The sequence below is a fragment of the Gadus chalcogrammus genome, unplaced genomic scaffold, assembly GCF_026213295.1.
Source record: "Gadus chalcogrammus isolate NIFS_2021 unplaced genomic scaffold, NIFS_Gcha_1.0 GACHA078, whole genome shotgun sequence".
Taxonomy (NCBI): Eukaryota; Metazoa; Chordata; class Actinopteri; order Gadiformes; family Gadidae; genus Gadus; species Gadus chalcogrammus.
Window position 1 is genome coordinate 74,026 of NW_026613513.1, and position 72,089 is coordinate 146,114.

At 43.4% G+C, this 72,089-nt stretch overlaps 1 protein-coding gene and 1 long non-coding RNA gene across 3 annotated transcripts; one reads left to right on the top strand and one right to left on the bottom strand.

Moving 5' to 3' along the window:
* Positions 1 to 14,765: 14,765 nt before the first annotated feature.
* Positions 14,766 to 15,895, bottom strand: LOC130378439 (uncharacterized). Of its 2 annotated transcripts, XR_008894709.1 has the most exons (5): positions 15,681 to 15,710; positions 15,324 to 15,414; positions 15,075 to 15,191; positions 14,874 to 14,949; positions 14,766 to 14,798 (listed from the first exon to the last, which is right to left on the bottom strand). It is a non-coding gene; the product is annotated as an uncharacterized LOC130378439 (long non-coding RNA). The 2 variants fall into 2 exon arrangements; XR_008894708.1 differs by having other exon boundaries at positions 15,324 to 15,895.
* Positions 15,896 to 28,507: 12,612 nt separating this feature from the next.
* Positions 28,508 to 53,069, top strand: LOC130378434 (NLR family CARD domain-containing protein 3-like). Its single transcript, XM_056585203.1, has 10 exons — positions 28,508 to 28,728; positions 30,019 to 30,115; positions 30,313 to 30,383; positions 41,352 to 41,630; positions 45,022 to 46,822; positions 49,137 to 49,310; positions 50,503 to 50,676; positions 50,858 to 51,031; positions 51,208 to 51,254; positions 52,519 to 53,069. The coding sequence occupies exons 2-10, from the start codon at positions 30,033 to 30,035 to the stop codon at positions 53,067 to 53,069; spliced, it is 3,354 nt and encodes a 1,117-aa protein (XP_056441178.1). The 5' UTR covers positions 28,508 to 28,728; positions 30,019 to 30,032.
* The last annotated feature ends 19,020 nt before the right edge of the window (positions 53,070 to 72,089 follow it).

Here is a 72,089-nt window from a genome sequence, read left to right on the forward strand (position 1 = left end):
TATTTATTTATTTTTTAATTATATTAATAAAATAAAAAATATATAAACTTTGATTTATAATTTTTTTAATGTCACGCAATCGACCCGCACTACTCTCGCGGTCGACCAGTCGATCGCGGTCGACGTATTGGACACCTCTGTCTGTCTGTCTGTCTGTCTGTCTGTCTGTCTGTCTGTCTGTCTGTCTGTCTGTCTGTCTGTCTGTCTGTCTGTCTGTCTGTCTGTCTGTCTGTCTGTCTGTGTATCTACCTATAGATATCAATCTTATTCACTTCAGAATGCGACCTCTGCTGACAAAGAAAGAACATTGCATCCTTGGAAAAAAAACAATTACATAGGAACACATAAAAAAAATGCTCTGTAATAGCTTTCCCGGTCTGAATTATTATTATTTTTTAACACAGGGTGGTACAACAGACATATTTAGGAAAAGTCAAGAAAGTAGGGATTTGGAACGTGATTGAGTGCAAAGATATATTTTATTTTAACTCACAGGGGTCATTTGACCCCCCTGTTCTAGTGTTAAGGGTCATATAGAGAGGCCATGATCGAAAGAATCCCTCGTCGTGTCCACTGTTCCATCTTACACCAAGCACTCTTTGCACTGGTAATTCATCATGGTTGAGATCGACTTTTTTCACCTCTACAGCGCATTCTTCAATGTTGATGTAGTCCAGTACCGTGCAACCCTCCCTTGGCACATAGAGCTTGAGTTTCCCTTACTATCTCAATTGCCTCCAACTGATTTCACGCTTATGAGGCCATCATCAACGTAGAAATGCTTCCTGATGAAGCTAGCTGCAGAGGGGCATTCTTTCTCATTTTGACTGGCGAGGTGTTTCATGCCATAATTGACGCAGCCAGGAGAAGACGATGCTCCAAAGAGGTGCACCTTCATGCGGCCCTCTGAGGGTTCTGAGTTTGTGTCCCCACTTTACCACCAGAGGGATTGCATAGTCTCAGTCTTCTTTGCTGACATGAAACCTTTGGGAAAAAAAATCCACATCACACATGACTGCAAAGGGGTGTTTACGGAAGCAACACAGTACAGCTGTGAGACCATTTGTAAGGTCGGGTCCTGTTAGCAGATGATCATTTAATGAGGTGCCTTTGTACTTTGCAGAGCAGTCGAAAACCACAGAATCTTGTCTGGTTTCCTTGGGTGGTAAACTCCTTGATGTGGGATGTACCAGACTTTCCAAGGCTCTGGTTGGATGTCTACTTTCTGCATCACCATCCTTGAAAACACCTTCCATAAACCTGACTTAGTCATTTTCGAACTTGGAGTCTCTGTCCAGCTTCCTTTTGAGGTGCTTCAACCGAGCCAAAGCCAGCTTCTTGTTATCTGGTACTTTAAAGGGAAGAGGCATCTCCAGGTGGCCAAGCTTGTTTTGCTGGATTCCTCCCTTTAAGATCTGCAGGAAGCAAATATCTTCTTGAGACATGCATTTGTCGCCTGATTTGGTGTTTGAAAAGTCGGACTCAAGAGCCTTAATGATAGAAGATGGCGTTACATGTGGTAGCTCTCTTACAGATACCCGATGACGAAGTCCAGTCACATCTTTAGCATTCACACACTGGGGCACGCTTCCCACAATGCTCCAACCGAGGTCAGTTTTGATGGCATAGGGCTCGTAGTCACCCCCAGTGATGACTTTTTCTTGGTATCAGCACTCTGGAGCAGTCATAGCCAATCAATAATCCCACACCAGTCCATTAATGGGGGTATCTCCTCGGCCATGTTTACAAGGTGTTTCCATTTTTGGGCTGTTTGACAAGTGGGGATATGTGTGCGTTCAAGAGGAATGAAATCTCTCATGTAGGCTGATGGAAATGTTTTTGGAGAGACCTCTGACTTTGAGATCACATAATCTTTGACTCCTCACAACTGAATCTTCCCCCATCATGGTGGAGAGCTTCAGCTTCACAGTTTCTATCGCTGCCTGAAGCTTTCACACAGCTCTTGATCCACAAATGTGTGACTGCTTTGAGTGTCCAGCAGGGCATATGCTAGGGTTTCATTATTAGGAGCGTTAGGTGCTGAGATCCACACTGGCACGATCATAGATGTGCCCCAGACTTCTCCATTCACGCAGCATGATAATGAGGATGTACTTTCCTCAACTGCACTTCGCCTTGAGTCTGCTGAGAAATGATCTTCATGCAGTGGAGTTGGGTGATTCTTTCTGCATATGCCACACATGGCGCCGTTTCTACCGTCTTTAGAGCTGTGACCTTTTCTTAGACATGCAAAACACAGTTTATTATAACACTTTTCTTCTATAGACATTTCGGTTAGCTTTCTGCATCTATGTATAGAGTGGTTTTCTCCACAACAAATACACTTGGCCATGTTTGAGTTTTGTAGTGGTGTGCTCCATTTCTTTGATTTCTCTGTGTCTCTCAACTGGATTTCACCGAGGTCTGGTTTGGATGTGAAGCTTGATCGAATTGGAGCTTTCATATTTGTAGCAAACGTGTTTGCTTTTGAGTGCTTCACCTTCACTTACTGGTCTCTCTGTGGAGTGCCTTAAAGCATGTAAGGATGACACTGGATTACATGCAATACGTGCCTCTATACGATGTATGAAGCAAACTCATGAAAGCTTGGATAGTCCTGTCTCGATCCAGCTGCTCCGTGAGGTAGCGGTTCCTTAAAGCTGCCTTATAGAAAGAATTTAGCCTCCCCTGCTATGTACCATTGCAGGTAGAACAGCCTGTCTGCAGGGTTGGAGCATTGTCTCTCTATAAGACCCTCAATGCTTGTGCTCCATTCTATGAACTTCAGAGGATCACCTGAGAATACGGTAGTGTAGAATGTTGGTGTATTTTAGTGTCTCTCTTCTTGTTTACGTTTCTAGTCTAGGAACAGGCAAGGGCCTCTCGGACTGATACAAGGGGTTCTGCCATTGTTATGTCTCAACAAGGTTGAACCGACCTGGTCCTCCGGGACATGGCCAGGGCCAGATGCCTTATCAGTGCGAGAGTGCGTCTGTTCTCTTGTTATTCATATATCCCCTTTTTGTATTATACTCGCCCCAACCCTTTGGTTCGACGAGTAGAGGGTTTCGACAGCCAAGGAACAAGTCATCGACCACCGGGTCCACTATAGATTATTCAACCTAAGTCTGTATCTCGCTGTACATCCTGGAATAAACCATCTATTCAACCCTCTAATCCAACCTGTCAAGCTGCTTTGATTTCGACTTCAAGAATTACTACTACGACTGAAAATACACAACGCAGAGTCTGTCTGAACAGTTTAGAAATAAGCTGAAATCTAACATTTGGTGCCGTGACACCGTCTTGAAGAGAGAGGAGTGAGAAGACGATTGCCTGTGAAGATTGCCCTGTGACCGAGAAGAGCGCGCGCCCTGCCTGGGAAGACGTCTGATCAACGCCTGCCCTGCCGAGGGACCCGCATCCACAACGCGGCTGAACCAGCGCATCTCTATGCACCACGTGGGAATCAACGATGACTGAATCTCATTCCACACTCTCGACCAAGGGAAAAGAACAAGAAAGTAATCTTAAAATAATCTACACACACATAACTGTGATTATTATTATTTGTTTTACTATTAGGCTGCACTACATTTGCTGAGTAATGAAGTTGTGTCATTAAGAGCTTGACGAAGTGAGAACCTGTATTAGTGTTTAAGAGCTCAATAATCACTGAATATACGCTGTATGAATGGGAAAGACACGTGTATCTGGGTTAGATTCCTAGAATCTGGGTTAGATTCCTGGAATCTGGGTTAGATTCCTAGAATAGGTGTATCTGGGTTAGATTCCTAGAATCTGGGTTAGATTCCTGGAATCTGGGTTAGATTCCTAGAATTGTTGTATCTGGGTTAGATTCCTAGAATCTGGGTTAGATTCCTAGAATAGAAATTGTCAAGTGATTTGTTCATCTTTGCTAGTTTGTCAATGTTGATACGTGTCCTGAATATAACTTAAGACGTTTGGTTTGCTCAGGGGTTTTGTTTTACGACTTGCTGGACAAGGAGTGAAACCGTATTTGTATTGAATTACTGGTGAGGTTACATGAATCGCTAGAGTTTTTATTTGTGCTATGTTGTTTTGATCCCCGCCGAGGAATCAGATATTGTTTTTGATCCCCGCCGAGGAATCACATATATTGTTTTATATTGAAGAAGGAAAAAGTGTGCCATCATCTGTTGTTGGCATACCGAGCTCCGTGGGAGGCGTCTATTTGTTTCTTTCTAAGCAGCGATTGGTCGCTAGTTTTAGTTACTTTACAGATAGAAAAAGATAGAAAAAATGGCGAAAGGTAAAGGCAGGAAGAAGGCAGAGGAGGAGGAAGAGGATAGCAATCTGAACCAATGGAATAAGATTTTTTTTGAAGTGGAGGTTAGAGAGATTGATCTTTATTCAGTTAGCGAGACTCTGTAACAAAAAGAGAGATGAATTGGAAAAGACAACTGCTCTGAAAAAAATTAGAGAGCAAATCAAACTGCTTGCCGACGAAATTTGTTTGTTCAAGGATGAAGCGACTCGGAACAAAGAGCAGAGGAAGTTGACAGACCTACACACAACGCTAGTCAGAGAAGGACTGATAGCGGCCCGCCCCCTCGACTCAGGGCCCCCAAGGGGGGGTGACCAAGGAAACGGAGGAGGACCCTTGGGAGTCTATGGTCGCATGTACCCCACACTGCCATCGTGTGGCCCAGAAGGGGAATACATCTTCCCGATGCAGCCATCGTCGCCACCTGGTGGTTTACAGGAGTCAAGACACAGTGTTCTCTCAGACGTCAACAGCTTTATAGGCGAGTACCCGGTCATCTGCAGTACCCCCCACGTGCCACGGAAGGGAAATCCATCTGCCCCACCTGACTATGCTAATCATGATGCGATCCAGATTCCACAACAATGTCTACATCCGAACCCCCCGGTACAACAACCCCCCGAGGTGAGGCCTGGAACAGTGACTAAGAATGAATCACGCATTGGAGGATTTGATGACAACAAACAACCACACTGCAGTGCGATGGGAGGCGCAGCAACACCACACATGACGACCAAAGATGAGAAAGACGAAATAGTTAACCTCAGGCCCTTGAAGAAGATAGAAAGCGCCGAGGGACGCACAATCCTCTATGAACCCTCCAGCCCGAAGGACATCGAAAGATGGAGTGCGGAAATCGACCACCCGAGGAGAGCAGGCCTACAGCCATGGATGAAACTGAAACAACTGATGCTTCTGTACGAACTCCACCCCTACGATGGGCTTGCTATATTGTTCAAACACCTGAGCGGCACTGAGCGCACCCAGATTCGATACGAGGTGGAAGATGCCCTTGGAGAAGACGGAATGAGACCAGAGAAGGGATGGGAGGCCATAAAGGCGTGGATCCAAAGGCACTCCAAGGCACAGGTCAACTGGACAACAATCACACGTTGTTTGCAGAAGGAAGACGAGAGTCTGGACCAGTTCAACGAGCGCTTCTTCGAATGTTATTTGCTGCACTCAGGCCAAACTGAATATGATATGGACACCATCGACCAGTCACAGGACTTGCCTTTGAAGACCATGTACCTCCAGCAGGTACTGCCGGAGATCCGAAGGGGAGTAAAGACAAGGTTTCCCGGCTGGGACAACCGAAGCAGCACAATGGCAGAGATCAAGGAATTCGGAGAAAAGGTGGATCGAGATGAAGAAGTCAGGATTCGATTCCTGGCTGACGAGAAGAAGGAAATAGCCAGGGAACGAGAAAGATTCCCCCAGTCCAACAGGGACAGAGGACGATTCCCCCAGTCAGACAGACAGAAAGAACCTCGACCATGCCACAACTGTGGACAAATTGGACACTGGATGAGAGAATGTAAAGCCCCTCGAAAGATGTACCGTGACCGCTCCAACGAGAGAGTAGGGGAAGAAAACCGCTCAGACAAAATGAGGGAACGATTGAAGAAGTTACAGGCGAAGAGTGTTGAAGAACTCAGCCGCCTGTGCGATTCAGTGTTGGAAACCAACAATAACACCAACTTGGAATGACACTCGTTAGATTTGGCACGCAAACTAACTGATACGGGGTGAAGAGTAGGGAGTGTTTGAGTGTTTGTTATTTTCATTCCTTTATTTTCACAAGAGGTTAGTCTTCGAAAGATGTTAGGACTTTTGTCACTGCCTATCTAAGTTCATGTTGGTTCCTTCTTGACACAACTGCTCAGCTTTAGAACATTTTGTTTGTTTTGTTTTAGAACAAAGGTTCAATCCTTCATTCATTCACACAAAGTTTATGGAGAACTATGATGACTGATTACTGATTACTGATATAACCATTTTCGAATCAAGCAATTAATTTTTGTATGATCATTTTTTCATTGTTTATCGAATCATTAAGACAATCACAAACCATAGTTGATTATTATTACCGTTGGAGGCTGTGACAATGCCTCCCCCATGACTGATACTGCACTTTTTCTTTGTTTCATGTTTCATCGTACCTGGGAGATCCAGGAGACACGGACACTTGTTGAGTCCTTGGGAGGAGTCCTTGAACTAAACTGTGTCTGTGTTTGTCCTGACGCCCTACTACGAACTTTCATCCTCATCCCCCATCACATCTGCGGTGGCCATCAACTGGAAAATAACTCTGTTGCAACTGCTACTCAAAACCAACTGAGTCATGCAGTATTGTCTGTGATGTTGTTCTGCCAAGCAGAGGGAGGTGTCTCGACAGTTGACTTTCTTGATTCTTTAAAAATGTTTTAATCATGAGTAACCTAATGAGTTTGTTATTTTCTTTATTATAGTGGCCTACACCTGGTTTACTTGTGTATGATTTGAATTTACTTGTCTATTGCCTTTTATGCTTTATTTCATTGATTTAGTTAATTATTAATGGGTCACCAGAAAATACACTGAATTCTCTTTTTGTGGGTGATCTTTAAACTATGTTTAGTATGATCAAGAGGGAGGAATGTAGAATGTTGGTGTATTTTAGTGTCTCTCTTCTTGTTTACGTTTCTAGTCTAGGAACAGGCAAGGGCCTCTCGGACTGATACAAGGGGTTCTGCCATTGTTATGTCTCAACAAGGTTGAACCGACCTGGTCCTCCGGGACATGGCCAGGGCCAGATGCCTTATCAGTGCGAGAGTGCGTCTGTTCTCTTGTTATTCATATATCCCCTTTTTGTATTATACTCGCCCCAACCCTTTGGTTCGACGAGTAGAGGGTTTCAACAGCCAAGGAACAAGTCATCGACCACCGGGTCCACTATAGATTATTCAACCTAAGTCTGTATCTCGCTGTACATCCTGGAATAAACCATCTATTCAACCCTCTAATCCAACCTGTCAAGCTGCTTTGATTTCGACTTCAAGAATTACTACTACGACGGAAAATACACAACGCAGAGTCTGTCCGAACAGTTTAGAAATAAGCTGAAATCTAACAGTAGGTTCTGGGGTTGGAAGGCGAGTGAGAGCTAATGATCCCTGTAATGCCTGGACTAAGGATGTCTCTCGTTTTTTACAGCTTAACGTCCTTGACTTGAGGTGCAGTGAGTGAATGACTTTGCATCATCAACTTTGCTGCTTACAGGACTGCATGATCCAACCTTTCCTTTTGTTTCTTCTTCAGTGTAAACATTCAGCTTTGCTTGAATAACATCAATGTCTCTCTGATTTTTCTAGTTTTTTCAACTGCCGACGTTGAGCTTCAATAGCAGCTTCCATGTCAATTTCAGCTCTCTTTGAAGCCAGCTGAGCTGCTTTTTCTGCCCTCTTAGCCGAAATGCTAGGTGATTCTGAGAGATGCTCTGAATGGTGGCAGCTGTGTGCAGTAGCTCTCGAGGTTTCGGATCCATATATGGACCTAGCATATTCATTATCAAGTAGCATGCGTAACCTTGATCTCTCTACCTCAGCATCAAACTCATCTCCTCCTTCAGTGAGGCGCACTCTCACCAATTGCAGTAAGTCTGCTGTCACAGCTGCGCATGCATCAACTTTTTTCTGAATTTCTTGACTTGGTGCGACTTGGAGTCGGATGCCATCATACAGCTCCTTTAACTCTGAGTCCATCATGTCATACATGTCGCTCTCGGAGCAGTCTTGCTTCAACCTAGTACGAGTGTCTCTTACATTATTTCTCCAATTCTCATATGTTGCTTTAAATTTCTTCTCCTTTTGAAATTACACTTGTTCTTTCAGTTCATGCATTGTAGGTTTTATTCGTCTTTCACAAGAGGATTTTCTAATTTCCCCCTCATCTAGCTCCCCTGCATCTTGCCCTCATGACATGACATCAGACTGATTATCATCATTTTTAGACATTTTGAACCTTCCAGCATTACCATATGGAGAAAGCAAGGTAAGTAAGATAAGTTATGATGGCTGTAATTAGCAGTGATTAACCAAATAACACCTAATACATAATGACACCCCTAATACCTAATTAGCACTTGAGATTAACTTTCTCAATTTATGCAATTTAGCAAAACAACAAACAATTGCAGTTATACGATAAGTTGTTTTTTTCAGAATCTCTTTTAATGTCTTATTTCTTATGATTAAAACCGTAACATTCTATCCATCAACTTCCTGAGGCATAACAATTGCAGAGTCTGACCTGTAGACCACGTTGTAGCCTGAAGCTGCTCCACGGAGTGTCCACATAGACCTGTAGCTTGCTGCAGAACGTAACGCAAGCTGGCTGCAGGATGAAAGCTCCGCCGCTCGTTGTAGCTCCTAGCCGGTAGCTTGTTGCAGGATGAAAGCACCGGTGCTCGTTGTAGCTCCTAGCCGGTAGCTTGTTGCAGGATGTAGTCACCGGCGCTCGTTGTAGCTCCTAGCCGGTAGCTTGTTGCAGGATGTAGTCACCGCCGCTCCTCGTAGCTCCTAGCCGGTAGCTCGTAGCCCTTTCCAGGATGTAGACGCTGCCGCTCCTCATAGCTCCTAGCCGGTAGCTCGTAGCACTTTGCAGGATGTAGGCAGCGCCGCTTAGGGATGTAGCGATATGACATTTTTAGTACGATACGATACGATATCAAAATTAATATCACAATATCACGATACAATATAATTTTTTTTTTGAGATGGCTAAATTTAGATTGTTCCCAAAACGCCCAAACCACACCCAAGGATGTTGGTCATCTTCAAATGCCTTCCTCATGTTGGAGGCATTATCTGTTGTGAAACAGACAATCTTCTCTTTTGGTATTTTCCAAGCCTGGAGAATACTTTCGATCATTTCTAAAATGTGGGCGTGGGTGTGGTCTTCCAGGAAATACATTGTTTCCAAGCAGTGGGACATCAGCTTCCAATCCGGGGAGATGTAGTGGATGGTTAAACTGATGTAGGGTTCTGCTCGTCCACAGGTCTCCCTCAGACACCCTTTTCTGAACAGTCGCACACACCTTTTCAAACATCTGGGGAATCTCTGAATCCGAAAAGTAAACCCGAGATGGCAGCTTGTAGCGTGGGTCCGTCTTCTGCATCAAATGCTTAAATCCAGGCTTTCAACCACTTGGAAAGGCATCATGTCCTTTGCAATAAAAAATGCCACTGCTTCATCTAATTCCTTTGCCTCTTTTGATTTGGGAGCATATTTTGCTCCCATGGCAAAGGATTATTTTATATTAGGCTGGTTACTTGATGGCGCACTTGAAGGACTATCAAATCTATTTTTAGTTTTTATCTTAATACATTCTGACTTAATGAAATAAAAAAAGGATTACGATATTGTTATTTGTAAATTATTATTTAAAAAAATCTGTCTCAAAATGTATGTTTTTACAGTGCACTCTTCTCACCCCTCCCTCCCTCCCTCTCACCATCGGAGGTGGGCAACGTCACCTAAGTGTGACCTAGTAATGATTCCATACTTGTGCGCAAAATGCCGGTAGTACACAAGCTAACGTAAAGTTATGGTGAACATATTAAGGATCATTGGACATATTTATATCATCTGTCACCGATGTTCGCCAACCATACCGTGGATTTGACGATTTTGGCATGGTCTTGTGGAAGTTTCTCACGGAGATGATGTGCCATGTTGGACGTGTTTGCCGCTTTGCAAGGCACTTTTCTCTTGCAGCGTTTGCAAGTCGGCATTCCATCTACAAGAACTTTGCCGTCTTCATCCTTTAGATAGCCGAAAAATTCCCACACTGCCGACCTGGTCCGTTTTGGTGGCCTAAATAGCGGAGATGCGTCCTCTCCTTCTGCAATTTCTTGTTCGCCTGCCCTGGATTCATAATTACTGACCCGTGATGAACCACTTTCTGTTCAAACAGGTAAGCTAGTTTCAATCGCTTTTTTTCACTTTTTCTCTCCTCCAACAGGTAAGCTAGTTTCAATCGCTATTCTTTCTCATTTTATCTCTGCTAGCGTTGTCTCTTCTTGGCTGCTGTGTGCATAATGTTGTTGTAACGGACAGTGCAACACTGAGCTGGTTAGTGTTTACAAACAAAGGTCCACGTGAGAGGGGACCGTTGATTTTCAAGTTAGGCGTCATATTTCAGTGGTGTTTCAATGCTTTATTATTATGTGTGGTGTGGGCTGCCTGGGCATTCCGTGTTAAGTTGAGTGCAACGTTTTAATGACAATGTCGCTCACCAGACTCCCCACAAATGACGCGCATTTACCATGCAATCTCGCGGCTATACCGCGACACGGTATAACATGAAAAAACGTACGGTTGACATTCGTGGCCTTTTCATATCGTGATATACCGTTTTACGGTATATCGTTACATCCCTACCGCCGCTCCTCTTTGCCGGGATATGAAGCAGCGTTGCACTTGTGAATCCTCTTGATGGATTTGGACACGTTTTCACTGTACCCTGGTTAAAAACGATGTACGCCTCTTACTGATGTCCACAACCACTTTATTCTCTCCAAAGTTACGGAGCACAGTGAAAACTGCAGCAAAATAAAACACATTTAACGTACATTATTTTCACCTATTGGTTTCTAATACATGGGTACAAAGGTACAATAATTAGCGTGTACGCCTGCTTAGCCAGTAGAAGACAGTCCTCTCTTGTCTCCGACTCTCTCTCTCCCTCTCTCTCTGGTGCCATGCCGTAATTCCGACGCCTCATTGTTCAGACGTCTCAATGGTCCGAAATATTTCCCATTAGATCGACATGCCACTATGACGACGGTTCAATGTACCGAAAACGGAACCCATTGGTCCGAAGGTCCGTTTGTCCGACTTTTCAAAAAGGAGGCGTATTAGGCAGACGGTTCAATATGCCGAATAGGCCAAGGCGCAATTCCACATGTGTGATTATGAAACCAAAAATAAAAGACGATGTATGCTAAGTTCCAGCAGTGCACTTCACCAAGCCAGACTGTTGCTGTGGGCTTGAACGGTCACAAGAGGTGAATTTATGAAGCGCACGTTATACAAGGACTAATGCTTTTCCTGTAAAGAAGTCAAACGGTGAGTGAAAAACAAATATAAATGTTATCTTTAGTAGCTGTGTGTGAGCCTATATGTGTTGTTTACTGTGTTTACAGTGGGCTTTTAGCCTAAATAATTGGTATTGCTGGTATTGATTTAGTCAAACTTATACCTCATACCGTGTACTTAGTCAAGTGTGTGCGTGTGCGTGTGCGTGTGTGTGTCGGCGTGTGTGTGTTCGTGCCCGTGTTGAGAATTAGACCTACGCTCTCTGTCCATGGGGCTGAAACACCGTGTCGAAATGAAGTGAAGCGTTGTCACTTTGCGCTCCAATATTCATCGTGAACGTGATATGTAGGCCTATCTTGTATTTTGGAGAGAGAGTGCGAGAGCGCGAGCGAGGTATAAAACTCTTTATATGTAGTAGGACTATTCAGCATATTGAACCGTCGGCCTAATGCGCCTCCCTTTTGAAAAGTCGGACAAACGGACCTTCGGACCAATGGGTTCCGTTTTCGGAACATTGAACCGTCGGCATAGTGGCATGTCGATCTAATGGGAAATATTTCGGACCATTGAGACGTCGGAACAATGAGGCGTCGGACTTACGGGCAGGCCCCCTCTCTCTCCCTCTCTCCTCACAGACTATTTCCAGTTCACGTCTGACTTTGACCAGGAAGTGACCTCTCCATCCATTTTGCTTTCGGCATTTCAATTTTAACAGCAGAACCATGAACTACCCTGCATTTAGTTTTCATCATTAACTTATATAACGTAATAAAATAAACATAATCAAATAACAGTTAGAAATCAAATGACAATTGCACTCTTACTTCCGGTGTTGCCAGAGCAACACATTGCCGTATTTCGAGTGGCAGCTACATATACACACACACACGCACAGACACACACACACACACACACACACACACACACACACACACATACACACATACACAAACATACACTGTCAGACACATACACCCATACATAACATAATATATACACACAAACACACACGCCGACACAGTCACACACACACACACAGACAGACAGACACACACGCACACACACACTGACACAGTTACAAACACACACACACAGAAATACAGTCAGACACACACACCCATACATAACATAATCTATACACACACACGCACACACACCGATACAAAATATACTGCATATATATAGTGTGTATTTATACTATATATGCATATGAATATGTACACATAGGAATGAATACATGCCTATGTCTGTATGAGTTAATGTCTATGTGTATATAATAAATGAACCAGTTCTATGGTTCATCAGGCCATCTCCAGCCTGTATGTGAGCTCAGCTCCTTCAGTCTGTTTTTGCACAGGTGTCCCTTTGAAGGTTGAGTGCAATGTATGTGTAGAGGGAAATCCAAAAGTGGAATATCTTAAAAGATATGACAAATATTGTTTAGATATTTCATGTGAGTAATAAGCTCATCATATCTGTATAGATGATATATGATATGTTTATGTAGTTTAAATATTGAGGGAGTAAATGCACTTCATACATTTGTCCTTGTTTCAATGCTTTGATTGGGAGAGCCACTCACACACACATGGGATTTCCAATCAACTTTAACTTTAATTATCTTAAAGCCTATGGTGCAGGTTAACCGGAAGTTTTGATTAATGGGTACATGAAGCACTCAGAATATGTACCGCATTCATGAAATGTCTCCAAAATTGCGTTAAAGTCCAGTTTTTGTCGTTTTTTGTGGTAACGGGTGTTTTCTAACGTCGTTCGGTGGTGACGTCACGGTAGGGAGTCGTGGTGGAAGGTAGCCTCAGCCTAGTACTAGAACTATGGCGTCTAACTGGGATGAGGAAGAGGTGGCAAGAACCACAAATTACATTTATGATGGCCCACAGCCGTATAATTTCGAGCCTGTTAGACGTGAGGGGGCGAATGAGGAATTGCAGAGGATTGATGGCCGTCAAAGCCAATTCAATTCATGGTCAGAGGAGAATGGGTGGAGAGTTGGTGAGGTGTCCTGGTGAGTTGCTATCATTTAGCAATGCAGCAACGAGCGCTTGAGCTATCCCCCCTCCCCGGATAAACCCTACGATTAGTTATCCCACGTTTTGATGGTTGCCTAATAGCTCCAGTAACTACCGGTACATATTTTGCCTAGTCTTTATTTCTAAGCTTTTACATATTCCTCCGGTGAAAGTGTTGTTGCAAACGTACCCGGTAGCCGCCGATCACGTAGGCTGGTCATGAATTCAGCGGTGTTTATTTTCGATTCTACTCCTCGTGATTGATTGTCATCGACACCATCAGGGTACCGCTTACAGAGAGAGGGAGAGTAGTAAGCGTGTCTGTGTCGCTGTGTTTGGCAGGTGTTTGTGTGGGCGGTGCCGTCCTATGGAATCTGTGGTGGAGAGCTTGTGCTGTAGGGAAGTGAGTGCGTTTTGGTCGCTGGTCGAGAAGCTCAGCCCAAGACCAGCAGATGTGACATGCCTCACTCAGCATCCAGGATTTGATGCATGCTGCCTGAATCCGTTTGTGCTTAAGATAGCGTACACACATTTCAAGCAGGATCATGGTCCCCTTCAAGCCAGCACGCACGAGTATGTTAATTGTTTGTTACTTTAGCATTCTTTTTATAGAGTCCTATGAACCAACTTAAACAGTTATAGGCGACTAGAGATGTGTTGCATAGACAATAAACATGCATGAATTTTTTTTATTTTCCAACCTATTTCCCTAGGCAATACCGGTACACTGCATACAGGCAGGCTATACGATGGGCTTATGGAGTTCTTGGCCTGCATATAAGGAAGCCTCTACCCTCCTGTCTGGTTTCAGCCATCAGGCAACAATTTCAGAGTGGTGACCAGACCTATCATGGCTTTCAATAGCCTCGTTTGGATGAAGAATAAAAACCATATTGGCACGTACAACATGAATACAATTATTTTTCAGTTCAAGAATTAACTCATGCTAGTTGTGTTGCGATCGCTCAACCGCCTTTAAAATGTTATAAAATACACAGAACATGTGAATTCATATAAAAAGAGTTTATTAGGTCATCCCAAGTAATGGGGATCGATTACTGAAAAAAGGGACAGGTTGAAAGGCCTGATAAAAGTAAACAAATCAAGAAAAAAAGGGTTAGGCACAAAGAAACCAACATAAAATAATCTTGCAATAGTGTGGTCTTACCTGAGGGTCAGCACTCACACAGCACATTCTGTCACTCACTCACGGACACATACATGCAATGATATCACATAGAGAAGACGCATAGTGATCCAAGAGAAAAGCGCACACAGAGGTCCCTTTCGGATTCTTACAATTTTTTTTATGAATTATGGGGCAAATGGAGCTGTAATGGAATGATCTTTTGAGGCTGTATCCAAGGCCTTCCCCAGACCTGGTTTAGAACAAATGGTATTAATCGAAATGCAATAACAAAAACTGCTTAAACGTTCCAACAATGGATACATACTTTTCCCAATGTGCCAGACATCAAAATAATGCTGTGTCCCTTCAGGGCACAGCTCTTCTCTCACCCATTTGGCAACCTAAGGAGTAAAGAGCAAACTTTTGTGGATGCTTGCACTGTCTGGCCCTCAGTGCATCAGCAAAGCACAAACGTCCAGCCTCAGTGAAATTCATAAATCTACATTATTTTTCTTTTTGTAAATACCTGGCGATGTCTGTCTGTGATGAGGGTTGACAAATGCAGGTCGTTCCGCCTCAGCAAGCCGATGCTGCGCTTGAGCCCCTCCATCTCACACCAAGAGCTGTTGGGGACCTCTGAGCTCTGCAACATAATATAAGTGTAAGTGTAGCCCTATGCATGGTTGTACACGTGGAAAAGTGCTATATTAAGATGCAGTCCATTTAACAAATTGCAGAGAGTTCATTTCTTTCTGTCTAATAACATCAGGCTTACCTGAACAAGCTGAACATCAACCACCTTGTTTACTCTGTCCTCTATCAATGTGTAGGAGCCGTACTTTGCACAGTGCCCTGGAGAATCTGACCTGGGGATAATTAGAAATTAAAATTATGTTTCAAGTTTTTAATAACCAGTGTCTGTAAAGACAATCCACCATGACATCTGCAAATGTAAACTAAAGCCGCCCTGCATGATAACAAATAAAAAAAAAAAGTGCAACTGGTCTATGAGCTCTCGCACAAACAAAGTGTGGAGAACAGTATTAGGATACAAAATTAACAATGACATGAGATTATTAAAGTTCATACCCCTTAGTGGCAGCTAGCATAGAATCAACAAATTCTGCTTTACCTGCAGTCACCAGCAACAACTAGGCCTCCATCCATTGCCTTGAGGTCATTAAAATTCTTGGCCTGCTCGTTCTGCCAGGCCTGAATGATGACGGGGATGGTGTAACGGCGCTGATGGCGAAAGAAAGTGCTTGCGCTGATGCACTGAAGGCCAAACAGGGTCATCATCCGTAATGTCTGGGTGGCCAAACATCCAGAGAAATGGATGGCCCCGCTTAAAAGGACGTTACAGGTTGGCATATTCCTGTTTAGGATCGGCTGGTTTTGCCAGAAACGCTGGTAGCCACATGCACAGACCTAGATATTTAGAAAAAAAAAAACATGACAAGCAGTGTATAACACTCAAATATGATGGCATCATAAACCCACAGACTAAAGCAAGCCTGGTACATACATTGTAAATTAACTGGAAAGACTAATTTGAAAAAGAAGCAACGTCAGCACCAACCAAGCTAGCCATTATAAATCCACAAGATATTAGACTGTTATAGCAACTAATGTGGATAGGAGGTGTGATGGAAAATCTACATGTTGTATTGTTTTGGTCTATATGAATTTAAGTTTTGTTGCTATTCTGTGTAATTTTATATAGTGTCTGCCTTCTGGGCTCCTTTTGGGTCATTTAAAGTGTAAACCGTCAAGGGTAGAGTGAAGGGCAGGCAACATTTTTATTGCCTGCCCTTTCCTATGTTTCTTGTCATGTAAATCACCCTCCATGCAATCCTCTGATGTGTGGGCCTGTTTTCTCGACCCCCTGGCTAGCGTCAACCAAGCCAGGGGTTTAGATGACACGGCCGCTACCCCCTCCAATGGCATTCCCCACAGCTGCAGTTGTAAAGATAACCATCTGGTACAAAAAGGCTTTTGGTATTGGGGGACCACCCCCTAATAAACCCAAACGAATAAGAACTCATCGATTGGAAGACTCGGTGGACTTGTCTGAGCGTACCTTCAGAGAATGAAGTAACACGCAAAGAGAAGCTCCCATCTGGGGCCCCAGATTATTGTAATGTATGCCTGTTATGTTGTTTGTTGATGCATGTTGTGATGTATCTTTGTTCGTACTTTTAATACAAATATATATAACCACTAATTGTCAACAGTATTGTGTGCTTTTTGCATCTAAATATCTCATCTGCTTAGACGCAATATCTGATACAGAAATTGCCACGACAGTTTGGGGGCTCGTCCGGGATATCTAACCTGAAGATTCTATGAAATATCAGCTTCCAATACAGGTCTGAGGATTCGTTCTCAGTCCCAAAGCTCTGCTTCGCCTCCAAGTGGTTACCAAACCAGAGGTCGAGGAAAGGGTGCCTGTGGGGATAAACTAGTGGTTCTTCAGTACGATATCCAAAGGAAAAAAGAATTCGAGCAGGTGAGATCACAATACTGTTAAAGCTTCAAAATAAAATCCGTTACAGAAAACGGTATATAAATGTTTCGGTAAACGTAAACTTATATCTGAACTTAGGCCTCGTTCAAAGAAACTCTGTTATAGGAACATGCGGTAGCTCCGTTTCGCTTCCGTCAATATATATATAGCTATATAGGTAACAGAAAGGGCAGCTAGGGTCTGTCAGTGACGGTAAAGGGAAACCCGTTGAAGCGCGGTTGGTGTTATATATATATATAAATAATAATAATAGGTATTCATTAATAAATATATGTATATGTGTGTAGTAACAAGGAGGTTTCGGCGATATTAGATAATTTGTTAAATAATAACTAGTGTAAAAGGATCTAAAATATGGGGAACAAATCTGGAAAAACGGAGATAACGGGACCTGCGAAGGTGATGTTGGAGAAGCATGGTGAATCGGCTCTGGAGGGTTTAAAATATTGGTGCAAACTGGGTTTTCCTGAAATGGGGAGTTTTAGCTTAAAACGATTACAGGAGTTAGAGAAACGATTGTTGGAGTCAGAAATGAAAAAGAAAAGTTCCAAACTATGTTGGTGTGCATTTTATTTGTGGGAAAGAGAGGGCCAGGATAGAAAAAAAAATCAGCCAGGGACAGAGAGCGTAGAGAGTGTAGGGATTTTTAATCTCAATGTCACCCGAGATATAGACCCGGACCTGGACTGCACCGGCGGACCGCGTGCGAATCCCCCTTCTCCTCCCCCGTATGACAACGCCCATGAAGCCGCCTCATCGGACAATCTCTACCCTGACCCCGAAGAAGAGGAGAAAGCCCCCGCTCGCAGCGCGAGAGAAGATAGGCCTGCAACTCGTAGCCAGAGGAAAGCTCCACAGCAGGCGACGGCCACACCGACCAAGCGGGAGCCCGTCGCCAGCCACTTGAGGAACCGGGGAATGGCGTTCTCCCCAACTCCTCAACATGGGGACGTGATGGATGGACAATTCCCCATGATCGAAGTACTGAACCCCCAGGATGGCAGTCCAGCATACGTTTTCCGTGCATGGAGACCCAGTGACATTAAGGACATAGCGGAATGGCTCCCAGACCCATCTGCAGTGGGAGGGGCTGCCTTCGCCACAGCCCTTCAAGAGTTGGTCCAACAACACAAGGCCTCCATCAGCAAAGTTCGCCAACTCTGTACGTACAGCCAAGGCGACATGCCCGGGAGGGACGAAGCCAAGAAGCTCCAGCTCACCCGACTGGAGGCCCTGGAGAATCCTAAGCCCACCCGTCGCACTCGCAACAGAAACCAAAGAGGCGACCGGCCGAAAGAAAAGAGAAAGGAGAACGCCGGACGATGGAACTGTCATTGTTGTGGAGCCAAGGATCATTGGGTCAAAGACTGTCCGAAAGAAAAGAGAAAGGAGAACGCCGGACGATGGAACTGTCATAATTGTGGAGCCGAGGATCATTGGATCAAAGACTGTCCCAAGAAAAAAGAATCGACAAAGACAATGGAAGGGCCGGCCGGCAGTTCGCACCTTCCTGTGAAGTGACTGTGAATCATCCAAGAGGCGGAGGTGGAAGGGGGCATTCGCATTGACGGGACGCAGGAGCAGACCAGGTCCAAGGAGGAGGTATGAGCACCATAACACAAACACAACGCACACAAGCACCACATCCAAATTATTGTTGTATGGTTCACCAGCCTTAAGCGAGCTAATCAGCTACATTTATTATTAGATATGGTTATTTTAAACAAAGGGCTATTGTAGACAGTGGATACTCGATTTTTACAATCTATCACAACCAATATAATGGTCAAACATATCACACAGCCATGACATGACCCCAACTGACCCAGACTAACCCCGACTGACCCCCACTGACAACAGAAGTGTATTGCCTAATATTGAAAATGCAGATTTTTATATTATGATATTTTGTAAATGTTTTATGGCCAAATGGCAAGAAGGTGAATTAATGAACGTATGAGAGAGATTGGAAGAAGTATGTGTTATGGAAGGAGAAGAGATAGATGAGAACGTAAGGCAAGACAAGATAAGGAAAGGGGTGGGGAGAGAGATAACCCATCTGCATCGAGTTTGTTCAAATAGATCCGGACCTGGACAACGCTCCTCCCCCTCCTGCTTTCAGCCCGACCAGTGGCCCAATACAGTGCAAATACCCCACGTCACGACTCCTCTTCATCAGACTTTATGAAGTTACAGACCATGGGAGGCCCACCTGAAGAGCTACGGAACGGTCTGCTGGACGACACAAGGAGACAGTCCAGCAGGACCAACAGCACCAGAGTGGTGGCCTCCATGGTGCCTGTGTAGCCACATTGAAGTGGCCTGAACAAAGAGACAAAGGAGGGTCTCAGAGACGGGAGAGACGTGGGGACAGGCACTTCAAAGGACAGCCCGGGATGCGGATGAGAGGCAGGAAGCAGAGAGAGAGGTGGAGGCGTGTCCAGGCGGAGGGAGAGAAGAGCAGTGTACGGAAAGTATCACACTAGACACAGCATTACTGTCTATATGAGTGTGTGATAGTTTCTAAGAAGTATATCTGAAAGGTTTGAAAGTTATTAGGAAAAGTAGTTTGAAGGATCAAAGACAAGTAGAAAAGTTGAAAGTTAAAGAAATGTTTTTTTCAGAATTAAAGTAGAAGGTTTTTGGTGCACTCGCAACAGAAAGCCATGCTTACAGGCCTGGGCTTTCCCTTATTATGGTAAATTGACGCATGGGAAAGTCCATGCGTCAAGAGGGGGGATGGGGAGCCCACAACAACAACCTTGAACAACAACCTTGGGTATACTAAAGCAAACCCAAGGAAATAATTACTAAAAAAAATAAATTATTAAACAAACCCCATGTAGGTCCCTCAGAGACATCATGAAGGACAATGGGAAAGAGAAGAGGAATACCGTTTAAATGTTGGGTTATACTGTGTGTTATTAATGCTGACTGGATTGACAATTAATGTTTAGAGTAGTAAACATTAAGTGCTTGCCAACTACTCATGTGTTTGTATCACGGAAGCAGCATTAAGGACACATCAAATAAGAATATTTTTGTTTAGAAATGTTTTTAAAAGGTAGCCTTGTTTCTTTGTTTTGGTTTTCTTTTCTGTTTTTATTTTTATGACTTTTGAATATATGGAAACAGATGACTTGATTGTGATGTTAGGTGATTTTATGCTACCTTCTGTAAAAGCGAACGGTGGTATAAATAGTCTAAACAACCTCCTATAAAAGCGGAGAAGTGCTGATGGTCGGACATGATAGATTTTTGAATTTGTGATTATAAAATAATCAAAGGGGGGATTGTGATGGAAAATCTACATGTTGTATTGTTTTGGTCTATATGAATTTAAGTTTTGTTGCTATTCTGTGTAATTTTATATAGTGTCTGCCTTCTGGGCTCCTTTTGGGTCATTTAAAGTGTAAACCGTCAAGGGTAGAGTGAAGGGCAGGCAACATTTTTATTGCCTGCCCTTTCCTATGTTTCTTGTCATGTAAATCACCCTCCATGCAATCCTCTGATGTGTGGGCCTGTTTTCTCGACCCCCTGGCTAGCGTCAACCAAGCCAGGGGTTTAGATGACACGGCCGCTACCCCCTCCAATGGCATTCCCCACAGCTGCAGTTGTAAAGATAACCATCTGGTACACAAAGGCTTTTGGTATTGGGGGACCACCCCCTAATAAACCCAAACGAATAAGAACTCATCGATTGGAAGACTCGGTGGACTTGTCTGAGCGTACCTTCAGAGAATGAAGTAACACGCAAAGAGAAGCTCCCATCTGGGGCCCCAGATTATTGTAATGTATGCCTGTTATGTTGTTTGTTGATGCATGTTGTGATGTATCTTTGTTCGTACTTTTAATACAAATATATATAACCACTAATTGTCAACAGTATTGTGTGCTTTTTGCATCTAAATATCTCATCTGCTTAGACGCAATATCTGATACAGAAATTGCCACGACAGAGGATGCACTGATCACTTGCAATGAGCAATGTGGGCAGACAGTCAGGGCTATTCGATTTTAGTAAGATATTCTGATTTTCTAATCAGATATGGCCTGCAGTGTAAACAAAACCCTACCTGCTCTATTTTAACAAATGTTCCTTCCTGCTGCACGATTCTACTATCTGACTTCTCACAACAGGCCGGACAGATGGCAAACAGGGCCATGAGCTCCTCTTGGCAAACAATGAATTTGTCAATGCCATTACAACAAAAAAGAGGGGGGGGGGGGTGTCAGTCAAACTACAGATGCACGAAAATGAAAATTCAAAGTTGGTCTATGTTGGCTTTAAATTATCTCACTTTTGGTGGGGGTCACAAGTTTGAGATGGCTCCTCACACAACACCTCCTCATCCTCCTCAGACATCTGGTCTCCTGGTACCCATGATGCATCACTGATGACAGAGAGATCATCTTCTCCATCCGTTGGGTCAGGACTAGTGAGGGGGGTGAAAGTTTGTGTCCCCATGCTGACCATCTTGGGCTTCAGGTTCACTTGCACAGCTGTGGCAGAGTCAATAAACATACCCAAACAGATGACAATCATGGCAAATCTAAGCGGTTATGTTTTGATCTAGGTTATGTATTAATTGTAGCAATGTGTTTGGAAATTTCCTGCATGCATATAATTTGGCAACGTATGTTTTAGACAGCATATCAACCACTAAAAAAATAACAAGATTTACCGTGAGACCTTCCAAGGGGCTTCAAAATACATTGTGTCCCAGTGTCACAAGTGGAGTACGGCAAGGGGTCCTCTACCGTAGCAGCATTGACACCGTCCGTGGTCTCACACGGTGAGGCATCTGTCAACATCTTGCGTAAATAAATTAGCGTCAGCGACACAGTCACGTCTAAATACATATGAAAGAGGACCGTAATAGTCACTTTCCATCAGGAAAAGGGCAATTAAATCCATCAACTAAATAGAACACACACACACTGTTGTGAAAGTCGCTTGATGAGCGCCACTGATCCAAACACTAGCCATGGCGCTTTCTAGTTAGATATGACAAGCTTTTGGACATTTACTTCAGGACAATTTTGTTTTGGTTCATATTCATGAATCACGAAATTTTCTTTTCTAATGTCAGACTGATCATGAGTCATGAAGGTAGTGGAGGCGGTGTCAAAGTATACACAGGGCTAGCTAACGCACAGGTTGTAAACATTAGCATGAGGCTTACCATAGCCAGCTCTCGCTTGCGGCTGGCGGCACTGATCTTGGTGCCTCTCGGTCTCGGGGCAGGGCAGGCAGAGAGATGCGTGTGCACAGAAGGCACGGCGTTCGGAATAAGCTGTGCCAGCCTCTTTAACCCGAGAGATACCATCCTGATATCCCCTTGGTCGTAATCTTCCTCCGTAAAATGAGCGCTGCAGACCTTGGAGTTCTTAGTGACCGAGGGAATAGAAAAATCTGCCCGTCTAACGCGGACAAACTGTACCCACTGTCTGAGGGTTGCCTTGTCTTTCGGAAAGGCATGGACCCTGTGTCCTGTTCTGCTAGAATTATTACACCCAGCACAAACACAGTTGTACACCATTCTAAAGCTACACCTACCTACCCACCTACCTAACTCGCTATGCTACACCTACCTACCTACCTACCCACCTACCTAACTCGCTATGCTATGCTATCTGTCTGCCTGTCTCCCTATCTCTCGGTCTATATCTATATCGGTCTATATATCTATCTATTCTGTCTATCCATCTATCTATCTAGGCTATCTATATATGTATCTATGTATTTCTCTCTTACTTATCTGTCTCTTATCTCTCTCGTACTCTCTACTCTCAATGGGTCTCGAAGGGCTACGTCTGTCGTCTCCCTACCGTGACGTCATGCAACGGTTTCCGGGAGAAATGAGAAGCTATCGCAAACCGCTCCAATATGACCCACTTTTTCGTATTAAATTCCGTTTTGTGACACCCAACCACATTAAATACAATAGGTAACCATTAAAATGTTTATTACCAACAAGCAAATGGCGCAAATCCGAAAAAAATAAAACCTGCACCATGGCCTTTAAACAAAATGTGTTCTATTGCTTAGAAAATACACAGCACATGATTCCAATATATTTTTTGTCTTTCTATGTTAATCTTTGAAGAAGTGAGAGCGATCAAAAAAATAGTCTGAAAGAGAATAAGAAGAAGAGCGCAGGAGAACAGTACTAGTGATGATGATGATGAAGATGATGAAGAATGGTTCAGCAGCTCATCATGTCTGGTTCTCCCTCAGATACCTGTGACCTCAAACTGGACCCCAAAACGGCCTGCAGACGACTCTCTCTGTCTGAGGACAACAGGAAGGTGACGTGGGTTAGAGAGGACCAATAGAAGAACAAAGGTTTTTCTGATATTATTCTCAGACCTCCTCCCTGGGTTTTGGTTGTGGGGGGGGGGTGCCTCAGTGTCTCTGTGTCAGTTGTAGAAAGAAACCACAGACAGACGGCCGGTCTCTCTCTCTCTCTCTCTCTCTCTCTCTCTCTCTCTCTCTCTCTCTCTCTCTCTCTCTCTCTCTCTCTCTCTCTCTCTCTCTCTCTCTCTCTCTCTCTCTCTCTCTCTCTCTCTCTCTCTCTCTCTCTCTCTCTCTCTCTCTCTCTCTCTCTCTCTCTCTCTCTCAATGTGGGACCGGCTCATAGGCTGTGTGCTCCTCTCCATTGCGATACATCCACTGTAAATAGAGCTCGTAGTGGCTGTAATTTGGCACCAAGGCTGAATTTCTTGAACGTCTTCAAATACTGTATTATGGGCCCACTATCACCTATATATAAGAATCCATAAAATCCATAAAGTAGCGTGCAATGGGACCTTTAATGTCTTCTCTTTCCTGCACTTCTGATATTTGCTGCGACATTTACATTTTACATTAAGGGCGTTTAGCAGACGCCTACAATATGTCAAAGATGAAAGAAACAACATATCTCTGTCGGCAGTAAGGATGTTAGAACCAAGTGCCAAGAACTAACAATCGCTAGGTTAACCCATTCCCTGAATACAACAGAGATAGTGAGGATAAGAGACTCTCCCTCTCCCTCCCTCTCCTCCCTCCCCCCATCTCTTTCTCCTTTGCTCCCCCCCTCCCTCTCTCCCCCTCTCCCTCACTCCCTTTCCCCCCATCTCTCTCTCCCTCCCTCTCTCACCCTCTCTCTCTATCCCCCTCTCCCCCTCTCCCTCTCTCCCCCTCTCCCTCTCTCCCTCACTCCCTCACTCCCTTTCCCCCCATCTCTCTCTCCCTCCCTCTCTCACCCTCTCTCACTATCCCCCTCTCCCTCTATCCCCCTCGCCCCCTCCCTCCCCCTCTCTCCCCATGCCCCTCTGTGCCTCCCTCCCCCCCTCCCTCTCTCTCTCCGAGTTTAAGGGCACACATGAATACACGCCCGCATATATTAACACACACACACAAACACGTACATATGTACACACACACGTATATATGAACACAAACACGCGTGCACACACAAACACTTTAAGAAACACACACACACACACACACACACACACACACACATGTATATATGAACACACACACACACACACACACCTGTATATATGAACACACACACACAAATATATATGAACACTCACACTGGGGCATCCTGCCCCTGAACCCTCGGCCCGGACGGGTCCGAGGGACAGTGGAGGACGGGGTATACCGCCGCCACCCACCAGCCGGCGACAGGGAGCACCTGGACCTTCCCCCCAATCAGCGGGATGGGGGACACCTGGCGGCTGGGAGGAGGGAGACCCGGAACCGGCATTAGAGGGGCTACGGAGCGGGAGCAGGGACAGTCCGGGATTACGCAACGAACACGAGACCTAGAGGCTCACGGAGACCCTAGAGCGCCACCGCATCCTGAGAGACTTCTGAATAAACGCTGGATACGGCTTAACCCATTGCTGCCTCGTGTCTGATCCTTGGAACCCGGCTCATTCACGGAGCCGGTTACCACAACACACACACACACACACATATATATGAACACACACATACATATGAACACACACGCATGCGGGCACACACACGCATATATATACACTCAAATATACACACAGACACACACATGCAAACGCAAGCACACATTCACACGTGCATATATAAATGCACGTGCAACTGCATGCCCACACCACACACACATTTATAATCAGACATACATGTACGCACACAAACCACACACATATATGAACACACACACACGCAGATATGAACACACAAACACGCACGCAGATATGAACAGACACACACACATATATGCATATATAAACACACACGCGCAGGGACTAAACACACATGTATATATAAACACACACACACACACAGACTACACTAACATGTATGTATCAACACACACACAGTCACACACACACACACACACATTGTGCTTACTGATTTAAATTGAACTGTAATGTACTCAACTAAAATAAGTGCTACACTTCTGAAAGTTGATCTTGATAAACCATGAAAGGATGAGACTTTGAAGATCTTCCATAAGGTTAACTACGAAGGTTTTATGAAGACTATATTTCTAATGTCAAATGTATTTTAATTATTGATTGATGTTTAATCTTAACATGTTCATATTACAATATTGTGTATATTTTCAGGAGTTTCGATAAGTAGATTGGCGAACACAGAGCTTACGTGTTGTTGACGGATGTCACAATCTCTGCGTTCGTCAATCTACTTATCGAGTCTTAAAAATAAGATGGCGTCGACGGGAGAACTACTGATGGTAATATGTGTATAAAATGTCCTTTTTAATAAACAATCTGTACAGTTACAAAGCTATCAATGCCTTGGTTTATATGTTAAGACCCTTACATTAGATGAGCGCATATGAGCTCATCTAATGTTCAATCCTCACCATAAGAGCCCCGAGGTGAGGCTGCTATGGCTGGGGAGAGATAGATGCATGGGAGGGTAGGGTTAGGTGTTGTGGGAGCTGTGCCCTGGCCCACAAGGGTCCGGGTCTGGGTCTGGTGGGGCAGGGTCCTGGTCCGGGAGAGCTAGCTCCTTGCCTGGGGGGGCCGGGTGCTTGTCTGGGGGTAGTACGGGACCTGGTGTGGGGTGGGTCCCATCATAACCTGAATGGTATGTAACAAACAGAGACGAGGAGAAAGAAAAAGCTAAAACAATGAAAGTCTTGTGGACCCCCCAGGGGAGCGGGACCAGGTCCTGTGTCAGGCCGAGAGAGTCCAGTTCCCCACCCAGCTATCCACTCCGCTCCACAACCAGGGAGTGAAGCTGCCCACACAGAGCTCCACACACCCACACACACCTCGCCGCCCGCCGGTGTCCCTGGGTCCTGACGTCCATCAGAGTACCAACGGGCCCTCCTGGGTCCTGACGTCCATCAGGGTACCAACGGGCCCTCCAGCGTCCCCAGAGAGCGAGCCCTGGGTCCTGACGTCCACCAGAGTACCAACGGGCCCTCCTGGGTCCTGACGTCCACCAGAGTACCAACGGGCCCTTCAGCGTCTCCAGGAGAGCGAGCCCTGGGTCATGACGTCCATCAGAGTACCAACGGGCCCTCCTGGGTCCTGACGTCCATCAGAGTACCAACGGGCCCTTCAGCGTCCCCAGGAGAGCGAGCCCTGGGTCCTGACGTCCACCAGAGTACCAACGGGCCCTCCTGGGTCCTGACGTCCACCAGAGTACCGACGGGCCCTCCTGGGTCCTGACGTCCACCAGAGTACCGACGGGCCCTCCTGGGTCCTGACGTCCACCAGAGTACCAACGGGCCCTTCAGCGTCTCCAGGAGAGCGAGCCCTGCGCTCGGAGCAGAGCGGGACGTTCACCGACTGTCTCGGCGACGACGGTGGGATCTGAACCCCGGGATCTGACTCCTGTTGGGGCTCCTGGGTTTCACGGCGTGGCGAACGCGGCCTGGGTCTCTGAGCCCCCCCCCTCCCCCCTCAGTCAACAGGTCCTCCATGAAGGGCGTGACTATGTGTAGCTGCAATTAGAGTACCTCAACATACTTCTAACTTGTTTTCCCTGACAGCGGGGAGCTGAAGGGGGGGGGTCACACTGTGATGGCTCCACTGTCTCCCAGAGGTCACACTGTGGGGGGGGGGGGGGGGGGGTCACACTGTGATGGCTCCACTGTCTCCCAGAGGTCACACTGTGGGGGGGGGGGGGGGGGGGTCACACTGTGATGGCTCCACTGTCTCCCAAAGGTCACACTGTGGGGGGGGGGGGGGGGTCACACTGTGATGGCTCCACTGTCTCCCAGAGGTCACACTGTGGGGAGGGGGGGGGGGGTCACACTGTGATGGCTCCACTGTCTCCCAGAGGTCACACTGTGGGGGGGGGTCACACTGTGATGGCTCCACTGTCTCCCAGAGGTCACACTGTGGGGGGGGGGGGGGGTCACACTGTGATGGCTCCACTGTCTCCCAGAGGTCACACTATGGGGGGGGGGGGGTCACACTGTGATGGCTCCACTGTCTCCCAGAGGTCACACTGTGGGGGGGGGGGGGTCACACTGTGATGGCTCCACTGTCTCCCAGAGGTCACACTGTGGGGGGGGGGGGGGGGGGTCACACTGTGATGGCTCCACTGTCTCCCAGAGGTCACACTGTGGGGGGGGGGGGGGGGGGGTCACACTGTGATGGCTCCACTGTCTCCCAGAGGTCACACTGTGGGGAGGGGGTCACACTGTGATGGCTCCACTGTCTCCCAGAGGTCACACTGTGGGGGTGGGGGGGGGGGGTCACACTGTGATGGCTCCACTGTCTCCCAGAGGTCACACTGTGGGGGGGGGGGGGTCACACTGTGATGGCTCCACTGTCTCCCAGAGGTCACACTGTGGGGGGGGGGTCACACTGTGATGGCGCCACTGTCTCCCAGAGGTCACACTGTGGGGGGGGGGGGGTCACACTGTGACGGCTCCACTGTCTCCCAGAGGTCACACTGTGGGGGGGGGGGGGGTCACACTGTGGGGGGGGGGGGGGGTCACACTGTGATGGCTCCACTGTCTCCCAGAGGTCCTGGGTACAGAGTCTGGGGGTTCTGTTGGGCCCGATGCTTCCTTATGATCAACATGTCAGAAGGATCCCCAGAACCCCCTTCTCTCCTCTGAGAGACGTTGCTCGAGTCAGACCAAAGTCGACCGCAGCGGAAGCCGAGACGCCCTCCCACGCATCCTCAGCGCTAGACGGCGTGATGCGCTGATCTCTGGTTCAACCAACTCACCACGAAAAGCCCCCAGCTTGTGCAGAACGCCGCTGCTCGACTCCCAACTCGTGTGTGTGTGTGTGTGTGTGTGTGTGTGTGTGTGTTTGTGAGTGTTAGTGTGTGTCTGTGTGTGTGCATGTCCCCGCGTGTTTGCATGTGTGTGTGCATCAGTGTGTTTACGACAATGCATGTGTGCGTGTCTGAGGTGTCAAACCTTCACCTTACATAAAATCACGTGATGCCAGATGAGTTGCATCACTTCCTCCATGAGACGTTCAAACAACTTCCTCATCTGAACTACATTCTTCCTCAGTGAGCGGCCATGAAGAGCAATCTTCCTCTAGATCTGTTCTTATCCCTTTCACCTGATTAACTTGTTTTGGGAACACTTCAACCTCCGTTTCTTCCCTTACATTTATATCTGTATTACTTTATACAGTATGGACGCATTTTAATCCCAGAATAGATAAGGTAGGCCGACAGTTTACTACCGTTTATATTGTCTTTAGGTTACTGGTATATAATAATGAACAACCAGTTCACTACCGTTTATATTGTTTGTAGGTTACTGGTATATAATAATGAACAACCAGTTCACTACCGTTTATATTGTTTGTAGGTTACTGGTACATAATAATTATCAACCAGTTTACCACCGTTTATATTGTCTTTAGGTTACTGGTATATAATAATGAACAACCAGTTTGCTACCGTTTATATTGTCTTTAGGTTACTGGTATATAATAATGAACAACCAGTTTACTACCGTTTATATTGTCTTTAGGTTACTGGTATATAATAATGATCAACCAGTTTACTACCGTTTATATTGTCTTTAGGTTACTGGTATATAATAATGGTCAACCAGTTTACTACCGTTTATATTGTCTTTAGGTTACTGGTATATAATAATGAGTTTACTGTAGAGAATACAACGTTAGTTCATGTTTCACTGCTTTTCTGACCCGTGTGGTAAATTGAACACTGCGTTCAATATTCAAGTGTTTCATTTGTCTTGATGCTACTACAAATTGAAAGAAGGTCATGGCAGAAGTCATTTTAATGTGCTGATATTTAAGTTAAATATGTGTAGTATAAATATGTATTTAAGTTAAATATGTGCGTAGCGACTGTAGCCATGTCCTACCAGACCTCTCGTACACATTTCGTTTGTAGCACTGAAGGGAAATTCAAATTGAGCGGGATTACTTAGGCGGGCGGAGCCAGGCTAGTGACTGGGGATCTACAGTTTAATAGATGTGGGTCTAGACTCGATTCCTATGGCTTAAACCACAAGCTGGAGAGAGCGAGAGAGAGACATTGGTGGGCATAAGAGGATACCAAATCGATGTGTTGAGCTTCACCAGTAGATTTACTGTCTATCTATGGGATCTGTGGTTCAGTAAAGTGACAGAATTCAGACTTTGTTCCAGTGGAGAAATTGTTCAAAAGTTCTCTACTTTTTAGGGCTGAACGTTTTGGGGAAATAATCTAATCGTGATTATTTGGACCAATATTGCTATTGCATCTACTTTTTTGGGTTGTAGTTTAAGAACTGTTACAGTCTCCAAGGTGTTTAATTCTCATCTCTCAGTTTGCATCTGCTTTACACATCTGTACTGTAGTGAGGGCAGTGTGGTTATATCATGGGGTTCATATTTATGTTCTATGACGTCCATAATGCTTTAGTGTGACGCAGTCAAAATGATCTTCTCTCTCAATAAACAGCTAAAGTTCAGAAGGAGTTGTGTTTGTGTCCAGGTCTCCAGTCTACTATGGATGAGGAGAGAGAGGATGGGGGTTCTACCTCTAAAACCACTCTGTCTGGAGAACATGGCCGCCGGAGCAAATCTATGAGGTAAGAAGAGCATCTCTCTGTCTGTGACTGTTGTCCATCTCAGAGCTCAGCAGTGAAGACTCCATCATTAGTCTGAGTAACAGGTGTGTGTGTGTGTGTGTGTGTGTGTGTGTGTGTGTGTGTGTGTGTGTGTGTGTGTGTGTGTGTGTGTGTGTGTGTGTGTGTGTGTGTGTGTGTGTGTGTGTGTTGTGTTAAAGCCCAGAGCAGCAGCAGAGAGCAGACTCCCCTGGACCCAGCTGTGTCTCCATGAAGAGTGACCGCTCTATGGGTATACCTCCTTAGCTTAAAGATAGACGCCCCTCCAGAGAGGAGGGGCGTATCGGCTATTGTTATTCGTGTTCGTATTCGTGTTTGTAATAATAATAATAATAAATGAAATTTATATTGCGCTTAATATGGTACTCTAAGACGCTTTACATATTGCCCTATCAAAACTATGTAAGACAGACTAGGAATAAAAGAAAAACAGGTTAAACATGAAGAATAAGGTGGGAGTTAGGTGGGGAAGGCTAGTGTGAAAAGGTATGTTTTGAGGGCAGATTTGAAAGAAGAGAGGGTTGGAGAGACTTTGATTTGGGAGGGGAGTGAATTCCAAAGGGTGGGGGCAGCAACTGAGAAGGCCCGATCACCCCAAGTCCGTCGCTCAGTCCGTGGAACTTGTAGCAGGTTGGCAGAGATGGACCTGAGGAATCGGGAGGGGGCGTGGTGATGGAGGAGGTCGGCAAGGTAGGGGGGGGCTAGGCTGTTGAGGGCCTTGTAGGTGATGAGTAAGATTTTGTAGTTGATTCTGTGTTTAATTGGAAGCCAATGGAGTTCACGGAGGACAGGTGTGATGTGTTCTCTGGAGCGGGTACCAGTGAGGAGGCGTGCAGCTGAGTTCTGGACATATTGAAGTTTTTTGAGGACTTTGTTGGTGGTGCCGTGAGAAGACCATTGCAGTAGTCAAGCCTGGATGAAATGAAAGCGTGGATGAGTGTCGCAGCAGCGGTAGTTGACAGGTTGGGGCGGAGGCGGGCGATGTTTCGGAGGTGGAAAAAGGCAGTTTTGGTAATATGGTTAACATGGGGGAGGAAGGAGAGAGTGGGGTCCAGGATAACTCCAAGGTTACGGATTTTGGTGGAGGGGGTGATGGTGGAGACGTCAATGTTAAGGGTGAAGTTATTATTAAATTGTATTCGTGTTTTTTGCATTCGTGTTTGTGTTCTTGTTCGTATTCTTGTTTGCATTCGTGGTCAAAAAGCGATATCGCTCCCGACTGTATGGCGTGTTCCTAATGCGGCCCCCTAATCGGCCTCACATCCTGTTTACCTATATTGAGTTCCAGGAGGCATCTCCAACCAACATAAAAGTGCCAGCAGTGGGAGGTAATTTTCAATAAAATAAAACTAAGAATAAATTGGCCCTAACAACAATAGGAGAATTTCTAATTTAAGAACAGTATGAGACTATTATTTGTTCTGTTCAGACTAAATTCTAACTTTTTTACTTCAATGTGGAGATATCTTACCTCTTGAGGGTTAATGGTTTGATCCCGATACAGTATGTAGGGTTATTGCGTTGGTATTGATCCAGATATGTAGGGTTGTTGTGGGGGTATCGGATTCAATTGTTTGATCCAGATATGAAGGGTTATCGTGGGGTATGAGGTTAAAAGGTTTGATCCAGATTGTGTGGGGGTATCAGGTTAAATGGTTTGATCAAGATATGTAGGGTTATGTTGGGGTATCAGGTTAAATATTTTGATCCAGAAATATTGGGTTATTGTGGGGGCATCCGGTTAAATGGTTTGATCCAGATGTGTAGGTTTATGTTGGAGTATCAGATTTGTTTGTTAATGTTTTCCACCCGCTTTTAATAGGGGTTACTCCATATAGGGCATGAAGGTAAGTATGCTCCATTGAAAGGGAGACGCTTCTGTGTAACTATTACCTCACAGGAAAATTTAATAAGAGGATTGACTATTTTCAAATTGGTTTTGGGGTAATGCCATAAAGCGGTGAGGGAGAAAGATTTGTCTTGGTTGGTTAAAATTGTTTCCTCAACCCATTCCTAACTCACTCTGGCCTGTATAGGCCCACAACAAAGGAAACCTAGCATTATAAACAAGATAATAAGAATAAATATCTGAGACTCCCAATCCACCTATTTTCCTCGATCTGGATGATCTTTTGTAGCTGATTCTTGGTTTTTTATTACTCCACAAGAAATCCGAGAATAATTTAATAATTTCTTTGAAACAGTAAAGAGGGGATTTAAGAGGAATTGCTGATGTAAGAAATAATAATCTTGGTAAAATATGAATTTTCACCACTTCTGCTCTGGCCCATAATGAAATGGGAAGAACTGTCCATCTTTTACTGTCCTCCCTAATTGTTTTAAGGGGGAGAGGGCCATTTAAATCAAATGTGTCCTCTATGGGAGTCTTAATGTTGATTCCTAGATATCTCATACCTTGTGGCTTCCATTGAATGGGGGCTGGACCAAGGTGTGAAGAGTAGGTCATAGGCATTAATGGGATGGCTTCCCTCTTATTAAAATGTACCTTATACCCTGAAAACTTCCCAAAAACCTCAATTTATTTCATCACTTGCGGGATTGACTTATGTGGTTGTGATAAAGTTAATAACAAATCATCAAATTGTGCGGAGATTGGTCATTTGAGAGTGATCCTTACCGGGCTTAGGTAACAGCAAGATAGTTGCTTGGCACATAGTCGGTGGCATTGAGTGGTTAGTTAATATATTGTTGAATAGTAAAGTAAGAAGTGGAGATAAGTTATGTTGGAGGCATTTATAAAGCTCTATGGTAAAGCCATCATTGCCTGGTGCTTTCCCAGATGGGAAAGCTTTCAATGCTGAGAATATTTCCTTTCTGTCAGGGGAGCCTCTAAACTTTCTCTCTCTTCTTTTAAAGTTGGAAGGGAGATATAGTGAAAGAAAGATTCCATCTCTTTCTCGTCTATGGAACCTCTGATACATTTTTGAATAATATTATCTGAACGCTGTATAGATTTGTGTTTGTTCGTAAATTACCTCACCAGTGCTTTTACATGTATTTGAAATTGAATGCCGATTTCGTAATGGTTTTAATCTTAAGGCTAGCATTCTGCCTGCTTTGTCACCACTCTCAAAGTATTTACGACGAACTCTAAACAGTGCAAATGCTGTCTCCTCATGTATGATTGATTGTAATTCTGCCTTACAGATCATCATTTTATTTTAATTGTATATTCTTAGGATCCCGCATATGCTGTGATTCTAAAGACTTAGTCTCTAAAATTAAACAGTTTTTCTTCATCACCATTCTCTTCTTTTTGGCTGTGGCGTAGCTAATCATCCATCCTCTACAGGTAGCCTTAAATACTGCCCATACTATTTGTAATGAGGGCACTGAAGTTAGAATGATCTGAATTAACTCTTTTGTTTTCTCTTTTAACATGGACACAAATTCTTCATCCTTGAGTAAAGAGTTGTTAAATCTCCACTGTTTATTTGTATGGTTGATTTGGGAAAGAGAGAGGAGGACAGACAGAGGGACGTGGTCTGAAATAATAATATTGTGTATTTTGCTGTCAATCACATTCTCTACTATATTCTGAGATAAAAGTAAGTAATCAATCCTTGAGTATGAGTTACGAGCATGAGGATGATAATAATAATAATATTAATTGATCCGTTTTTTAAAGCGCTTTTCTAAGTACTGTGGCAACCCCTTTCGTCGGCGGCGGGAATTCGGGAATTAAACAAGGAAGCAGGGTTGCGGTGCAACAGGTTTTATTACCGGAAACTCACAAAAAGGGAAAGCATACGTAAACTAAGGTTCTTCCGTAATCGGGAATAAGGGTGCGGGACCTCCTGGTCCAGCCCTTCCTCGGGGTCGGCGGGGAACAGCTCCAGACGCCTCCGGCTCACTCCTGGGGGGGGGAACGTTCTTTGGTTAGCGTTAGGTCGACAACACGTCTCCTCCCGGTCAGCCCTCCTTGCCGTCTGCTCCGTCCCCAGCCCTTAAAGCTCCTCTCTCGTCCCCGTCCCCCAGGTGCCCCCAATGTCCTTGATTGCCTGGGCCCGCTTGATGCTCCCTCTAGTGCAGCTGGGTGGAGGGGGAGGTATCTTCCTTCCACTACCCGTCCACGGGGAGGGTGCTGAAGCGGCTACCCCCTGGCCAACGGCGTGGGGTTGCCATAGTACTCAAAGACGCTTTACAAATAAGAAAGGAATACATACAGACAATCAAACAAAAGGCAAAAAGTTAACAAATAAATAAACAACACCACAACAATAGGCAACACATTAAGAGAGTGGAAGATGGCGGAGGATGATTTGTCAAATGTTGTAGGTGGTCCTTAACCCATTTAGGCCTAAAGCGCCTGGAAAAAATGCCTGTAAAACCTATAGGCGATTTCAGAAAAGCCCCCAAAACCTGAAGTTTTTCTAGAAATTCAGCAATTGTGTCAACGCCTACTAAATTACTGATTTCTCAGCCCCTGTAACAGATAGGAACACAATTCAAAAAGTATTTGAGAGCTGACACCTGTGGCTTTCATGGGAAATTTGAGTTTTTATTAACAAATATTTACAATATTTACATACAGGTAGAAAAGTAAATAAAAAAGTAAAAAAATATGTAAAAGTGCAGGAACAGCACAAAACAGTAAAAAAAATAAAGTATAATAAAGTGAAATAAGTATATAAGAAAGTAATAAAGTATATAATAACAAACATGGGAAGGGGAACAAACTGGGACTAAAACTGTAAACAGTCTGCGTTTTAAATTACATGCACTTGTATGTGATGACTACTGAATAAAAGTATTATGCATAATACAAATACAATTGCATTCCATCCTAAGAAGTAGCGTAATTAAAAGATACAGGCTATAATTTGGGAATGTATAGTAGCCTAGGCCTTATTGTTCTGGAGATCGCAGTTAGGTGTGAAATTCCAAAGAAGCTCTATTCTTTGGAAGAGCCTTGAACATCCTGCATACGGGCCCGTCGTTGCCTTGTTACGCCACATTCCAGAGAAGCTTATCTGGTTTTACGGGTGCTTTACGCATCTCCGGGACAGTAATACATCTCTTACATATAAACTGTCGTAATTTCTTATTACAGCATCATCACAATCAATAAGTATTACTATTGATAAGTATAAGTGACATTCCAGAGAAGCTTATCTGGTTTTACGCACCCGGGTGCTTTACGCATCTCCGGGACAGTAATACATCTCTTACATATAAACTGTAGTAATTACTTATTACAGCATCATCCCAATCAATAAGTATTACTATTGTCCTTGCCTCCAGCTGGCCGCAAATCTGTCCCGGGACATATTTCTGGCGAATTGCGTCCGAAAGAGATTCTTACTCTGTCGCCAGTAATCTCTTCGCACCGGCAACACAAGCAGCCCCATTCCCATAGCGCCATTCCATACTTCTTCTTTCTCGTCGTCATTCACGAACATGTGCCTTAACCATAATTCCCGGTCAATCGGTTCGTATCCGTCATCAAAGTACTCGGCCTCATCAACATCTTCGAAGCCGAGAAACTCCTCGAAATCGCTACCGTCAGAAAAGTCTTCAGTCTCAAATTCCGCCATACTTGCTTGAAGAAATTTCTGAACTAAACTCACGAGGAACAAGTTGACACCTATATGTGTCTATATTGATGCATTTCATTGGCCCAGAGGCCGACACTTTGGGCAAAAACCCCCCTTATACAGAAAAACGACGCAAACGCTTTCCCGTCCTTAAAGGTAGAATGACGCAACAGCGCCCCCGGCTTTAAAGGTAGAACAGCGGCAATGCTTTCCCGGCTTAAATGGGTTAAGAGATAGGTTTTAAGTTGACTTTTGAATGAACAGAGTGTATCAGAGTTTCGGATGGCCAGAGGGAGGGAGCTCCAGTGGGTTGGGGCGGCGATGGCGTAGGCTCTGTCCCCCAGGGTGCGATACTCGGTCTTGGTGATGGAGGTGAGAAGGTTGGCATCAGCGGAGCGTAGGCGGCGAGTGGGGGAGTGGCGATGGAGGAGATCTGTCATGTACGAGGGTGCAAAGTTGTTTAGCGCTTTGTAGGTGGTGAGGAGAATCGTGTTCTCTGGAGGGGGAGTTAGTAAGCAGTCGGGCAGCAGAGATTTGAACACAATTTTTTAAGAAAAGGTGAGGGGAGGCCAGACAGAATGCTATTGCAATAGTCAAGTCTGCAAGTGATGAAGGTGTGGATTAGTGTTTCGGCAGCTGAGGAGGAAACGGTGGGTCGAAGGCGTGCAATGTTACGGAGGTGGAAGAAGGATGTTTTTCTGACGCTGTTTATGTGTGACTTGAAGGAGAGCGTGGGGTCCATGATGATGCCGAGGTTTCTGCAAGGGGGGATGGGAGTGACAGAGTGACCATCTGCAAAGTGAGAAGTTCTTGGAGGTGGGGATGATGGTTTTTGGGCTGAAGATGATAACTTCAGTTTTATTGCCGTTGAGTTTGAGGAGGTTGTGGTCCATCCAGGTTTTGTTGTCCGTGAGACAGTTGGTGAGAGTTGATAGGATGGCAGGAGTAATGGCTCTGGTGGTGATGTATAGTTGAGTATCGTCGGCCTAACAGAATAGAATGTATATTCCCGCACACAAGGGTTCAAAACACGCCATATGTAGCAATTCTTTAAATGCTACAGAGAGAGACCTATCAGTAGGGAGTGTGGGGCTAGATCTATCTACTGCAGGATCGCTAACCAGGTTTAAGTCTCCCCCAATAACAATTGGATCAGCAGAAAAGTCTAGAAAGAAATTTAGTCTGGGAAGAAATTTGGCCTGCCCTATGTTAGGGGCATTAACATTTACCAAAGTGCACTTTATGTTGTGTAAGAAACCCGGTATAATAATATATCTACCATCTTTGTCCACTGTTTCTTGGGTTAACCTAAAAGATAAGCATTTAGCTATTAAAGTACGGACACCTCTAGAGGCCCCTGTACCCGGTGCTGTATTCTTTTAATGTGTCTCCTGTAACATTGTAACATTGCCACATCACTTTCCAGGGATTTCAAATGTGTTATTATTTTATATCTCTTTGTTTTATTGGAAATCCCTTTTACATTCCAACGTAGTAGTTCAATTGTGGTCATAATATCCTCTTCTACCTTGAAAAACTTTACCCATTAATTTGCTGACAGGAGCAGACAAGAATTAAGAATATAAGCAACAAAAATTTGCCCTGGAATTATAAAGGGTCTGCACGCACATGGATGGGGGATAAGCAACTAACATACAAAGAGATTGCTGAAAGGCAGATACACACATAACAAAAAGGAGAACGAATTTTAGTCCATTCCCTGTCCGTGAACTAATATTAAGGCACAGCTGACCTTGCTGCAGTGATCAGACCCCCACATAACAATAGATTGTAATGATGATAATGATAATCGCTCTAAATAAAAATACAAGAAGGGTACGTCTCTGGCATCATTATGCACGGAAATTCTCATGACGCACGCTCATGGTCTAACCAGAGCAATTTAATCGCTTTAGAAAAGACAAAAAGACAATGGTATTACAGAATGGCTGTTGAAAGGTATTCAAAGGTGAGCCTACATTTTGCTGATGTAATCATACCTCATCTCTCAGCGGACGTTAACGAAAAATAGTAGGAAGTCTGCTACTCAGGTCGTTGGCTGCGTCTGTGGGGTTATCGTAGATGTGGTTATTCCCAGTGTTGTGCCTGAACGCGTTCATTGAACGATAGTTCATGAACTTGTTCATATTTTTGCCGAACGTGAACTGAACGTACTGTATTACTGCCTGATGAACGTTACTGTGAACCCGTTCATTCCGGTGTCTGTGAACGGCACGCTCACTTGTTTTAACTTCGTTCAATATGGGGGTTATTTGTTTATCAACACGGTGGATGCGCGCCTTGCGCGTGCAGAACGCCGTATTGTTTGACCGGTTGCCATGGTAATCTCCTTGTGGTTAATTTGCAGTTGCAGTGTTGTCAGCTTACTGTTACATTAAACTGTGATCAGAAAACGCGGTAATATGCTATAGACCCTATAGTATCCGTCGTATAAAGGCTGGGACGAATTTCAAATTATAAATATGTACACTTTATGTTGAAATTATAGACCGTCGCGATTCCCATTGAAACGAATGCCGCGGTGATTATTCTTCGAACGAGAGCTGGTCAATTTTGGAAAATGAATTAAACTGTAATCAGACAACCCGGTATGGGGTTTCTGTGGTATACAGGCTGAGACGAATTTCGAATTATAAATATGAACAATCCATAACGTTAGCTCCCTAGCTCTTAGCTCAGCAGACTAGAATACCTTCTAGAATCATTGCTTGTTGGCCAGGAAACAGAAAGGGGGGCTGTTTATGTTTGGTTGTAGTCTTTTCGCTCGGTTCTCCGTCTCAACAGTAGTGGTAGAACCCCCTCCCCCTTTCCGTTTCCGGCCAATGAGCAATGAGTCTTCAAACTGAAATCAATGGGACTTACAAAATACCATAAGTAACTAATAGCTCACAGCAACATATTGAAAAAAATAACTATGAACTAATTCATTTTTTGGAAGTGTGAACTTAGTTCAAAATTTTGAATTATGATCGTTTAACTGAACTATTTCATTTAAAAACATTTGAACTGAACTTTGAACTAGTTCCCGTAGAAAGTGAACTTTCCCAACACTGCTTATTCCCTTCGATGGTGATAATCAGCCTTAAAGGATACAACAGGCCATATCGTAGGTCAGTTCCCTGCCGTTTCTTCTTGATGTCAGCAAAAATGTCTCGCTGCTTCTTGACAGGTAGATCCTGAAATGCTTGGAGGCGTCTTCCTCTCCAGCTCAGCTCCTTCTTCTTTCCCGCAGCTTTCAGAATAGCCTGTCTGTCATTCCACCTGAGCATCCGCATTAGGTAAGGGCGAGGAGGTTCGGATGGGGCGGGGCGGGGACGGAGACTCCGATGATGTATTTCAACTTCTGGGACCCTGTCATCAACTTTTTAGTCCAAAATATATCTCAGAATGCCCTTGACCATCTTGTCTGGATCGCCAGCTTCCGCCCCCTCCTCAAGGCCAACCAACACTATGTTGTTTATTTAACTGTGAGCTTCGAATGTGGTTAATTGGTTTTTCAATAAATCCATTTATTTTGTCATGTCGTTTAAAGTTGTGCTCTCTCAGGCCATCTGATCCTCTATTTGATTTGATTTGATTTAAATTTATTTCGAACATGTAAAAGAAAACAAAAAATATATATCATACACAAATTATTGATGTTAAACAAAATAGAAAGCATAATTCGATACATAAATGATAAATACTTGATAATTGTAACATGTTCGAAAAGGGGTGGGAAGAAGTTTACACTTATTTAATCCCATCCCTTCTCCGTCATTCATTGAAATTAACATTCCTTAGTCATAATAATCATTAACATTTTCATTTATTAATAAATATATATGTATATATATATATATTAGATATATATATATATATATTATTCCGTAACGTATCCAAACATATATATTATTATTATTATTATTATTTTATTTTTTTTTCCTCTTTATCTTTCTTCTTTTTTTTTTTTTTTTTTTAAATAAAATGTGTAACTTATATGTTCATATCAGATATATACTATAATTTCTTACACATTTGTCAAAAATAATAAATAATAATAAATAAATTAACAAAATAAACAAAAAAAAAAACATTCATGGAAAAAAATAAAACATTCATGAAAATATATAGATATTATCTCACTATTGATAAGTTTTTGTATCCAAACAATATTTTTCATTCAGAGAGAAAATAAATACAAAAAAATAAAGAATAAATAACAAACTAAATAAATAACTAAACAATTAACACCCAATGAAAATCAAACACCTTCATCCTTGTACCCTGTGAGAATCACTTCCTTTAACCTTGTTTTGAATAGTTTTAAGTTAGGACATTGTTTGAGCTCTTCTTTTAACCCATTCCACAATTTTACTCCACAGACAGAAATACAAAAACTTTTTCTGGTTGTACGCACCTTTTTCATTTTAAAATTAAACAATCCCCGTGAAAAATAACTCCCTTCTCTTTGTGTGAACATTTTTTGAATATTTGCCGGTAGTTTGTTATTTTTTGCTTTAAACATTAACTGTGCTGTTTGAAATTCAACCAGATCTGGTAATTTGAGCATTCTTGACTGCATGAATAATGAGTTTGAATGATCCCTATACCCAACATTGAAAATGGTCCGTATTGCTCTTTTCTGCAGAATGAAAAGTGAATGTAATGTACTTTTGTAATTATTGCCCCAAACCTCTACACAGTAACTTAAATAAGGTGAAACCAGTGAACAATAGAGGATTTGTAACGACTTATGATCCAGAACCTGTTTAGCTTTATATAATACTGCAATACTTCTTGACAACTTCGAGTGTATATGTTTTACGTGAGATTTCCAGTTTAATTTCTCATCAATTGTTACCCCAAGGAATTTTATTTGACTAACTTGTTCAATGTCTACGCCATTAAACTGTATCTTTATTTGTTCATTTGTTCTGCAGTTTCCAAATAACATAAATTTTGTTTTGCTCAAGTTTAATGATAATGTATTATTATCTAACCATAATTTTAATTTACTAATTTAGAAGAAGTTAATTTAGAAGCAGAGAAGCGCTGGTGCGCTTCTCTGCGTTAGTTACTCTGCTTAAGGTGGCCCGTGTTTCTTTTTTCCGTCCGTTGATCAATTCGTTCAGTTCATCAAAACTTTGTTCAAACGATTCTCTAATGCCAGTGACCTACGTGATCATGTGGACAGCCCAGCCTGGTGTGTCTTTGTCTGCCATGATTTGTTTGGTAGCTTGCCAATTGGTATCACGCGGCTTTACAGTTTGCCTACTCTCTTTGCGATTTCCAACACCTGACATAACGCATCCTTATCTTAGGCACCTTTTCCGTTACTTTGAAGTGTGTTTACAAATATTTAGAGCAACAATAAAGGTGTTAATGTCTATCACTTGCAGAGGAAGTTACCGTGCCACGCCTCGCAGTCACGTGACCTCAAGTTGAAATATTGATCTGAATTAGAAACCAGATTTAAATGAATTATCAATGTTGTTCACTTTAAGGACACTTGTGAGTTGTGAGTGAACAAGTTGGTGCAACGAACGGTTTTATCTTTACCCCAATAAAGATGAGTTTAATGAATCAAGTATCGTGTTTGCTCATTGTCATTTCAGATTGCCTTTTGATTTCTCTTCCAGGGGAGCTTCGATGGATCCGTTCTGAATTTGTGAAGGGAGTTTCACACCCAGTTATCAAAGGTCTCCTGGATGACCTTTATCATCATGAAGTGTTCAGTTCAGAGGAAAAGGACTCTGTGATGGAGGAGCAGAGGAGCAGAGCGGACCAAGCACGTTGTCTGATCGACACGGTGATGGGGAAAGGGGAGAGAGCAAGTCAGATGATGATCGATGGTATCAAGGAGAGGGACAAACACTTATGCATCAACCTGGGTCTGATCTCTTCTCTTGCTGGTGTGGGTGAGTTGTTACCATGATTCTACTTTTTAAAGAAACGATCTCTGCCAGCTTTGTTTTAACAAGAGGGGAGCTTCTTTGTCCTTTAATCCACTGGGATCCAGTGATTCATTATCATCCACTCGGGATTGCATTCGTGTGGAATACAACCTATTTTTTTGAGAGGTAGGGGTTTTACTTAGTGCTGCTGTATTCCTTGGCTCAATGGTGTTATTACTAGCTTAACAGGATACCTTTTATAGTTTGGTAACCCTTACCTTAACCCCTCACACCCATTTCTAAAGGGTTAAAACTAAATCTATATTTTTGTTGAGTGGTACATCGTCAGAGGTGGAACTTGACCTGCCGGTGTGTGGATGGTCTTTGTCTCTTTATAAAACCCGCTCTGCAGGGCGGAATCTGTCTGATGATCGAGGGAATAAATATTACACTGATTGGCCCAAAGGTGGCGCTATAGCAACAGTCCAAAAATGCAAACTTTGAACAATAACCGCTTTTTCTTAGAGTCATGATAGTTTGTTAACACATGCATATCCTCATGGTGAACAAATATGCCCTATGACTAAATTCCTTAAGGATCCTACGTTATTTCACTTAGACAAAAATCCTTTAGCACCTATTTTATATGGACCAATGTCTTCAATCTGACATGAAGCAAAGTCTGTAGAATAAAAAAACTAAAGCGCCCAGGAGCCATTGACTTCTAAAAAGGGTGTTGTTTAAAACGCGTAAAGACTTAAAGGCTTATATCTACATCAAAATGGACTCCTATGATCTTGAGTTCAATAAAAAAGTTCTTCAGAATCAAATTCTGAACCAGACAGAGTCAACATATTTTCAATTAGGGCGAGGCATCGAAATGGGCGTGGCCTGTGTCTAAAAATCACCACATTTCATAGAAGGAATGTTTGTTTAGAGTGGAACCAACCTAGTGGCTGTTGGGGACCAAAGTTCCAACTGTTCGAGTAAATTGAAGTTGATAGACAAAACAACATGGTCGCCAGAGGCTGAAAATCGTCCAAAATTAACTCAACGCCAAAAGGCAAGTTAACTTAAACCAATGCTCATCCAACTTGGTGCACTCAAAGGCACATGGGTCAAGATGAACCCCTCGGAATTGTATCCATGTCGGGCTATTGGGAGCGGTAAAACAATTAACTGAAAATGCTATTTCTCCAAATTGTACCCAGAACGGGCGATAGGGGAAGCTATATCAATTAACTGAATATGCATAGACTTCGGACTGACATATTATCTGACCTTTTTCTTCTACCGTCATGAAATCCTGTAGACATTTGTATCTCCTCGTGTTCAGCAAATGATCCTAGGAAACCCAGAACCTGTATCAAAATAGCGGTTGGACGTCCAAATTAGCCCAATGAAAGATAGGTGACTAAAGGCGGGGTTAACTTGAGTCAATCATCACCAAACTTGGTGTATTTAAAGAAGCATAGGTCAAGGTTACCCAGGCTAAAGTTCATCAAAATAGGACTATAGGGGGTGCTAAAGCGATCAATTGAAAACTTTAATGAGGCATAACTACTCAGCCTTTTGACGTACGGTCATGACATTTTGTTTGCCCATCAACAGATCCAAGCTGATGCTATTCCAGCGTTGTCAACCGTATGCAAACAAAACAGGTCTTACTTGTCTTCGGCAGGGTCTTAATGGTCTGCGTCACAGTCTTAATGGTCTGGCAGGGTCTTCATGGTCTGCTTCAGAGTCTTAATGGTCTGACAGGATCTTATTGGTCTGCTTTAGGCTTGGCACCCGTAAAATGCTGCTTGCAGCTTTAATTATTATTATTATTATTATTATTATTATTTTAATGCATGACATAGCCTTCTACAGTATTCATTCATGAAGCCCCTATGGATTAATTTATTTTCAAAATCGACTTGCTATTTCTATGCTGTTTCACACATATAAACAATCTTCATTATATCATAATCATAATATTTAAATTAGGTTAATTGCATTTTTGTGGTGTATAGCCTACGTGTGTGCAAGCTAATGTTACAGTTCCGACCTGCCTAGGCACGTCAAAATAGCAACACCCACTGCCCTATCCGCTAGCGCACTTAAACCAGGATGTTTTTGGTCAGTTATGCAACTGCTTTATCGATCTGTAAGATAGCACCATGGATCACTTGCGTCAGAAAACCCCTCTGCTTTTCGCCGACACGCCTTTGAGGGCGTTAGTTTAGTGGCGAGAGTCTGCTGCGGGGGGAAATCAGCTTTGCGCCGGGTGCAAACTAGAAACGATACATGCGTCGTGTAGAAAGTCAAATGCGCTGGGTGCAAGATAGGGCCCAATGTGAGACTTAGGCATTTCAAACATCAATGTGGAATTAAATTAGTCTTAAATTAATTTGATCCAGATATGTAGGGTTAAAGTTGGGGTATTAGGTTTAATGGTTTGATCCAGATATGTAGGGTTATTGTGGTGTATCAGGTTAAAGAATGTTAAACATCATCATTACCATCACCAAATCACCCGACCACATCTCCCCCGTTCTCATCCAACTACACTGGCTCCCTGTCCAACACTGGATTGACCTTAAAACCCTTCTGCTCACCGACAAAGGCCCCCACAACTTGGCCCCCACCTATCTCCCCGACCTCCTCCAGGAGGACAGGCCCTGCCGCTCCCTTCGTCATCCTCAGCTGGTCTTCACAGTCCCGATCCTCTGCCTCAGCAACATGGGTGCTAGGGCTCTCAGCACCGTGGGTGCTAGGGCTCTCCGCACCGTGGGTGCTAGGGCTCTCCGCACCGTGGGTGCTAGGGCTCTCCGCACCGGGGGTGCTAGGGCTCCCCGCACCGTGGGTGCTAGGGCTCTCAGCACCGTGGGTGCTAGGGCTCTCAGCACCGTGGGTGCTAGGGCTCTCCGCACCGTGGGTGCTAGGGCTCTCCGCACCGTGGGTGCTAGGGCTCTGAACTGAACTGAAAGAGACACCCTGACAAGATTCAAATCTTCTCAAAACACATGTGTTCCCACTGGCCGGCTCGCTGTGATGACCCTCTACCGTGGGTTCCCCTCGTATCCCCGTTGTGCTGCTGTTCTTACCCCCTCCTACCTTGGTTTCTTCACTGCTGTTCTTACCCCCTCCTACCTGGGTCTCCTCACTCCTGTTCTTACCCCCTCCTACCTGGGTCTCCTCACTGCTGATCTTACCCCCTCCTATGCATGTCACTGAGCATATTGCTGAGGAAAAACGAAATAGCCGTGAACATTTGAATCTGTAACATGCAGTCTTTGTCACAACCAGCTTCTCTGACCACAAGTTATGAAGCCGCTAAATATTATGAAGTTCATAATTTAACAGGAAATATTGACATGTTCCCATTATCACCATCCACTAACTGATGTCTTCTGTTGTTCTTTTCATTCAGGATCTGCTGCTGAGGAGTGCCGACGTAAAATCAAGTCTCATTTGAAGGACAAGTTATGGTGTGTGTTTGAGGGAAACGCTAAAGCAGGACATTCAATACCTCTGAATGAGATCTACACAGAGCTCTACATCACAGAGAGAGGCAGTGGAGAGGTCAACAAGGAACATGAGGTCAGACTGATTGAAACAGCTTCCAGGAAACCAGTCACGGAGGAAACATCAATAAAATGTGGAGACATCTTCAAACCCTTACCTGACAAATGTAAACCAATCAGGAAAATAATGACAACTGGAGTGGCTGGCATTGGTAAAACCATCTTAACACACAAGTTCACTCTGGACTGGGCTGAAGGCAACGCCAACCAAGACATACACTTCACGTTTCTCTTCACTTTCAGAGAGCTGAATTTACTAAAAGGGACAGAGTTTAGCTTGGTGGAACTTCTTCATCATTTCTTTATTCAGACCAAAGAAGCAGGAATCTACAGATATGACCCGTTCCAAGTTGTCTTCATCTTGGATGGTCTGGACGAGTGTCGACTTCCTCTGAACTTCCAGAACAACCAAATCTGGACTGATGTCACAAAGTCCACCTCGGTGGACGTGCTGCTGACAAACCTCATCAGGGGCAACCTGCTTCCCTCTGCTCGCATCTGGATAACCACACGCCCTGCGGCAGCCAATCGGATCCCTGCTGAGTGTGTTGACAGGGTGACAGAGGTGAGGGGGTTCACCGACTCACAGAAGGAGGAGTACTTCAGGAAGAGATTCAGAGAGGAGACACTGGCCAACACAATCATCGCCCACATCAAGAAATCACGAAGCCTCCACATCATGTGTCACATCCCAGTCTTCTGTTGGATCACTGTTAAAGTTCTGAACGACTTCTTCAAATCATCCCAGCTAGGAGAAGAGATGCCCAAGACCATGACTCAGATGTACAGCCACTTCCTGAGGTTTCAGTCCATGCAGGGGGGCAGGAAGTATCATGGGAGAGCTGAAACAGATCAACACTGGAGTCCAGAGAGCAGGAAGATTATTGTTTCTCTGGGAAAACTGGCTTTTAAGCAACTTGAGAACGGCAACCTGATCTTCTACGAGGAAGACCTTGCAAAGTGTGACATCAAAATCAAAGAAGCCTCAGAGTACTCAGGAGTGTTCACCCAGATCTTTAAAGAGGAGTGTGGGCTGTACCAGGATAATGTGTTCTGCTTTGTCCACCTGAGCATCCAGGAGTTTCTGGCTGCCCTTTATGTCTTTATGTCATTCATCGACACTGGGATCAATCTGCTCTCAGGACAACCACAATTCCACTGGTCTATTTTTCCTAGAAACAAAGGAAATGTCAAACTCTACCAGAGTGCTGTGGACAAGGCCTTAAAAAGTGAGGACGGACGCCTGGACTTGTTCCTCCGCTTCCTCCTGGGCCTCTCTCTGGAGACCAATCAGAACGTCCTAAAATGTCTGCTGGGAAAGACAGTAAGTAGCTCAGAGACCAGTAAGAAAATTGGCTCTTTCATTAAGAAGAAGATAGGTGGAGATCTCTCTACAGAGAAAAAAATCAATCTATTCCACTGTCTGAATGAGCTAAACGACCGTTCTCTAGTGGAGGAGATCCAACAGTACCTCAAATCAGGAAGACTCTCCAAAGAATATCTCTCTCCTGCTCAGTGGTCAGCTCTGGTCTTCATCTTACTGTCGTCAGAAGAGGAGCTGGACGTGTTTGACCTGAATAAATACTCTGCTTCAGAGGAGGGTCTTCTGAGGCTGCTGCCAGTGGTGAAAGCCTCAAAAACATCCCTGTAGGTTCACTAATAACATGTATTACAATACACACAACACAATATACATAATGCTAGAATATAAACTTTATAATAATATATAAAACATCTCTGTAGGTTCGCTTATATCATTTATTATAATACAAACAACCCAATATACCTCATAGTAGAAGATTCAAATTATAACATGCTTTTTTGTATCGCAATACACACATTTCTTTATAACCAGGGTGAAAAGTCTAATTCAAAAGCTCTATTTATTTTGAAATAATAATTAAGGAAAGCCAAGAATTAACAAAAAAAAAAGATTAGTTAAATACAGCTTATTCAAATATCTAGCTATGAGTATAAATACGTTTTTATTGATAAGGATAAATTAAATATATATACATTCATTATTAATTAAAGGTTGGGTATGGAATTCGCTTTTTTGGCTATTTTTGCAAAATTACTTGAAATCCTTCATAATCATAACCCACTTACAGCCACTGAGTTAGAAGTACTGACATTAAAATTAAACAAGTCAATCATCTGTGGAACGGGCAGGGCTCGAAAAACTCCAGCCAATGATTTCCAGAGCCACCGAGTCTATTGGACAGTAAGTACCTCAATCAAACGGTCGTACTGCACTCCCCCACCCCCTCCCCCGCGCCCCCAGGTACTTGGAATGGGTGGAGTCAGAGTCAGCGTTGAAGGAGAGGGGGTAGGACCATTTGAGTTGTGTATTTTCAAAATCTGCTGGCGTTTCGCAAATCCCATACCCAACCTTTAAAGATAACACATTTGGACCTTGTTCAGTACGTTTGCTTACATGGACGCGTTGGAGCAATTGCTCCGTCGCTAGCGTAGCCACTTTTTAGAGTTTAACACAGTTTTAAACTCAAGAAGTCACGTGACGTCTTAAACTCCATTGCTGTGTAACATGTACTTGTGGTTTAACCTGCCGCTGTGTTTTACCTTGATCTCCATTGCTGTGTCTTCAGAGAAATTCACATCAGACACTAGAGGGCGTATTTTGTGGGTGTTAGTCTAATCTCGAAACTGACCTGGTTTTAGAGGAGACTTAACCAGATTGATGAAACAAGGCTCCATCATAACCGACACACACACAGAATTAGTTTTATGAATTATTATTAATAGGTATGATACATACCACTTATTACACCAGATAGGCCTTCAGTACAATACGGGGTCTTGATCGCGCTGTTCAGCAAGAGCTTTACGCGCTTCTACTTTCAAGCGCTTCCATAGATTTTTTAAATGTGCCGGGCTGCTCGGTCTTCTGCTTGGAAATTTATAGTTGAATGTGTTTGACAGATTATCCCAAACAGCCTTTCTTCAGAGTGTGGTGGTGGTGTCTTTCCTTGGATTTTCCACCGTGTCCACAACACCTCGAATGCAGTGCAGCAAATATAATTTTTGTAATCACGTTTGCATACACACACCAAGAGAAAACAATGACAAGTAATTGATTGACGTAGGTGAGGGCAGATTCCAGACTCAGATTTCCACAAAAAGTAGCCTAGACTATTTCATAATATATGTCAACATTATTAGAGTTTTTATTTATTATAGTTTTATTATATTAAAGTTCACTTTACATTCCAATTAAGTTTTTGTTGGTAATTATAGCACAAAATGCATCCACCATTAAGTATACTAGAAATCAGAGTACTTCCGGTTTCCAAGCAGTTTAAACCGAGTCAACTAGGAATCTGCTGATCGTGTACGAATCAATCACCTTCAACCTCGTGCGCAGCTGCGTGTTAACTCCAAAACCTCTGTTTTAAGGAGTACGGTTTTAAAGCGCAGCTTTGCTAACTGACAGAGCAATTGGCCCGTTGGGTTTAACCAACAGGATGCGTTGAGAAATAGACTTCAGGGTCTTCTGGGGGAAGGGTGAGAGGTCACGAGTGAGGGGGAAAAAGGAGAGAGATGGAAGAGACAGTACTTTATTCTCTCTAGAGATCGCCCAGCTAAGTGATATTTAAACTAGGGCTGTCAAATTAACGCGTTCATTTTGATTAATTAATCACAGAAAAAATAACGCATTAAAAAATTAAAGCAGATTTATCGCGCTTCTATAGTGCCCTTTGACCCGGTGGAGGCAGACGAGAAGACGCTGCTCGGCCCCGTGAAGGGAAAATTCTAGTTTAAACAACTCCTGAGCGCACCTCTCCCAAGTGTGCTCATACCACAGAATTGAAGTGGACTTGAGTACGGTTGGCGTGCTCACACTAGCCAAACAATCTAGACTTGAGCACGGTACCGGTGGCCTAGTGTGAGTGCGCCCTTAATCACAGTTCTTTATGTGTTTTGTCTATTGTGTGTTAAGGCTGAATGGCTGCAGTTTGTCAGAGAGATGCTGTGAAGCTCTGGCCTCAGTTCTCAGCTCCACCTCCTCTAGTCTGAGAGAGCTGGACCTGAGTACCAATGATCTGGAGGATTCAGGAGTGAAGCTGCTCTCTGCTGGACTGAGGAGTCCACACTGTACTATGGAAACTCTAAGGTCAGTTTCACTTAATGGTCAAACATTTACACCACAAGTACCACATCAGAGGACATCGAACAGATTTGCCTCCAGAATGTTAACAAGTCTAAATAAATATGTAAATTACGTCGTCTCGGTAATCAAAACACATTTTCTACTGGCTACTATCTTACTACTATAATAGAAGGCCAGTCGCACCAGTTACTCAAAGTTACTCATGTGCGCATGTGCCAAGAAGCCTGCAGCACACACGCACGCACGCACGCACGCAGGCACACGCACACACATACAGCACGCGCAAACATATACATATACTGCTAACACGCACATACACACTGCATACACACACCGCACACACACGCACATGTGCACGACCATACACGGAAACGCACAGACACAAACACACACACATGCACACAGACACACACACATGCGCACACACCCCATGTCAAGACAAAGGCAGCGACAAATACACAAAAGCACACACACACCACAGCGACACTTGCCCGTACACATAACGGCTCCGCCATTGACACACACGCACAGGTAAGAACACACACGCACGTGCACACACGCCTCCAATTAGGATTTATTTTCTTCTCTGGGTCATCATGAATAGTGCATTTCTTTACATGCTCTTGAATACACTAGTGCTGCGGTGAAATTTCAACGTAACTTTGCACAAAGTTCAAACGTGTTTTTCTAGTTTTCTGATTAAAGCAGAGTGTCTTCAGGGGAACTTAAGTGGGTTGTGTTTCCCATTAGAGCGATCAAGCTGGTGCTGCAATACAGCCGCTATTTAACCCAGCACTGAACTAAACCTTGGCAGTCTGCATGCATCACAGCGCCATTACCACTCATCTTATCAAACACAAGACCTCAATCTCACTCTATTTGTGTTGCCATGACAGTAAAAGGTGTACCTTGGATTCAGTTTGTTAATGATGATATAAGGTGTTTGTTTTATTATATTCCTATTCTATTCATAATCATGTAGTCAGACAGTAAGGTGGACTTTAGAGTAGAGTTCTTCTTAGAACTGCTCTTTTTCTGGTGTTTGCTGAATCTTTAGTTATCTGAATTCGAAGTTTTTCATATTTTCAAGATCTACTGTATTGACATTTAGTTGAACTAAAGAAACGTCTAATAACAAATTTCAAATTCAACATTAATCAGAGTTTCTAAAGTTTTCCGTTTATTGTGTGTGAAGTTTGAAAGGCTGTCATCTGTCAGAGAGATGCTGTGAAGCTCTGGCCTCAGTTCTCAGCTCAGACTCCTCTATTCTGAGAGAGCTGGACCTGAGTACCAATGATCTGCAGGATTCAGGAGTGAAGCTGCTCTCTGCTGGACTGGGGAGTCCAAACTGTACACTGGAAACTCTCAGGTCAGTTTCACTGAATGGTCAAACAGTTCCACCACAAGTTCCAAATCAGAGCAGATTTACCTCCAGAAAAATAATAATTTTCACTGTGTGTGTGCGTGTGTGTGTGTGTGTGTGTGTGTGTGTGTGTGTGTGTGTGTGTGTGTGTGTGTGTGTGTGTGTGTGTGTGTGTGTGTGTGTGCAGGTTGTCTGGCTGCCTGGTCACACAGGAAGGCTGTGCTTCTCTGGCCTCAGCTCTGAGCTTCACCCCCTCCCATCTGAGAGAGCTGGACCTGAGCTACAATCACCCAGGAGACTCTGGAGCTGCGCTGCTCTCTGCTGGACTGGAGGATCCACGCTGGAGACTGGACACTCTCAGGTATGGAGAGGACAGCTCACCACTCAGGGACAAAGTCTCCTACAAGGATTCATGTCGCTGCTAGATGAAGTGGTTTGAAAAGGCAGCTGTCACTCATGTTGTGTAGAACGTTATGAGACAGCAGATGATGAAGGTGAATGTTTCAACATGCTGCTTTCACTTTGATTCCCCCCCAGTGTGGAGCATGGTGGAGTTTGGAGGCTGAAACCAGCTCTAAAGAAGTGTAAGTGTCTGTTTGATTCAGAGTGTGGGGAGTGTGGAGTGTGGGGGGGTGAAGGGGCTGAGGGGGGGTGACCGGGTTAGGGGCCGGTTAGGAGGAGGTGAAGGGGTGAGAGAGAGGGGGCTGAGGGGGAGGGGGCTGAGGGGGAGGACTAGGGGGGAGGGGGAGGGGGGATGACCGGGCTGAGGGGGGGCTGAGGGGGAGGGGTGAAGGGGCTGAGGGGTGAGGGGGAGGGAGGTGACGGGGCTTAGGGGGAGGACTAGGGGGGAGGGGGATGGGGGATGACCGGGCTGAGGGGGGGGTGAGGGGGAGGGGGTGACCGGGCTGAGGGGGAGGGAGGTGACGGGGCTGAGGGGGAGGACTAGGGGTGAGGGGGAGGGGGAGGGGGGGGCTGAGGGGGGGCTGAGGGTGAGGACTAGGGGTGATGGGGAGGGGGGGGTGAAGGGGCTGAAGGGGCTGAGGGGGAGGGGGGGAGGGGGAGGGGGAGGGGGGGGGGACCGGGCTGAGGGGGGAGGACTAGGGGTGAGGAGGAGGGGGGGGGGGAGGGGGTGTGACCGGCTGTGGGGGGGCTGAGGGTGAGGACTAGGGGTGAGGGGGAGGGGGGGCTGACCGGGCTGAGGGGGAGGACTTGGGGTGAGAGGGAGGGGGGGTGACCAGCTGAGGGGGGGCTGAAGGTGAGGACTAGGGGTGAGGGGGAGGGGGGACTGACCGGGCTGAGGGGGAGGACTAGGGGTGTGGGGGAGGGGGAGGTAAGGGGGAGGGGGGAGGGGAAGGGGGGTGAAGGGGCTGAGGGAGGAGGGGGAGGGGTGTGACCGGGCAGTGAGGGGAAGGGGAAGGGGGGGTGACGGGGCTGAGGGGGGGATGAGAGGGAGGGGGATGAGAGGGAGGGGGATGAGGGGGGTTGGTGAGGGGGGGGGGGGGGCTGATGAGGAGGGGGCTGAAGAAGAAGAGAGAGCGATCACAAAAAGAGAATAAAAAGAAGAAGAGCAGCCTGGATCCAAGGAGAGATGTTTGTTGTTGATGTATTCATAATATTGTTGTTGATGTTTTCATAATATTGTTGTTGATGTTTTCATAACGTTATTGTTGAGGTGTGTGTATCTATGTATGTGTACATATGTATATGTATGTATCTGTTCATATCTATGTATATGTACACAGAGCGCAGGAGAACAGTACTAGTGATGATGATGATGATGATGATGATGATGATGATGATGAGGATGAAGAGCGGTCCAGCAGCTCATCATGTCTGGTTCTCCCTCAGATGCCTGTGACCTCACACTGGACCCCAACACGGCCCACAGTTACCTCTCTCTATCTGAGGACAACAGGAAGGTGACGTGGGTTGAAGAGGACCAGTCGTATCCGGATCACCCAGACAGATTTGACTCCGTGCTCCAGGTGTTGGGTAGAGAGGCTCTGACTGGCCGCTGTTACTGGGAGGTAGAGTGGGAAGGATGGGTTGTTCTCGGAGTGACATACAGAGGAATCACAAGGAGAGGAGAGGGTGGTGACAGCTGGCTTGGAGAGAACAACAAGTCCTGGAGTCTTTATTGTTCTGATGGTCGTTACTCTGCCCGGTACAACGGTATAGATACAGACCTCCCTCTCCGCGCCGCTGGCTCCACCAGAGTAGGAGTGTATCTGGACCGGCCTGCTGGCTCTCTGTCCTTCTACAGAGTGTCCCCAGGTGGAGGAGGGTCCTCAGACACACTGACACACCTCCACACCTTCTGGTCCTCCTTCACCCAGGAGGACCTCCTCCCGGGGCTCTGGGTAGGGTGGGGGTCCTCAGCCTCTCTGTGTCGGTGGTAGAAAGAAAAAAAGGACCTCCTCCCTCATCATGTGTGTGTATTTACGGGCGTGCGGGGCCCCTGCGCCTGTAATCTTGATTTTTCGGAAACCAAAGGCCGCAGGACATGTTCAGTTATTAAAGATACGTGCACACCTGTTGATGATTTGTAAAGTCTGCTGCTTCTATTGTTTTAGTCCTCGTGTTTATTGTGAACATGTAAGGGACTATTTTTCTGTCTTATTTGTTAATGAAGAATAATTGCAATAACAACTCAGTGGATCCAACTGAATGTTCTCGTGTGTTCAGCCGATGATTGCTCGTTTTATTATTGAATAATGCTTCCATAAGTGCCTTAGGAATAATAATATTAATCAGAAATTATTAATAGAACAACAAATGTTTTTCCGATATTATTCCCGGACCTCCTCCCTGGGTTTTGTTTTGGGGGGGTTGCCTCAGTGTCTCTTTGTCAGTTGTAGAAAGAAACCACAGACAGACGGCCGGACAATCTCTCTCTATCTCTCTTTCTCACTCCCCGTCTCTCTCTGTCTCTCTCTCCCCGTCTCCCCCTCCCCCCCCCTGTCTCCCTCCCTCCCCCCGGTCCTCCCTCATGATTCAATGAATAATTCACATAATAGACTTTAAAGTTAAATGTCCCGTTTATTTAAAACATATCTTATGTTAAATAAGGTGCCTATTAAGATCAAATTAATAACATTTCCATCTCACTCTAGATTCAATGCATTTCAGTCGAGTATGTCTTGACGAGGCTGCCTGCTAGCGCCAGCTTCAGGGGGCTGTGGCAGCTCGTACCTGCGAGCTTTCTACCAAACGTTTTGCGTTGAGGTGATTATTTAAAGGGGACATATTATGAAAACAGCACTTTTCTGGGATTTGGGGTGTTAGGGTTAGGTTGTGGGTATCTGGTGCACCACACGCATACAAACTTTGAAAAAAGTCTGTACTTGATTTTTTGAGTAAGATACGCATTTCTGGAAGCAGCCCGCCTCAAGCTACCAAACGAGCGAGTCAGTTTTCAGCGCCCGTTCCTACGTAGGATGGGGCGCTCATTTGAATATGACCCCACCCCCTTCAATCAGAGTATAAATAGGACACGGCCTTGTGTTTCATGATTGGAATTCATCATGTCGAGGATTCACAAGAGGTGTTCTGTTGTTGGCTGTATGGACGTCCCACAATCCCTCCATCGTGTCCCAGAGGACGAAAGAGCGACGTGGATTGATTTCATTTTGAAGGGCGATGTCCCGGCTACAGTTGGCAAAAACCTGTTGGTCTGCGCTAACCACTTTACGACTGACTGTTTCCTCCAACTTCGGTCAGTACACGGAAGGATTAGCTGTGAAACTTTATCTGAACGTGGGGTCCCTTCCAACTTTGCGTGGAATACCTGCAGACGAAGGACATGTAAGTATACAAATAATTTGCTATGTGTTTCTTTCAGAGGTGTAGCCATGGTTTCAACATTGGGGGGGACAAATGCCTGGGGGGGGCGGGGTCCGCCCTCCCCAGGCAAAGATTTTGAACATGCATTAATCTGGTGCACTCTGAGAGCAAAATCTCAATACCTTGCACCTAATTTGAAGACCTTTTTCTGGATGGATGTTTAAAACACTTTAATACTGGATGTGACCAAGCAGTGTGGGAGTGTGGAAGACTTGAAATTAGGAAAAGGTTGACACACATATACTTCAGAGCTCTGTTTTCCCTTTACTTTTTAAATTAAATATAACATTTTTGCACTCCTCAATATTTCAACCAATCCAGTCCTTTTTTTTCACATTACATTGATTGATGTTTTGCCTTTTTTACAAAACGCACACAAACAAACACCTGCACCACCACAACAAGGACACAAAATCCAGCCCGTTCTTACTTCCATTACATTTTTTATTGCATAACCATCACATTTGCCAATGTTGAGTAAAACCCACCCAGGTGCATCTATCTCATGGACCTAAATAGAAGTCACCCCAAAACTTTTGTCACCCCTCAGAAACATAGATTTTCTGATATTTTCATCCACTTGTTTAATAAGTACATAGATGAGTTTCACGAGAGAGCGCACTGAGCTAATCTCATGGTGAAACCATTAGCCGTATTGAATGATGCACTGTTAAAGAATTAGACATGTCAAGGACGTAACCTAAATGTTTTCTGATTAGTTATGGATTAATCTATGAATACATACCTTATACAATGTTTTGTAACCTTGAATGAAACTAGACTTAATAATTATTATATTGCTATTGTGGCATTCGGCGGTCGAGGAACCAATAAGATAAAGTTTAGTTAAAGAACTAGTGACAAGTTGCCAACAACGCCACCCCAGGAATTTCACCTGGAGAGTTAGATTAACCTAAGTTAAAGCACACAAGTTTGTTTACTAATGAAAGCTTGAGACTGGGTCCAGCATACAAACTCAATTCCTTTTAATAAATATATATAATTTTAAACATGACTTCTCAATAAAATATGTTCACACAACCACACTAAAGCGAACACACACACACACACACACACACACAAAATACACAAAAAGGAGAGGGCAATTACTAAATGGGGTTTTAAATCAGGGTTAAATCGCTTCAACCCACAACTTAACCCTCATAAGGTGTTCGGGTCTGTGGGACCCGTTTTCAGTTTTTAGCTTTATAAAAGTGATACAAATAATTATTTTTTTTAACTAAGATTCATTGGCTTTGGCTCATTTTCTGTGAGGAACATAAATCAGAAACATTTTCAAGGACCCCCCACTGTATACCCCCCCATCACATTTATATTACACACAGGGTGTTCGGGTCCAGTGGACCCGGAGCTAGTTTAAGTGTGGAAATCATAGGTTCTGTGCACCCTCATTTTCCCTTTCTCCTCTGTGTGTGTGTGTGTGTGTGTGTGTGTGTGTGTGTGTGTGTGTGTGTGTGTGTGTGTGTGTGTGTGTGTGTGTGTGTGTGTGTGTGTGTGTGTGTGTGTGTGTGTGTGTGTGTGTGGGGAGAGTAAAGCAGGTGAATGGGCCCTTGGTGTGAGCACCCACAGTGTGCACCCACTCTTCCCGCACAAGGTTGCAACATTGGAGCACCCAACACTATCTACACCCATATTCCCCCACATTTCACCCTCTGTCTTGCGGGAACCAAGCTTGGGGATCTGACACTATAAAAAATCTATGTCAGCGTGGTTCCATACCACAACTGATCAAGATGGCAAAGCGATTCTCTGTTCAGACTGCCTTACCATTGATATTTGAAGAGGCAGAGGGTTTTGATGGTGATGCTGAGGAAACAGTTTCAGAAAGTGAGGATAACATTTCTGAAAATTCAGAGTCTGACACTGAGTTTGAAGAGGAGGATCAGCATCAGCCAGCTCCGAAACGTAAAAGACAAATACACTATATACATAATACATAATAATATAAACACAATATACATGCAACCAGTGCAAAAAATACACATGCAATACACACAGTGAGACTCTGCCCCTCATGTGTGGTATAGACTGATATACGTATAATGGCTGTGTTCAAAGGCTTTAATGTGTTGTTCAGACATATGTTATTGAGTATGTTTCAATTTCTAATGATGTTGATAATTTCCCAGTTATGCCTGTTTTATGATGCATTTCCTTATTTTATTACATGCTAATACGAAAATAAACAAAAACGAGTGGCACCTCTATTCATAAATGTGATTTAACAAAGGTAAAGGGAACACATTTAACATATGTGTTGTTTATATTACTTGCAATTGGGATGAGGTAACCATTTGGTGAGTATTTAAAAAAAAAGTTAGATTATGTTGAATTAAAAGGCCTAAAATGCAATGGGTCCACCAGACCCAGCAGCACCTCCTGTGTAACAAAAAAACGAACACCCTATGAGGGTTACAACCCCAATAAATGCAAACCAAAAGAAAACTAACAAAGAAATTAAATCAAAACAATGAAGATTTATCCAAACTGATAAGTAAAGCAATTAAGCCAAACCAAAATAACTAAGAAAACGAATTAACCCAAAACAAACATGCAAAGCAACCCACAAAACACAAATAATATCATCAATAAGATCAGTTAGAAGTCGGTTCAATGAATAGATTAAGATAATGAGACTGAGGATGAGGCAGCAATCACCATACTCGGTGGCAGGTACAGCACAGTAGGAGATGCAGAGTAGGATGGATGTGTTGGCTATATAAACCAGTGGACAAAACAGCAGCCGGCCAACAGCAGCGTGAAGAGGGGGGGGGGGGACGTGCTGGCAGAAACCGCCCACACACACGTCAACCCTGCCATAGAAAATACATTTGTTCTAGAGGCTGAACACAACTGTAGTAACTTCAGTTAGCGTCGTCTTATCCACATACCGTCAGGAGTTGAACATCAAAGGGGAGGAAGGGGATCACTTGTACCGAGCAGCACAATTACAAGTGCAACTCGATCAATCAGCTGATCGCTCCCCGCTGCAACAGGTAGAGGAGGAAAACACTCGCACGCCCTACAACTGGGGTCGATACGGGAGAAGGAAGACCGGCCAATGAACTGCCTGAGGGATGGAAGCCAATGTTGAGGACTTGTGCAAAGTTTAGAAGGTACACAGATGCACACAACTACTACATGCCAAACAACGGCGAGCTGCACGATCCAGCTAAAAGGCGATCAGGTGCGGTGATAACAGGAGTGATAACAGGAGGCGGGGCAGCCAGGAGCTCCCAGGCAAGAGGGCTCCCAGTGCACAACCACTCACCTTTATAGGCAGCGCACCCAACAGTGATAGGCCGGTACTGCAGCACAAATTAAAGGCCCATCCTGCTACATTAGGAACGCACCATATGTATTTAGGATGAGTTTAACAGGTCGATCATCTCCTCATCAGTAAATCGCTAGAACTACTGCGGTCCAGTGGCCGGTAAAATACAGTTGTATTCGTTAGTTGTATGGTGAGCAGACATTGTTAAATATCATTAATCTCCTGAGGGTGGCATTCTATTTTTTTCAACGGGGCTGAATCCAGTCACTTGACCATCATGGTTGCTATGGTGGTTGCTATCGATCGCCCCCTCTAATCCTTACATGGCTCTAAAAGCCACGCGGCAAAGGAGCTGCCGTCACTTGTGTTGTTTTTGTCGTAAACTAGGGTCCAGATGGTTAAAAAATAGACAGATATTCCAAGGTACCCTTAAAAGGCAGCTTGGATGTTTTATTTTCTGCAGTTTAGGCTTCTTCTATAACCTATTTTTGAAAGCAAAACACCAAGCTCATTGATTTAACGAGGCAGGGTTATTTGAAACAATTTATTCAATAAATATTTGTGAGAGGTCATTCCTTCTCCTGAGTTTGCTTCCAATTTATGTCTAGTGTACAACCCTACTGTCCACAAGCATCACCCCCCCTCCCCATATGGATTTGGAGAATTGTTGCCACGTCCCAGTGGTGGAGGTATCATATATATGAAAGAGGGCATTCAATTATACTACAATGATCAATTAGGAGGCGAAGCCCTAAAGGAAGTGATGCAATAGGTGACTGGGTCGACAACATTTAAGTAAGCTGTTACTTGAGGTCTCTTACATATCAAAGGGAGTCTCAAAGGATGCATACGCTTCAACCTGTGGCTCCAGCCCTACAGGAAATGACTCAGCAAGTGCTCCATCTCGTTGCACCTGCACCCAGCGGCTCGCTTGCAAGATTTTGGCCTGAAGTTATTCCCAGACCTACACCGTAGCCATCCAACCTGCACATCTGAGAATCAGGCCTCTCTTTAATAATGACAAAAATGTATGAGAGAAATACACATTCACGGTTCGGTACGTACCTCGGTTTTGAAGTCACGGTACGGTACAGGACGGTTTCGGTTTATAGTTATGGTGAAAAAACGGATTGCTTGACAGAACAAACGTTTTGTTCGTTCTGTTTAAGTTTAATTAGTAACGAATTCAACACAACAGTTTTAGCTGTCAGTATGAAACATACAAATAAAATGTGTAACAAATATAAAAAATATACTGCTGCAATTCTCCAATAACCCTAACATAAAATTAATGGAAAAAAAATCCAGTGTTAATGCTCAGTCTAGGCTCTTTAAGCTGGTATGTAACCAAGAGTATGTAAACTTTAAGGGTTTAAAGAAAATATTCCTGCAGCTCTCTAAGCTCTGAAGTTCTCATAAATATAAATATCAATCATTAAATAAAAGTGCAACTGCAGCCTTAACTTAAATTACAGCTTATGTATTTTATAAAAAAGGAAAATACTGCTTCAAACAACAAGGTCCTCAAATGAATAAAATAATGCTAAAATTATAACAGTAATAATAACATAAACAGTTTCAGCTTCATTCAACTTTCAGTTATTTTTTTAGCAAGATTAACTTGCCCGTTCTGAATTCCCAGACAGGTGTAGGGGTTGATTAAATAGTGTGGTGAGCTGGGTTTGAACGGTTTGAACAACTTTTTTTCTTTTCGCAGCGGTGACAGCAACACCTGGATGGTGCCTTTTTAAATGCGTGTGCATGTTCGATGTGTTTTCCATTTGCATAGGCGATCGCTGTTGAACAATGTCTGCACACAGCTTTCGACTTGTCCACTCATCTTTCCCCATTGTGATAATTAACCTGGAATCCAAAGTTCTCCCACACTTGGGATTTCAATGACAGGGGCAGGGGGCATCTTCAAGCTCCGGTTTTCTGTTGTCGCTCGCATGCAGTTCGCTCTCAGTTCGCTAGTAGCCATCAATCCACACACAGTCGCGATCGCGCTCTGCTACTGCTTAAGCAGAGTACGCGCTCGTGCGAGCCGAGCCTAATAAGGCTAAACGGTCCGGGGGGAACTCCGACTTCAAGTTTTAAGTTCCGCACCGCAAAACAAGCCTTTACATTCGCCATATTAACGCTATGTACGCCACATTTACGTACCGCGGTGCACCTCTGTAACCGCACCGAAGTGCCTGTACCGTGACGGTTCGGTTCAAATACGTGTACCATTACACCACTAGTGTGTATCTGTGTCTGTTCAAGCATTTGTGTGTGTGCGCTAACATGTTGTAATGTGCGTGTGTGTGTGTGTGTGTGTGTGCGTGTGTGTGTGTGTGTGTGTGTGTGTGTGTGTGTGTGTGTGTGTGTGCATTCGTGTGCGTGCATTCGTGTGCGTGTGTGTGTGTGTGTGTGCATTCGTGTGCGTGCATGCGAACATGTTGTAATGTGTGTACTCGCCTAACTATCCAACAGTGGACTTCGGCGTCGTAACACCTTCACCAACAGGGGACCTCTGAGCCAAGAGGGGACATTTTTCAGGTCCCCTTTTGGTCATGCCTTAAATCAACCTAAAAACATGCCTAAAATATTTTGACGCATTTTCTCAACTTTTGCCAAGAGGGGACCTGAAAGTGTGTGAGTGTTTAGTCCATACTCTATAGCGCCTCTGCTGGCCAGAGCTTGATTTTCAACGACCAATCCACACACGTCGCTTTCAAACACTCCTCTATTGTGTGAACGACCTGCAGCCGTTCACACGTCTGTCAGAGTGTAGAGGGCTGTTAAACAGACTACTTAGTAAAGTCTCTTCAAACATGCAATCACGAAGGAAAACCAGTCTCTTGAAACATGCAAACAACAAACAAACATAGTGTATTTTTCTAATAAAATGTAACTGCTCAGCTTTAAAAGTTCCATACTTTTTTTGTATGTAATGACAGGGGTCCACTGTTGGATAGCATGGAGCGACATTCACACTCCTGGTTTTATGAAAAGAGGAAATAACTATATATACTGTAAGGGAAAGATAGAGATCTCAACTAATGTAATAATAATTTGTCAAACTTGATTTGTTAGTGTGTTTTTAGGAATAGAATAGTCTAACAAAACCTATCTATTCATTTGTATCAATAAAATGATAAACAAATACAATTAAAATACAATATAGGGTCTAGACCTTTGAAATTGTCGATCCCCAAATAAGCCTTAATTTACCATTTTACAATGTACTTCAGTCCCCAATCTATTTTTAAAGAAATGCATTTGAATTGTTGATTTGCATCACAGAAAGTGGTCCACACTTGTACTGTATGGAATGACAGGGGTCCACTGTTGGCTAGTGCATAATGACAGAAGTTCCCTCTTAGATAGCATAGAGTGACATTCACACTCCAACATGGATGAGTAAAAAAATAAATACGCTAAATGGATAGTTCTTAAGAGGTAATAACAATCTAAATATGATATATATATATATATATATATAATATATATATATATATATATATATATATATTCAAATATATATGTATGCATATATATTGTGTTATTTTGCAAGTAAAGTTGCCCCAACAATGTTGTAATTGTGGCTTGTCATGAACCCAAATTTCTAAACTTAATAAAGTTTTATTTCTTTACAACTACAAACTTGTGTGCTTAGTCTACGGTTAAAGGAATGCATTTTATCTGTTGATTTGCATAACATAAGTTTTTCTAATGACAGGGGTCCACTGTTGGCTAGGACAAAATGACACAAGTCCCTTCTTAGATAGCATGGAGCGACATTCACACTCCTGCTTTTATGAAAAGAGGAATTAACTATATACTGTAAGGGGAAGATAGTAATCTCAACTAATGTAATAATAATTTGTCCAACTTGATTTGTTAGTGGTTTTTAGGAACAGAATAGTCTAACAAAAACCCCTATTCATTGTATCAATAAAAATGATTAACAAATAAAATTAAAATACAATATAAGGCTCTAGATCTTTGAAATTGTTCAATCCCCAAATTAGCCTTAATTTACCATTTTACAATGTACTTCAGTCCCCAATCTATTTTTAAAGAAATGCATTTGAATTGTGATTTGCATCACAGAAAATGGTCCACACTTTTACTGTATGGAATGACAGGGGTCCACTGTTGGCTGATGCATAATGACAGAAGTTCCCTCTTAGATAGCATAGAGTGACACTTCCACACTCCAACATGGATGAGTAAAAAAATAAATAAGCTAAATGGATAGTTCTTAAGAGGTAATAACAATCTAAATATGATCTATATATATATATATATATATATATATATATATATATATATATATATAATCTATATATATATATTCAAATATATATATATATATTCAAATATATATGTATGCATATATATGTGTTATTTTGCAAGTAAAGTTGCCCCCAACAATGTTGTAATTGTGGCTTGTCATGAACCCAATTTCTAAACTTAATAAGTTTTTTATTTCTTTACAACTACCAAACTTGTGTGCTTAGTTACGGTTAAAGGACATGCATTTTATCTGTTGATTTGCATAACATACGTTTTTCTAATGACAGGGGTCCACTGTTGGCTAGGACAAAATGACACAAGTCCCTTCTTAGATAGCATGGAGCGACATTCACTACTCCTGCTTTTATGAAAAGAGGAATTAACTATATATACTGTAAGGGGAAGATAGTAATCTCAACTAATGTAATAATAATTTGTCAACTTGATTTGTTAGTGTGTTTTTTAGGAACAGAATAGTCTAACAAAACCTATCTATTCATTTGTATCAATAAAAATGATAACAAATACAATTAAATACAATATAAGGCTCTAGATCTTTGAAATTGTTCAATCCCCAAATAGCCTTAATTTACCATTTTCAATGTACTTCAGTCCCCAATCTATTTTTAAAGAAATGCATTTGAATTGTTGATTTGCATCACAGAAAATGGTCCACACTTTTACTGTATGGAATGACAGGGGTCCACTGTTGGCTGATGCATAATGACAGAAGTTCCCTCTTAGATAGCATAGAGTGACATTCACACTCCAACATGGATGAGTAAAATAATAAATAAGCAAAATGGATAGTTCTTAAGAGATAATAACAATCAGAATATGATATATTTAGATTGTTATTATGATATATTTATATTGGCTATTACAAAATGACACAAGTCCCTTCTTTGATAGCACAGAGCGACATTCACACTCCTGCTTTTATGAAAGAGGAAATAACTATATATACTCAATGTTACTATGTTTTTGTAACTGAATCTTAAGGCTCAGCTTTAATGGATTGCTTAACCATTGTCAAGTATGAAACTGTATTAAATAAAGGGCTACCCAGAAGGCAAAGAACCAGTCAGCTAGAGGATGGCTAAATAATCATTCATGTCTCTCTACATATTTTTAAGAACAGTTGAGTGACCAGCAACCATGCACTTCACAGATCCTAACTTTAAGCTTAAATTGTGGTGAGTGCTGCCTCTGAGAAGTGAGAAACTTAGAGCGGGGGAGGGTTGTTGCTCTCGTCTCGTATCGTGATGGGGGATGGTTACCTGAGTTGACGATGGTCGTTAGGCCTTTCTACAGTGAGTTTCAAGGTTGCTAACTTGCCTCTGGCAATGCAACTGCAGACAGGTCGGCTTCCAGTTTTATTCTAGATTCTATCAAACTAGGCGGATTATTCTTTTGAATTCTAATAAATTGCTCTGATCATAATAAAATACTAATTTAACTATAGAGATACAGTAGGATTTTGTTACTATACCATTTCTTCACCACATTATATACCGCTTTTAGGGAGGGGGGGATGTGGAATGGATTTACATACTTTATGCTACTTAAGGGTGGCACTCACACCTTGCTCAACTGGCCCCATTGTTCTCTGGCCTGCACTCACACCAGGCACGGCGTTATGGGTGGGCCTGACGGACCCAGGCCCACCCACTGTTCAACAGGCCCACCCAAAACTTTTCTTAAAAAAATAAAAAATAAAATAATATATATTATATATTTAATTTATTGCACAGTTCTTTTCAATGCTGTGGAATGAAAGCGTCAAGGGAAGTGTTTTTGCCTCTGAATCACGTCTTTGATATCACTCCGCATGTCAGGTATTCATAAACCCCAGCGTATTCGGTTGCTAAGCAACGTAAACGTCTTATGCAGACTATTTCTCTGCTATTCAACGCTACGAATAGTAATTTTAAAAAGACAGACCTTGTGAAGTTCTTTTTTTGCATTGGCAATATAGCCTTTAACTTCACGTCTAATAGCCTCCAGTCCATCACCGCATCAGTGACAGACACGATTGATTTGACCGAGAACCTCAAACAAGAACTGACAGACATGCGCTCAGATGACTGTGCGTTCTTAAACATGTTGGCAACAACAAATAAGATGATGGAGGATCATGATGTCAACAACTGGGATGGACCCAGTTTGCACTCCCGCTCAAGAAATCTCCCAGGCCGATTTGAGGGAAGTATCTTCACATGCACGTTGGGGAAATCGACAAGAGTGAGGAGTGACAGTGACCTGCGCAACATTTCCAACGCGCTAATAGGCTGCCAGCTTAATGAACTGAACAACCGATTCCACAGTGACACCTATGGGCTCATGTCATCTGCAGCAATCCTGATGTCCCCATCCTCGATATAAATGACACCACTTGGCTACTAAAGCGAACTCTCTCAATGATACAGGAAAGCGCTAGATAACCATATCAGAGTCGGAGCTCGCAGTGTTGTGCAACTCAGAGAGAAGGAAAAAAGAGGAGAACATCTCAAAAGTATTCTTGAAGTGATGGACACATGCAATGAGGACGTTTTCCCGAATATCCATGCTTTCAAGCTCTGATCACACAATGACATCCTGTTTAGTTGAACGCGTCTTTTCCAGTGTCAACCGAATTAAAACAGCAAATAGGAGCACCATGCTTACAACTCGCCTTAAGTCCCTCTGTCTGTTGACATTTGAGAGACAGCTTACAGTAACTCTCGACTTCGATGAAATCATTGACATTTTCAAGAGCGAACCCCGCCGATTACTCCTGTAAATGAATTAATACATTTTCTTCTCATGCTCTCTCTTCTTCCCATGCCTATCTATTTTCATGTTTGGCAATCTTTTAAGCTGCCTGTTGGCGCAAAACTACCCAGTTATTATTTTGATGTTCTGCCCTTAAGGATATTGTTAGTTGCCTGATAAGTTATAGGCTTCTGAAAGGCTTTGTTTTTGAAATGCAGCAAAATAAATGTTGATATTGATGCTTGCTCTGATTTGCGTTAAAGGGCTGTTAACCTTCTGACCTCGGATGACCGTGAATTTGCGGTAGACTATTGTAGTTATTATCTCGTAGTAGCCTAAATTTGAATGCATGTTGCGTATAATAAGCCCAGCCAGTCTGTTGCGATGTCGAAATATTGTTGAAAACTTAAACAATTCAACAGAATTACGAAATAGTCGGCCTCATGTTATACAAGCAGAACTAAACTACGAGGGAAATATTTGATTCCTGACTACTTTTACAGTCTATCTATAGGCCTTAGGTCTATAAAGTGACGTGCTAAAGCATGATGCGTGATTGAGATTCCAAAAGCGCTCTTCTTTGTTCATACCAACGTGAGCTGGATGACGTAGTCCTTGCGAGACTCTTCTTTCTTTATAGGTCCATGCCCTTCTTCCCCACAACAATCATTTAAACAATGGCGGCAAGGGGTTCACGAGTGGGTTTACGTTGGTGCGATAGTGAAGTCGAGTGTTTACTTGAAATTTGGGCCGACGACAGCACTCAGTCGCAGCTGGACACCACGCTTGGTGATGACGTATTTATCGTATTACGACGTGATGAAGTATGTATGAAGGAGCAATCGTGCCCAGGCCACGGCCTTTGGGAGCAGTGTGACCACGGGCCAGCGGGGGGAGGGGGGGAAGGGGGGGAATCTTGCTGAATCTTCCTGCAGCAAGGAACAGGCAAACGGCCCTAGTGTGAGTGGCCCCTGAGAAGTGAGAGACGGGGGAGGGTTGTTGCATTTTACATACTTTATGCTACTTAGGGTGCACTAACACCAACGCCGTTGGCAGTTTTCACACCTAACTGGCTCAACTGGTCCCATTGTTCTCTGGCCTGGGAACACTAGGCCAGGGGTCTTCAATTAAAATTGAACAAGGTCCAGTTACTAGAAAATTCCTTCTAAGTAAGGTCCGAACCTACCACGTCCTAATAGCCTTCTTTTGTCAAATACAATCAACACGGCATATACCTTATATTTTCAGATGTATTATTTCAATTTCCAAATAGCTTACTTTTTAACCATGAAAAACTACTAAGTCAAAGTAACGCATATTAACATTTAAAGTAAACAAAACAGGTAGGCCTACAATTCAAGTAAACATAAAAGGTGCATAAGGCCTACATGTGAAGTAAGCAGAACAGGAACACCAGGCCTTCATTTCAAATAAACACAAAAAGAGCATCAGGCCTTCATTTCAGTAAGCACAACAGTGTCTCAAGTGGTGTTAGACCCAACAGGTCCTCACAGATCTTTCTTGTCTTGATGAAACAATCGCACATAAACCAAAAGCTGGGCATTATCCGTAACATCTTAAGACTCATCAATGGCTAAGGATGGGGCACTCTGAACAGCCGCATGAAGCTGTGACAGTGCGTCATCTGATAACATTTCGGATTTTCTGGTTGTCGTTGCAGCTCACATTGGGATTTGCTTTATTTTTTCACACAATTCATCCATTTGTTTACCTTCAAATAACGTCTCGGCAGCGGCGTTCAAGCACTCCTTCACAACAGTCGTGTGAAGGACTGCTTGATAAACAGTCAATTTATCACGGTTCAATCAATCAACAATCGCTGTTCCCTGCACTTGAACCGCCTTAAAGCTATCATCCGTCTTTTGATGGAGTTACCTACAGCATATGTCAGAACCTGCACAATAGTATACAGACCATCAAAGAAAGTTTGATGTGTTGAATTTTGTTTTAACTTGTGCTGTTAAACAGAAAAGATGGTCCCCACTTGGATTGTACAGAATGACAGAAGTCCCCTCTTTGCCTATACAAAATGAAACTGGTCCCCTGTTAAATGGTATGCAGCGACACTTACACTCCAGCATTTATGTATTCATTAGGGTAGAAAAAAATTGTTAACTGCTTTCTCTATAGTACAAAATAAGTAATTTGCCATAGAGCCTTTACCACAGTTCCTCCATAGTTCATAAGAGACATTTTGTCCTGAGAAAAAAAACGTATACATAACAGGGCTAACTAGGGCTGTCAATCAATTAAAATATTTTATCGTGATTAATCGCATTATTGTCCATATTTAACTTGCAAATTGCCAGTTAATTGCACATTTTTTAACCATTCTAAATATATCTTAAAAGATGATTATGATTATTGATGAGGATTACATTTATTCTTTTCCACACTTCATGAATGGATCCATGCAGCAGGAGTGTGAGGGTCGCCCCTACCATTTAACAGGGGACTTCTGTCATGTTGTACAATCCAAGTGGGGACCATCTTTTCATATTTTAGAGCACAATGTTTGTCTGTTCTTTGAATGTGAACTTATGTAAGGGACAGTTTTTTCTAAATTATATTTTTCACAATATCATGACTTCAGTTTTAACTACCACAATTTATCACGGTTCAATCAAGCAACAATCGCTGTTCCCTGCACTTGAACATCCTTAAAGCTATCACCTGTCTTTTGATGGAGTTATCTACAGCATATGTCGGAACCTGCACAATTAGTATACAGACCATTCAAGAAAGTTTACAGTTTTTCTCAGTCGCTTTGGTTAATTTCTCAGATCAGAATTGAAATTCTCAAAACTACCTGTTCAATTTTCACATCAGTGCGTCACTTGTGCACATGAAAAAAACAGTTTCTCATTTATTTTAAAACGTTGCGAATGCTTTGGTACATCCATGCACATGATTATGTACAATTCTCTGCTCTTTCCTACATTATCAATTGCTTATGTTATGTTGATCAAAATGTATTGTAATGGTCTCTATGGAAGAGTCTCACCCCCACAACATTTAGGTATTAGTTCATTGCATAGAGTCTTTGGTACATGGCAAACTAGGTTGAACAAGTTGTCATAATATGTCAAAACATATTTCTATACATTTCTATAGCACTGGCCTTAGACTATTGTTTTAATGTTTAATTCTATCCTGAATTGGGTCAATTGCTACGGTCAGGTGAATCTTGCCTTCTCTAAAGGGGAAATGTGTGAAGTGTTAGTTCAACCAACGATCATACTAATGAGCTCAAGGTGTCATCTCCTGAACCATGACTGGCAAGTATATAGCTGGAGCAGCAACAACTATGTTACAGTAAATTGTCTGAGAATTTGTGGCCCAACACAAGCAGGAACGTCAGGAGTTGTAGGATGACTGCACTGCAATTCGACAGCAATGGCAAGTACAGGTTTTCCCTAAGGAGATTTTTCTATGGTCACATTTCTAGGGCAACGACATGGTCTGTCAACAAATTGGCAGTACAAACAGTCAAAGCGTAAATGTGAATCTTGATCCAGTCTCTCTTGCATCAATCTCTGGGCCGGGCAACATACACTACAGTTTTTCTCAGTCGCTTTGGTAATTTCTCAGACTCAGAATTGAAATTCTCAAAACTACCTGTTCAATTTTCAATCAGTGTGTCACTTGTGCACATGAAAAAAAACAGTTCTCATTTATTTGAAAACGTTGCGAATGCTTTGGTACATCCATGCACATGATTATGTACAATTCTCTGCTCTTTCCTACATTATCAATTGCTTATGTCATGTTGATCAAAATGTATTGTAATGGTCTCTATGGAAGAGTCTCACCCCCACAACATTTAGGTATTAGTTCATTGCATAAGTCTTTGCATGCAAAATGGTTGAACAAGTTGTCATAATATGTCAAGCATATTTCTATACATTTCTATACACTGGGCCTTAGACTCTTTTTTTTGTTCTTTTTTCTAAATCTATCCTGAATTGGTCAATTGCTACCAGTTGAATCTTGCCTTTCTCTAAAGAAGGGAAATGTGTGAAGTGTTAGTTCAACCAACGATCAACCAATAGCTCAAAGGTGCATCTCCTGAACCATGAACTGGCAAGTATATAGCTGGAGCACAACACAATGTTACAGTAAATTGTCTGAGAATTTGTGGCCCAACACACAGGAACGTCAGGAGTTGTAGGATGACTGCACTGTAATTCCGACAGCAATGCATGTACAGTTTTCCCTAAGGAGATTTTCCTATGTTCACATTTCTAGCAATGACATGGTCTGTCAACAAATTGCAGTACAAACAGTCAAAGCGTAAATGTGAATCTTGTCCAGTCTCTTGCAATCAATCTCCCACATATACTAAGTTGTAACTTACAATTTACAATAATTGTCTTCAAAACTTTAGCCATAGTTTACATCAGATTATCCTCAAGAGTACACTGTTATATTGACAACATGACTAAGCAATTTGACTGTCTTATCCGTAGACAATGACGCAAGGACTTGTCATTCTGATGGCACTGACATGTTCATTGAACTTTTGAGAGATGAGCTAAGGATTTTGAGCAAGAGACTGGCTTTTGCAGGTAATCCATGGTGTTTTGCTATTTGAACGCATTGTTTTGAGAAATGCACTTACTGCTTTGCAAATTTCATTTCTGATCTGAGAAATGTACCAAAGCGACTGAGAAAAACTAATGTGTAGAATTTTGTTTTTAAATTTGTGCTGTTAAACAGAAAAGATGGTCCCCACTTGGAATGTACAGAATGACAGAAGTCCCCTCTTTGCCTGTACAAAATGACACTGGTCCCCTGTTAAATGGTATGGAGCGACACTTACACTCCAGCATTTATGCATACATATGGGTTGGAAAAAAAGGGTTAACTGCTTTCTCTATCGCAAAAAAATAAATAATTTGGACAGTTTAGACAGTTCTTCCATAGTTCAAAAGAGACATTTTGTCATGCGATAAAAAACGTTTATATAACAGGGCTAACTAGGGCTGTCAATTAATTAAAATATTTAATCGTGATTAATCGCATTATTGTCCATATTTAACTTGCAAATTGCAAATTAATCGCACATTTTTTAACCCTTCTAAATATATCTTAAAAGATGATCATAGATTATTGATGAGGATTACATTTTTTCTTTTCCACACTTCATGAATAGATACATGCAGGAGTGTGAGGGTCGCCCCTTACCATTTAACAGGGGACTTCTGTCATGTTTTACAATCCAAGTGGGGACCATCTTTTATATTTTAGAGCATAAAGTTGTCTGTTCTTTGAATGTGAATTTATGTATGGGACAGTTTTTTCTAGATTATATTTTTCCACAATAACATGACTTCAGTTTTAACTACCACAATTTATCACGGTTCAATCAATCAACAATCGCTGTTCCCTGCACTTGAACCGCCTTAAAGCTATCATCTGTCTTTTTGATGGAGTTACCTACAGCATATGTCAGAACCTGCAACAATAGTATACAGACCATCAAACGAAAGTTTGATGTGTAGAATTTTGTTTTTAACTTTGTGCCGTCAAACAGAAAAGATGGTCCCCACTTGGATTGTACAGAATGACAGAAGTCCCCTCTTTGCCTGTACAAAATGACACTGGTCCACTGTTCAATGGTATGGAGCGACACTTACACTCCAGCATTTATGCATTCATTAGGTTAGAAAAAAATTGTCAACTGCTTTCCCTATAGTAAAAAATAAATAATTTGCCATAGAGCCTTTAGACAGTTCTTCCATAGTTCATAAGAGACTTTTTTTCGTGAGAAAAAAAGGCGTATAGATAACAGGGCTAACTAGGGCTGTCAATCAATAAAAATATTTAATGATGATTAATCGCATTATTGTCCATATTTAACTTGCAAATTGCAAATTAAACGCACATCTTTTAACCCTTCTAAATATATCTTAAAAGATGATTCTGATTATTGATGAGGATTACATTTATTCTTTTCCACACATGAAAAGATCCATGCAGGAGTGTGAGGGTCGCCCCATACCATTTAACAGGGGACTCGTCATGTCATGTTTACAATCCAAATGGGGACCATCTTTTATATTTTCCCATGTAAACGCACTGAAAGAAGCAACAGTTGCAGTTGGCAAACACTCATTGAGTGAAACAAGAGGCACAGACAGCTCCCTTGCTGCAGTGAATGGAGTCCCTCTTTGATATGTAAATATCGCTTAAGTATTCAAGTCCCCTCTTGGCAACTTCTTTAAAAGAAATAAAAAAAACAAATTTGAAGTTATATTATGACAAAATAACTTAAAACTCTGTATTATGTTTTTGTATTTTTTAAATGACCAGAAATAGAGGTCCACACTTGGTCGATGAAAACCGATAGTCCCCTGTTGGTATGGTAAACGTGTATGTGTGTGTTGGCTTGTGTGTGTGCAAACATGTTGCAGTGTGTGTGTGTGCACAGACCTGAGCTGCCCCCCGGGACCCTCTCCAGGTGGTGGGGGTTCCGGGGGATGCCGTCCAGGTGGTGGTGGGACTCGGACCACATGCAGAGCTCGCTGGTGTTGGGGGGCCCCCCCAGGGGGACGGCCGCCGCCCAACCCCCCCGCGCCGGGACCCCAGCCCCGTGGTCTGGGGGGGGGGGGACCAACCAAGGATCTGTTAGGGCTGATCGTGGTCCCACGTCGGACGCAGCCCAAGAGGGTCTACGGACCCCTCACGTCCTCGCGGACCCTCCTTGCGTCCCCAGCAAGGGCCTGACGCGCGCCTCCCCGATACGTTAACCCTCCGCGAGGCGACGCAGCAGCAAGGGCTGTGATTGGTCCCGCTCACTAAAACCCGCCGCAGAACCGAAGCAGGTTCACGACTGCCTGGAAGCGTCTGCGGGTTCATGGTTGCGTTGATGTGGAACCATAATCAGCCCTTTAAGCCGGTGCTAATAAGCAATAGCATTGACCCCTCTCATTTAGGGGGCGGACGCAGAGACACTCAAAGCCCCGTACCCTGCAGGGCGAAGCACTCCTGGACGGAGAGGGGCGCCCCCAGGAGGGGGGGGGGTCGGGCATGTGACCACAGCCACAGCCCGACGAATTACAGTTTGCAATTCGTAAACACGGAGAAAGAGAGAGATTTGATTTAGATTTGTTCAAAACTACTTTTTTTTACAATCAACCGAGAGTACAATACATCAGGAAATGTGCTATTTGTTCAGTCTTAAAAAATTGTTGTTTATCCAACAAAATCCTGTGCAAAG

Coding starts and splice junctions, on each gene's coding strand:
- LOC130378434 (XM_056585203.1), top strand. CDS start 30,033: ATGGATGAGGAGAGAGAGGATGGGGGTTCTACCTCTAAAACCACTCTG. Junction 49,311..50,502: donor TGTACTATGGAAACTCTAAG/GTCAGTTTCACT, acceptor TTGTGTGTGAAG/TTTGAAAGGCTGTCATCTGT. Junction 51,032..51,207: donor TGGAGACTGGACACTCTCAG/GTATGGAGAGGA, acceptor ATTCCCCCCCAG/TGTGGAGCATGGTGGAGTTT.